This window comes from Ochotona princeps, chromosome 2, assembly GCF_030435755.1.
Source record: "Ochotona princeps isolate mOchPri1 chromosome 2, mOchPri1.hap1, whole genome shotgun sequence".
Classification (NCBI taxonomy): domain Eukaryota; kingdom Metazoa; phylum Chordata; class Mammalia; order Lagomorpha; family Ochotonidae; genus Ochotona; species Ochotona princeps.
In genome coordinates, this window is record NC_080833.1 from 12,125,197 (window position 1) to 12,194,153 (window position 68,957).

Below are 68,957 nucleotides of genomic sequence, written 5' to 3' on the forward strand. Positions count from 1 at the left end.
TGATGACACATACAATGACCCGCATGTTAATTTACATCTGAAACTAAGAATAAATAATGGGACTCTTAAACAGGTTTCTCTAAGACAACCAGCCTGTGGGTGAGGTGTGAGACTATGAGGTGCCAGGAGATGGGCAGACCATCTCTCTTCCCTTGAAATCTCTTCAAGGTGCAGAAAATTCAGTAGTTTCAAAAAGGGCCTGGTCCTCACAGCTCTCTAGTGAACAGCATAGCACAGACAATGGCCAACAAACCAAGAAGATTCTGTACTTGGCTTCGATAAACTAAAACAAAATATCTGGGTTGGCTCAGCCCAACAGATGAGAAGAGCATAAAGCCAGGGGTTCAGTTAAAATGATTTTTGATTCCATAGGTGGATTCCTTGAGCCTAATGTCCCTTGGAGAAAAGCGCCGAGGGCCTGGGCCAGTTCCCAAACCCCGTCTCCCCAGGGAAGACCAACACACACTTGTAAGGTGGGACTGCCAAGCAGAGCTCTCTCCTGACACTGATGTGAGTTGGGCAGAACTAAGGCTTTCTAGAAGAAAAACACAGAATGCAAACTCAGCTCAACTCACACAGGCCTCACAAAAGAGGGGAAAAAATCAGTTGGAGGTCTTATTTGAAGACTCTAGAACATTCATGGATGGGCCAAGAAAGGAAAGCGCATTGGCTTTTGGATTCAGGGGTAGGACCAGCAGCTCTGAGAGCCACGGCTGAGGGCGAGGTCGGGGTTTAGCCACAGGTGTCGGCGTCCTGCGTGTCCCAAGGTGAGTTCCACGTGGAGGGCCATCTTGTTCAGCACCTCGCACTCCTCAGTGGACCGCACTGGCCTGCAGCTCTTCTACTTGGGCACAGGAACCAGTCCTCACCGCCAGGCTCGATTGAGGAGTTTCACCTGTGCCAGTCTCTTGGTGATCATGGTGGCAAACACCAGGCCGAAGAGGACACTGCTGATCAGCACGTAGTCGTAGTCATCCTTCAGGACGTCGAACTGTTTGGACGGGTAGACTCGGGTTTGGTAAATGTCCAAACCATAGGCCACGACCTGCAAGGCAGAGAGAATGGCATTCACGGAGCAGAGGCAGCAAGGAGAGAAGTCGGGATCCTCAGCTGTTCTTCCTGTCACACAGGGCGACTCAGGATTCTGCTCACCAGGCAAGTAGACTCTAGGCCCGAGGGAGCCGTGTAGATACCACGCATTCGAGAAACTGTCTGATTATAGTTGATGAACCGCTCTGCGTGTATCTGGACGTCTGGAGAATATGGGATCAGGTTCTCCTCTCTGCAAAACACAGGCAGGACAGGCACTGTGAAGACCACTGGAAAGGGACCACTGGCTGCCCTCACCAGCCTTTGGGAAGTTTCTAAGCCACTATCGAGCCTCAGATCACCTGCAAGCTCTGCTTGCATGAGGTGGTTACAAATTTAGCTGCTGAGTGTTAGCAAGGACTGCAAGAAAGCCAGTTCTCTAGAGATTGAGACAGCTCTGGATTCCTACCTTGCCCTAAATTGGAAAACGAAACCAGCAGTGACTGGCATTTCAGAGCAGAAGAGGTTAGGCGGGGCCACTTCCCGGCAACACACAGAGCCACGGGGCCAATGCTGCTCCGCACTCAGTGCTTGCACTGCCTCGCAGGGCCCTCTCCAGAAACCCTGTAACCATTGCAGCGTTAACCTCCTCTCTAATCACTACGTGCCCGAGAGATCAGAGAATGTAAAAAATATTCAGGATGGAGATGAGAAGATGTGCAGAGACGGTGGGTGGAAATACAAACCTAACGGTGAGTAAGCCACCAGCTTCCCCATGCTATAGGACCAGGTTCCGAGTTCCTCACCTGAACTGTCCCAGCCACGCGAGCTGCCTGTGTGCCCTCCGGGACTCTGCGTTCCTGCTCCCTCATTCTGCACATCCACAGGGCTGGCTCCTTGACCCCCTTCATCTCTACTCCCAAGCTACATTCTCAGAGGGACTTTTCCAGAACTCCCAATGTCCAATGTCAGTCACACACTCCACCAGCCACAGCCTTTACAGTCTGTCCCTATTTCATTTTCCTTCTCTGCATCTGCAAGTATCTAACACAGCACATATCTAACTTGTTTCTCTTAGTAACTGTTCACCAACACACTGGGCGCCTAGTACAGCATCATGGCACATGGCAGACTAAGGACCAAAACTCAGTGGCAGTGTAAGTTCCTGGTGGCCGCAGCACTGCCCCTAAGGGTCTTACCTGCTTTGTTCTGTTGGGATCTCGGGACGGCGGGGATCCAGCAAGGCCTTAGGAAGCGAAAGAATTGCTCCGGAAGGCAGCCCAACTGCACAGGAAAAGATGGGCCAGTTACAACAATGTCACTATCACAGAAGTTTAAAATGGAGTTTTAAACAAACAATTGAGTCAAGGAGGCCTCACACATCCCAACACAGTACTTTAGCAACACACTTCTGAACAACTAGTTTCTTCACACCGCATCCAGAGACACGGGAACATAAAGGTTTAGAATCAAGATAAGGGTAACAGTCAAAGAGAACATAGAAAACCACGTCACGCCTTTCTCTCTTCCCAGCCACGTGGTCACTGTCCCACAAAGCACAGGGGTTGTGCAAGGCTAAGGTAGTGCAGCCACGAAGGGACAGGAAGCAGACTTCACTCCAAGGTGCTAGCTAGAATAAGGGTAAAGAAAGCTGAACAAAAAGCTGCCTGCCTCATATTTAAGAATGAAACGGCAATAGCAACTCTGTGCCCGCTAAAGTGGCGAGTCGCGAGCATTTTTGGCAAAGCCACTCAGGCACAGCAGTCTGTTAAATGATCACCGAGTCCTGAACTCAGGTCAGGCTCTTCCACCTGCCAGTCTGTGCAACAGACAGTACAGGCTGTCCATATTGGGAATGACAGCTGCAAATGCTAAACTCAGGGGGGAAATGGTTCATCAGAAACACGAAGAGTGAAGTGATCATTTTTATGGGTGGCAAAGAGCAAACAAGGAAGTCTTCCATTGAAATACAGCCCTCCTCCCCAACCCCCTCTTACAGGTGGTCACCCAGGGCTCTCCCTGCAAAGCAGCCCCTCTCTGACCTTCAGCGTGGCTGTCTAGGGGAGTCTGATGAGCCTGCAGGCCTGCCCGGACACTCACTGAGCAGGTGTCGGCTGGTAATGCCCCGCTCCGTGATGGTGGCCTCCATGGCACTGATGGAGGAGGGGAAGATGTAGGACTGCTGGAGCACCTGGGGTAGCTGGGGACGGTCCAAGGAGCTGAAGGCAGTGGCGTTGTACTGCTCGGTCCCCTCGTAGAACTCCAGTGCGGTAAACTCATTGCGCCGGGCCTTAGTGTTCCAGTACTGGTACTGCAGAGACAGGGGTCAGTGGCTCAGGGCTTAGCTGCTGCGTGCACACGTTCAGTCAGCTCCACCGGAAAGGGCCCTTCTAATGCGAAGGGCAGCGGCAGGGAGGAGAACAAACACCAAGCACGCCAGCTTTCCTCCCTGCTGGCAAGTTTCCTAGTTTTCAAGTAGTTCTATCCAGGGTAGCCACAGTCTACCAGAAGGCAAAGAGCTGGTAAAGAACAGTCACCTCTGAGAACCAACCATGTAGACTGGAGGTGATCGTAATCTGTTTCATTAAGGAAGCAACAGCAGCTTAAAGCACTAGCTCTCAGTGGTATGTCAGGATGGGAACCAGGCAGTGTGACTGCCAGGCCTTGCCCTCTAGGGGCTGAGAGCCCAAAGCAGCACTGGGGGTGCCACATGGGGTCTGATATGCCAGCAGACTCCGCCAGCTGCCTTAAAGTCTGGGCAGGGACTCCTTACCACCACCCAGTTCTCGGAGTGCACGATGTGGACGGGGCCCCTGGCTTTCTTCTGCACAGAGGAGTGGATGATGCGCCCGGTGACCCCATCAATGAGGAAGATGCCGATGAAGGTGCGCTCGTGATGGGTGTCTGTGCTCTCTGTCACCACAGCCAGCAGGTTGGGATTCAGACTCTGGGGAGAGAAGGGACGCTTCCCTCAGCATCAGGACGCTCAGTCGCCCATCCGTTCTAGCTGAACCTCACGCTGTGGCGCTGGCGGCCAGCAGGGGCACTGGGGATTCTGGTTAGAAGGATGTGTTGTGTAGGGCTTGGTTCCTGCTGTATGTCTGCTGGGTACAAGATGGCTTGCGTTTCATTTCATGCCTTAACCAACCTGGCTAAGTGGCTATTGCTTCCTAAGTTTCATAGCTGATGACAAGTCTTACAGCAGTTTAGCATCTGCACAACCACAGAGACAGCAAATGGCAACCAAGATGAAACCCAGGCCTGTCTTCTCACTGACCTAAAGACCTGCTCCAGTCAAGTCACTTCCTCTACCAAAGCTGTTCTCAAGGTCACCAGCACCCGAGTCCACCTGTCCACCCCGGGCCTCTCCTTCTCAGTCTCTCGTCTAGGCACCGCACAGCTGCCCTGACTCGGTGATGGAATCCACCAAGTCCACTCAGACCTTTGGCATTCCCATCTGCATGTGCCCTTGAGGTGCCCTCAGCAATGTCACGGCTGCAGCCCGCATTACACAGCTCACAGCCTCACTCTGCACCGCCAGAACTTCTGAACCAGGTGGTCTTGGTACCCAGCTGAACTCTTCTGCCCTGTGCCTGCCAGGCCCTGCTCCTGCCTCAACACTGCACCACCCATCCCCGTCCAATGCAATGCCAGGCTTCGGTGTCTCAGACCTAAAACCTCTGAGTCATCCTCGGCTCTCTCTCTCACACCCCTACCCATCGACATATCCTGTCGGTACAGCCACCAGGTTTTCACAATCTGACCCCTGTCCGCCTCGCTGCTCCCAGCTGCCATCACCTGCCGTCACTGTGCCGGGTTACTGCATGTGCAGAGGAACTGCTCCCCCGGCTTTCCTCTCGCTCTTCAGGCTAGTTTGAGCACAACATGCTAGACAGGCCTTAACACCAAGTCACTTCTCTGCTCACAACTTCCCAGAGGTTCTTCCTCTTGCCACAAAGTCACTGCCAGCCTGGGCCTGGCCCTGTCACCCGCTGGCCTCAGCAGCCCCTCCCCTTCTGCTCACTCATCCTGTTGCCTCACACGGTCCTCCATGCTGCTGGTCAAACACCTGGGGCAGCTCTGACCTACGTGCGTTCGTTCGTTCCTTCCTTCCTTCCTCTTTCCTCCTTTTTTTGAAAAAACATTTATTTATTTGAAAGGCAGAGTTAGAGAGACACAGAGAAGGAAAGAGCATCTTCCATCTGCTGGTTTACTCCCCAGATGGCTGCAGCAGCCAGAGCAGGGCCAGTCCGAAGCCAGGCGCTGCTGCTTCTCCCATGTAGGTGCAGGAGCCCAAGTGCCTGAGCCATCCAAGCGGGGAGCTGGACTGGAAGCGGAGCAGCCAGGGTGCGGATGCTTGCCCGCAGGGGATGCCAGGGTTGCAGGTGGCAGTTCTACATGCTGCACCACAACACTGGCTCCCAGTTGAGCTTTCTGTGGAAGGTTCCTTGCTCAGATGTCTTGTGACCAAGTTTTCCCTTCAGTGCCACTTGCTTGCCTACTGAGAGATTTCCTGGCCACCCTCCATAAAGCTGTGCCCCTTCCTGTCAGGCACTCCACTTCCTTCTCCTGGCTGTGTTTTCCTCTGCACCAGCAGCAGTCACCTACTAATATGTTATATCATTTACCTGTTTATTTCTTTATTACTAGGTCCCCCAGACTACAAAACAGCCTCAAGGGAACAGGAAACTTCATCTGGTTCACTGACATACTTCACTGCCTCAAAGGAGTGCCTGGGGCAGGTGTTTGGACCAGGAGTTGAAACTCTAGTTAGGTCAGCCCCCTTGGTACCGTAGCAATGCCTGTCTGACACCCAGCTCTGCTGCTGATCAGCAGCTTCCTGTCTATGCAGTCTCTAGGGACGATGGCGATGACTCAAGTGATCGTTTTCCTGCCACCCACTTGGGAAACCCAGATCGAGTTCCTGGTTCCCGGCTTCCACCTGGTGCAGTGCCTACTGTGACAGGCACATGGGGGAGTGCACCAGCAGAGGACAGCTCCTTTTCTCCATCTCTCAAATGAAATGTAAAGACTGCCTGGCCTCCAGTAAGCACTCACAGTAACACTGGCTGCTTCATTCACCTCCACGGTATTCTGCCAAACATTTACAAGCAGTTTCACATGGGTTGAAGAGGTCAGACAGGAGCTGGCATTGTGGCACAGCCCGCTAAGCTAATGACTGCAATGCTGGCATGCTATACTGGGGCACCGGTTCCAGTCCCAGCTGCTCTGTTTCCAACCCAGCTCCCTGCTAATGCACCTGAGAAAGCACTGGAAGACGGCTCAGGTACCTGCACCCCTGCCACTCCCATGGGAGACATGGATGGAGTTCTAGGTTTCCGGACTGAGAACAGTCACTGAGGCCATCTGGGGAATAAACCCTCTCCTTCTCTGTGTTACCTGCTTTTAAATCAAAATCAATAAATCTTAACATAAAAAACCCTGTCAGACAAATCAAAAACATGCTACAAGACATCCCATTCTTGACCTTCTTGACATTTCTGCATGTCAAGGTCATTCACGGACCAGAGCAGAGTGAAAGGAACCTGACAACTCAATGCAGGGGAAAGCCCTGGGACAGAACGATGACCTCCAGGGAAAACAACAGAGCCCAAAGACAAACCCAGGCTTCGTGGCTGACAGCCATGCAGCAATGCTCGTGTCTTAGCACAGACGAGTGAACCACGGGCACACAAGGGAAACAAGGACAGGGGCCTATGGGCACGCTACCACTACCTTTGCAGCTTTTCTGCAGATCTACAACTACACCAAAATGAAGTGCTTATTCAAACCGACTAACCTAAAATACATGCCTAACAAGCATGAATCCAACAATGCTACCCCTAACTACTTTTTTACCTTGTAAAAGGTAAAATTACACAGCAGTATGTTCTTTTCTAGCGTAGGTCAAACACACTTTAGAATGTGTATAACTCGCTCACTGTGATTGCATTAAAGCGGACTGCTGCCACGGTCCAGGTGCCAGCTGCCAGCTCTGACGACAGCAGTGACTCCATGGCCAGGCGCTGCCCTCATGGCTCGACACATCACCACCAACCTTCCCTACAGTCCTCTGGCGTCAGTGCTGCTATTCCCACTGCGTGGGAGAAAAGGAAGTCGAGGTAGCCCACACAAAATCCCCCGTGGTGAACGGCTCTTCCACAGCAGAGCCGAACCAGAGCCTGAAGTCCACCTCGATGTCCGCACTTGGTGGAACAGGAAGTGCTGTGTGCTCCCATTCCCCGCACTGCCGTCTCCCTGGAGTCTGCTTTGCAGGAGGGTGCAATCAGTGGCCCAGGTCACCCATGATGACATTCTCTCCGGAGACATTCACAGCCCATTAGTCCCCCGTCTCCCTTCCTTCGTCGTGGACTGGGGTGCTGCAGCATAGACGAGCTTCTGGGGATCACTATGGCACAGCAGTACCACCACGCGGAGGGAGAGCTGACATCTGCCGGGTGGTGACCGAGCGTCTCACGTGATCAGCACAACCATCACACGAAGTGTGACGTGTTCACTTCATCAAGAATAAAATAAAGCTTAAAGGGACTGCACTTGCTCAAGGTCATGGATCCACCAAATTGAAACTCCTATTTTTCAGACTCTGCAGGCCCTGCTCTGACACAGCGCCGTGCCCACCTTGTAGAGCACGCTGCGATCCCCCATCACGCGGCCCTGGGAATGCACGTGCTCGCTGCTGCGTTTCCCCTTCACTGTGACGATCCGCTGGACTTCCGGGGGAACGGTCAGCTCCCAGCTCAGTTCAGTGGTAAGATCCTAGGGCAGGGTAAAGGCACTCATGGTCAGGAGGGCACCCTTCGATTCGAGTCCACACTCCGGGATCTGGGGCCTCCATGCTGGGCGGAAGGGAGAGGGGCAATTCTACTCACTATATCTCAAGGCCAGCCCTGTCATTCTGCCTTTAAGTAAATAACTCTTAAGAGAGAGAGAGAAACAGAGAGAAGTTTCCTCCTCCCCCACTGCTGCCCCACCCCCTCTCAAGCAGGCAGGCAGAGGTCGCTCCCTCTGCTGAGGAAGACCAGTGCGGAAAGGCAGCCCCGTGGGGCGGACTCCGCCTCCCGTACATTGCTCTGTGAGCAGCAGTGAGAACCGTGCCAGTGGTACAGCAGCTGCCCCATCTGTGTGAACAGAGCGCTGATGAATCAGACATGAGGATGACACAGGCCCAAGTGTACAACAGGAAGTGGGGTTCACTTAGCCAAATGAGCAGGAAGCACTTACTTCCCTCTGCAAGTGCTGCAGGCAGGCACCTGCCACCCTCCCCGGACCCCCCACGGGTGTACCTTTCGAAGCCGATACCCGCTCAGCCGTCCCTGCTCGGCATCCACCAGATAGAAGAAGATGGAAGAGGCGAGCTCATGCAGCTGCCGCAAAACGTTCCGAGTGGCGGGAAAAGCCGTGACCTGGAAGAAAGAGCCGAGCAGAGCAGTTCAGCAAAGGGTTGCAAGCCCTAAACTGGATTCACCACTGTTTCCCCAGCAGAGCCTCAAGAATGAGGATTAGAGTCTCAGGAGAATTCGAGCCTGCTGAATTCAACTTAAGGCTTCCATTTAGTCCTATTCGGAAGCTGAGTGCTGGTGAGTGTGGAACGGGTTGACACCCCTCCCCAGCCTCCCCCGAGGCCCCTGGTGCTGCCATGTGAGGACGTGGTACCTTGTACTCATCGTCTATCAGCAGCAACACCTTGGCATAGTCCTGATCCATGATGGGGAGAAGCAGGGACTGTAAGATGGGACGCTTCAGCACTGGGGGGGCCACCTGACTCCACTTCCCGAAAATGGGATTGAAGACATACAGGGAACTCATTCCCGTCTCCTAAGATGAGCAGGGAAAGTGTCAGACTTCACCCACAAGACTGCAAACCTCCAGAGTAAATCAGGAAAGACGGGCTGCACTGTGAGGGCTCCCCTTGTGCCCACCCCCTCTGCGCTCCACCCCAAGGGCACACCTCGAGCCCGCCCCCCTCTGTGCTCTACCCCGAGGGCTCCCCTTGTGCCCAGCCCCTCTGCATTCCACCACGTGGGCTCCCCTCGAGCCTGCCCCCCTCTGCGCTCCTTGTGCGAGGACTCCCTGCGTGTCTGCCCCCTCTCTGTGGGAAACACATCTTTGGCTGAAGGTGAAGGTCCCCAGGGCTCATGGCAAAAGGGAAGAACTGTCTTGGGCTCCAAACCTAACCAAGTACTGGACTTGCTGAGGCCCAGATACAAGGACCAAGTCCCCACACGACCCCTGGAGATGGCCAACACAGCAGAGTCTACCACGTCCCTTTCTAACAAAGCCAGAAAAAAAATCCAAAAACTCCGCTCTCGTTCTGGGAGGTTTGCATTCTGCTTGCCCTCACATAGAGGAGACAGCCACATGATGCCAGTGACACAGCTTGGTTGGCGTGAGACTGGAAGAAGCAGTCCTAACCCCCCCCAAAGGTTCCTCTTCAATTCTCACAAATGCCAGGGGCCCAGCAGAAACCCCAGCTGCCAACACCAAAAGAGCCAGCCCCATTGGGCCGACCTCACCTTGTCCTTCACCAGCAGGGTGCACTGCGGGGGGTGGGGGAAATGCGCAGTGGTCCGCTGCACCATCAGTTTAAAGGAGGAGTCTGGCTTGATATTGGGCAGATACTGTTTCCACAGGATAGTGCCAGAGCTGCTCTCAATGCCAAAAAGCTGCAAGACAAACAAATGCTGGGCTTGTTACCAGAAAGAGATGCCTATGAGCCAATTCTATCCTTGAGACTTGGAGCCAACATCACCCCCTGCCGCGGTCTGCTCATCCCAGCCCCAGTCTCAGAAGGTCGGTGTACCTGGGGTGGGGGGCCCTACTCCCTCTCACCTTGCCGGAGGCCGTGACCATCACCATCATCTTCTGGAGGTTGAATTCATCTCTGGCCAGGGTGTCAATGTGGATCTCATTCTTAATCTGACTTCGCGGCTTCCGAGCATCGTAAAACATCTTCCAGAGGTGCGAAGTCCATGCCTGGAGCAGGATGAGCTGAGACGAGAGGCGCTTCAAGAACATCCCCAGCAAGCCGTCTGATGTCAAGGAAAAGGAAACGCAGCCGCATCAGACCAGCTGTCCAGAACGGGGGACGGCTTCCCTCCTGAGGGACCCCCAGTACAGGCCAGTTTGTGTCTGCAGCTGACCATCTCACACTCAGGTACTCAGATGCAGCCACACAGGAGCTTCCAAACCTACTTACCTGGCTCTGTGCCCTTCCCCTGCCTAGAGTCTTAGAACGGACCGAGAGGTCAGGGTCAGCCATGCAGGAGGTGGCATGCTGTGAGTGTCCCCGCCTCAGCCCCACATCCAGGAGGGCCGGAGGGAGCGCTCAGGTGCCAGAAGGCCAGAGTGCTGGGATGTGGGTGCTTCCATTTCCCCACTGCCTTCCTACTTTGTCGGCTGCTTAACCTGCACCTGATGGGCTCCTACATTCTTTCTCTGACGCTATTAAAGAAGCTTCCTACCTTCAAAGACCACAGGTTTGATGTTAACTAAGTGACACGGTGAGGAGCATGCGTGGTGTCTGGAGCCTGGCAGGTGGGATTAAAACCTCAGCCTTGTCACTGCTGTGTGACCTTGGGAAACATACTTAACCTTTTGGCCTCAGGTTCCTCATCTGTAAAATGTCACGGGACCCAGAGGCTGTTGCTAAGATCTGATCAACATGACACACACCCAAGATCTGGCACAGCACCTGGTATATGGCAAGCACTCCTGGAAGAGGAGCGGTGCCTTTGCCTTCTTATTTTTCCACCAGCCTCACTTTAAGGAAGAGAAGTGAGAGGCAAGCAGGACAAATTCCAAGCAGGCAGTGCAGGGACACACGCCGGGTGCCTCGCTGGTGCACACCAGGAGAACCAGACAGCAACCAGAGCTAGTGGGCAGGCTGGGGCAGCAAGGCAGCAAGCAGCGGGCTGTACCTTGAATGGCTGGATCCAGGCAGCAGAAATAAATAATAAACTCAAATTAATCCTTGGCTTACAGCAACCGGCAATGCCTAGCAGGGTGGCTAACTCAGACCGAGGCAGCCCTCACCAACTGTCTGTGGGAGGGGGAAAGGGGCAGGCAGGCCCAAACCAGAGCCGAGTGAATGGAGTTTATCCTAGGGACTGGGACTGCCACGGGGACAATGGGGGACAGGGCATTACAAGCCAGGCAGATGGGCAATGGCGGCTACGACCATGTGAAGATTGGTTTCTCTCAGGCTCTTTCCACAGGAGGCAGTGGTTGTACACCCAGTAAGGTGTACTGCACACTGGTCACAGAGCTTGTTTCAAATGGAAGGGCCACCTGGCTGGGCCCAGGAACAGCCTCTCTTGGGGTCTACCTGACAAGCCCAGCCCCAGAGCAGCCCTCCGGCAGCTCCGCTATCCTACCTCCCAGGCTCCTACCTGCTTTCTTGCCAAATTCTCCTTCCAGCTCGGCCTGTGCCCCGGTCAGCGGGAGGTCCACCATCTCCAGGCACACCACTTCTGCCAAGGACTCCTCTCGGCTCCACAGCACCACCTTCCCTGCTGTGAAGGCGTGAAGCCACGTTCGCAACCTGTGTCTCCTCCCTTGCCCTCCCAAGACTCTCTGGGGTGGCTGAGGGAGCCCCACAGCTCTCGTGTGAAACAAGAACAGTGGAGCGAGTGGGCTGGAATCAAAGCCAAGGGAAGAAAGTTCTAGATCCCACCACAGAATGCGAGGAGTTGTTTAAAAGCAGGCTCTTGCGGGTGCCTCTCCCCGAAGCCTGGGATGGAACGGGGTGCCTCACCCAGCTGCTGCAGGAACAGGAGCAGGTGGTCCTCTGTCTGCACCAAGGCGCGGTAGCCTGCTGAGTCATCCTTCTTCAAGAACACCTGGATGTAGAGCTGCAAGCCAAGCAGCAGGGCCACTGTGGTCAGCGAGAGCTGGAAGCCTTTCTCAAAGCACGGGCAGGCCAGGTCATGGCAGCAAGGCCACTGTGGTCAGTGAGAGCCGGAAGCCTCTCTCAGAGCATGACAGGCCAGGCCACGGCACTGATGTCCAAACAGTACAGCCATCGCTTGGATGTCAGTCGGGGAGTGGATGTTATAGCAGTTATAGACTATCTGGGACCTCTGTGTGATGGAACCTGACTATCTCACGCATGTTCCAATCACATCCCACACAGACAGAGGTCAGCATTTAGAGATGAGAATCCCATGGCCAAGAGGCTCAGAAACGCAGCTTGAAGGTGACAGGGCCCTGGGGAGTGATGAGGAATGCAGATTCTGGAGTCAGACCCGAGCCAGAACCCAAGCAACACGGCCACCAGCTCTGTGGCTGCAGGAAGGGACTGAATCCCACTGGGTCGCAGTCTCCTTTAGGCAAGCAGGTGAGTAACAGCTAACAGCCCCTTCACCAGAGACGCCAAGAGAGCTGAGTGAAAAGCTCGGCCCGGGGCCTAGCTCGGTGCAAACCCCACCAGCTTTTAGCTCCAGAGGAGCTGGCTCTGTGTCTGGGGAACCCCAAGCCAGGACCCATGGTGGTGCCCTGAGTCCAACCCAGGTGAGAGGCCTGCAGCACTCCCAAGACAAGGGCTCTGCCTACCCGCTCGGGCCGAGTGCCGTTCTGCTCCAGGGTAAAGGTGATCGCTGTGTCCAGCAGCCGCCGGCCCGTCTCCACCAGATACAGGTTAATGACATAGGTCTGGTTGAAGCAAACCAGCGAGTTCTAGGACAGACAGCACAGGTCAATTGGAGGGCTCCCCAAAGCCCGGAGTGGGGATGAAGTGAGAATTCCCCAGAGAAAGAGCCAGGCCAGAAGGGGAAATACAAAGGAAAATAAACGAGCAAAGAAAGCTGAATCCTAGGGCAGAAATGAGGGCCCTGAGGCACCAATGAGACCACCACTGCAACGGCTGTTTCGGAAGGAAGCCAGCAGGGCACAGAAGTTGAAGCCACAGCGAGGAGGAGGCCAGGGAGGAAGCTCCTCAGTGTTCTGTACCGCCAGCCAGGCTCCAGTGCCTCCCACAAGGGCACAGGTTACCACTCAACTCTCAGTGAAACCCCAAAAGCAATGCAGAAACTGAGGCCCAGAGGAGAGTGGTGAGGGAAGATTTTAGAGCCTCTGCCTCCTTATCTCTCCTTAGAGACACATCAAGATACTCAGAGTACTGGGAAACCCTCATCTGAGGCCAGGAACTCCAGAAGACGCACACCTGCCCTCAGCCAGGGTGGCCTCCCACAGCCCAGGGCCCGGCACCTGCCTTTGGACTGGACTTCTCCACCAGGCTCCCCATCGGTCCGTCTTCAGAACTGCTGGGTTTCTGCTACAGGAAAGAAGGATGAGAGGAAGGGCCCACGCGAAGGGCCAGTCACCAGAGGGCAGCTTTCACCTGTGCATCATCTTAGGGCTTAGCAAACAGCACACGCGGCCTTCCCTCACAGCCTCTGCCAGCCCTAACAGTCCCAGATGAAAGTGAGGCTGGCACTTAGGGGTTTCATTCCCAAGGAGTAGGAGGGTATGAGGACAGCTCCCAGGGGTATGTCGAGAACTGCTCTCCTCGCAGCCTCCTGCCTGCTCAGGACCCCAGGCCCACTTCTGACCCCAGCAACGAGAGCCCCCGGGCTGCCTGCCCTTCCTGACACTCACCACTTCGTTCCGACACGTCAGCACTGCGGCCACGGTCTTCTCCCCTGTGGTGGCGAAGCTCACCAGGGCAGTCTGGGGAAACAACGAGGCATGAGCTCCTGAACAGGGCCAGCGGTGGCCAGCAGCCTTAGAAAGGGTCACTGTTTGGGGTCAGCCCCGCTCCCGTCTCCTGGCATGACAGTGGAAAGTGCTCTTGACTTTGTAACCTAACAGCCAGGGCCTCTGAGAGCAGAAGGAAGCCCCAGTTTACCTACAAACTGAAAGCAGGACTCTCCCCTTGCTCCACACAGGAACAAGCCAATCCTGCATCCCCCGCTGCTCTAAGTGGCTACGGGGTGGCTCTAATTCACGTACCTACTTTTCTGCAGATGCAAAGGAAGATGCTAGTTTTACTCTAAGGATGCTCTGAAACCTCTCTGAAAAAAAGGCACTTAAACCACCGAGGGAAGGACCGCAAACGCCTCCAGCTTCAAAGGCCCTGGCTCCCGGCGTCCACGATTTAGCTGGACTGCCCTGAGTCCTGCAGCTACCTGGGGGAAGTTCTTGAGCAGGCTCAAGGCTCCATGATGGTAATGCAGAAGGGCATAGTGGGTCTCGGACAACTGCAGGAAGAACTGGGCGCGAGATGGATCCACTGGGTTGGGCTGGGTAGGCAGCACACGGGGCTGAAATCCACTTCCAAATTCTAAATCGAGAGGCTGGAAGGCCAAGAGAAAGGAAGATTAGAGCCAAAAGGCAGCAAGTCACTGGTCCATTCAGGCTGGCATCTTGAGTGGGCATTTGCCCCTCTTTGCTTGGGGAAGTAACTGGGCCAAGCAGATGGTCCACAAGCTCCCATTCAGCTTCCCCCAAGGGCACGGTGGCCCATTCTCGCCCCCTACCCCTGCCATAGTTCAGCAAGGACCCAGTAACCCTGGATCCAAGACCCTCCCCGGGACTCCTGCCAACTTTCCTGAGCCTGCAGGTTTCTGGCCGGGGTGGGGGGAGGGGACAGCTGGAGCCTCTCACCTGCAGGGGGATCTGTGTCAACTCCCACTCCGTCTCCAGGGCCAGAGTCTGGAGGGACCGCGAGCTTGGGTCAGGACACACCAGCACGGCATCATCCACTATGCCACAGGCTCCGGTGAGGTGCTGCAGCCACGGGGCTGAGACCCTGACCTGCAGGGAAGCCAGCACACAGGAGGTCAGGAGGAACTCCTGCTGACCCCTTGCGGCCCGTCAGCAATGTTCCTGCCAGAATCCCACTGGTGGATTCAAAGATTCATGGCTGGTTCCAAAGGAGCTCTTCCTGTCCCCCCTACACCTGCCACCGGTCACCTCCTGGCGCCTGTCAAAGTCAGAGCTCTGGTCACTGCAAGAAAACTTTCAGCACTGCTCCAGCATGTGGACATGGCTATTTTACAGAATTATCTCAGAAGATGCCAACAGGCAATGTTAGATCTGTGTGATTTCTCAGCATCCTAAAACATTCTGAAAAAACAAGGATGTTCAGTCAGTGCTGGATGGGGAGAAGGCAGCCAGCAAGGGACCAGAGTCGGAGACCATGATGACTTCGGCCCCTCCCAGCCAGACTCCCCGGTCCCGACTGGACAGGTCTCTACCAAGTGCCCTCCCCATTCACAAGGCGCCTCAAGTCGGACGCCTCTCACACCTGCTGAACAATCTCTCCGTCCTCCACGTTGAACTTGACGATGTTCACGTGGCTGAAGGGAACAATGCCGAGGGCCCACACCACCCCAGAGCCGTAGGAGTACACCATCTGGTAGTGAAAGCTGTCACTGAAAAGAGAGAGGGAGGAACAATGTCAGCGCAAGGACGGGGCACCCTGGGGCCTCCGACAGTCAGGGCTGCTCGTCCTGCCCCAGGGAAGGCTGCTTCGGCTTCCATCCACTGGGCCACTTCCCACATGCCCACCATGGCTGGAGCCCAGAGCTCAATCCAGGTCTCCACATGGGTGGCAAGCACCCAAGTGCTTTCAGCTGTCACCTGTTACCTCCCAGGTTACAATTAACAGGAAGCTGGATTACAAGCAGAGCAGGGGCTGCAGCTCAGGCACACTGATATGGGGTGTGGGCATCCCAAGTGGTGTCTCAACCACTGTGCCACACATTGACCCCACCTCACTCTTCTTAAAGACTGATGACATGGTGATACTAGGCCTACCCATAGCCCACAGGTCCCCAGTGTGTCGAGTGAGGCAGACCCTTTGGGGGAGGCCAGGGAATTGTGATTCCCACAGTCCCCTTGGGGCTCGGGCCGCTGGAGGATGCTCTGTACTTGGCCCACAGAAGCTGCGGCTGGCTCCCTGCCAGATCTTTTCTGATCCATGAGCCCTCCTGCTCCCATCAGCTTCAATGCTTTCGCCCTCAGGACCGCTGGAAGCTATCTCAGACCTCACCCAGCTCCTTCACGGTGTTTTCTTTTTTTTTAAAGATTTATTTATTTTATTACAAAGTCAGATATATACAGAGGAGGAGAGACAGAGAAGAAGATCTTCCGTCCGATGATTCACTCCCCAAGTGAGCTGCAACGGCCGGTACGCGCTGATCCGAAGCTGGGAACCTGGAACCTCTTCCGGGTCTCCCATGCGGGTGCAGGGTCCCAAAGCATTGGGCCGTCCTCGACTGCTTTCCCAGGCCACAAGCAGGGAGCTGGATGGGAAGTGGGGCTGCCAGGATTAGAACCGGCGCCCATATGGGATCCCAGGGCATTGAAGGGCGAGGACTTTAGCCGCTAGGCCACGCCGCCAGGCCCCACGGTGTGCTTCTAAAAAGATTTATTACTGGGTTCGGCATGATAACCTAGCAACTAAAGTCCTTGCCATGCACACGCCGGGATCTCATATGGGTGTTGGTTCATATCCCGGCAGCCCAATTTCCCATCCAGCTCCCTGCTTGTAGCCTGGGAAAGCAGTCAAGGGCGGCCCAAAGCCTTGGGACCCTGCACCCATGTGGGAGACCCAGAAGAGGCTCCTGGCTTCGGATCAGCTCAGTTCCAGCCACTGCGGTCACTTGGGGAGTGAATCACTGGATGAAGGATCTTCCTCTCTGTATATCTGACTTTCCAATAAAAATAAGTAAATTTAAAAAAAGTTTATTACTTATTTATTTATAATTCATTCTGAAAGACACAGAGAGGTCTTTTATTCACTGGTACACTCCCCAGAGAGCTGCAAAGGCTGGAGCCGAGCCGGGCTGAGGCAGGAGCCAGGAGTGGCATCCAGGTCTCCCATGTGGGCCCAAACAGTTGCCGTCATCCATTACTTTTCCAGGTACAATAATAGGAGTTGGATTGGAAGTAGAGCGGCCAGGACTCAAAACAGCACTTAGGTGGGATGCCAGGCAAGAGGTAGGTTAACTTGCTGTGCCATAATGCCAGTCCCAGCTGTGCTGATTCTTAATATGAATAAAAGGCTCAGCCTCACCTGAACTGTAAGTCAGACAGCCCACAGTGCCCAGAGCGAGCCAGTGGCTCTGGCTGCTTGGCCAGTTCCCATGCCCCAGTCTGACAGCTCTCTCCTCACCAGGAGGGAAACTCATGACGGAGCCACAGGCTTTGTGCTCAGGCCCATCTAGTAGACACAGCCACACAACACCAGCACAGGGTGGGCCTGGGTCACAGCAGACACGCCGGGAATTTGGGGAGGAGCAGGGCTTCACACGGGGTAGGATGTGGTACCCCAGGGGCGGCCTCACCTTTCCGGAAGATTCTCCACCCACTTGAGGTGGCCGCTGGAGAGGTGGTGGAGGGCCAGGGTGGCCTTCTTCAGGACGGCGATGTACCTCACTGACTCCTGCAGGCCCACCAGCCCGAGCGCCTGGAAACTAAGCGCAGGTAGCAGTGAGCAGCGCCCCAGCCCGCAGAGTGTGGACTTCAGGCCACATCCAGAGCTGCCGCTCCCCAAACAGGAACAAGGGCTCAGGGGGCGCATACGTGGCATCCTATGCCCGCCCCTGCTGCCATCTGTTGACCTGAGAGTCTATAAGCTCAGCCATCTGGCAACATGAACCTCCCAAGTCTCCTCAGGCTGTTCCCTACACCCGCAGGGCTTTTCTGTAACCAGCCAACCCTCTGCCATGCAGCCATCAGACAGGAATGTCAAGGATGCAGCTGCCTGCCCGCACACTCACACGTGTGCCTCGGGCCCAGCCACCGAGCATTTACTAATGTATACGTTGAAGCAAAGGATCCTGTCATTCAAATAACCTTAGTAAAGCCATGACAGCGGCTCAAGCTGTTCTTAAAACCTAAAACTGCACCATGGCCAACTTTCTATTATGTTCTGCAATGTGGCAGGGCCCACTGTCAGGAAAAGCCTAGAGGACAAGCATGAACACTGTACCCTGCGTGGAGCGCTGCACAAGCAGGTGACCAGCTAGTACAGACTGAGTGACACATGAGTTCCGCAGCTTTGAACACCCTGAGAATGGGCATTTGACCCTGTCTGGCTCTTCTTTAGGAGCCCTGAGGAAAAGGCCCAGAGCCTGGAGTTGCTGTCCATGTGGCTGTGGGGGCCCACAGAGCCCTGAGGTCAGTCAACATGGAACTCAGCTTCCGCCCCCACCTGCCGCTGTCCAAGGTGATCTCCCAGTTCAGGCCCCCGATGTTGGTCTCCCAGGAACGCATGATTCTTCCTCCGTTGGACACAGTGATGGCATCTGGAAGAGACAAAAGGTTGAACTTCTCCTAAACCTGCTCTGTTGCCTGCTGGGTAACAGTATGAGCAGTGGCCCAAGCAGGGCCCTACATCTAACATGAGAATGCAAACAGCTTTTAAGCAGGTACCCGGACTTCACTGTCAGGAACCCCACCCCTCCTTTCCCTATCAGACCCTCCACAAAGGAAAGGGTCAGGAATGGGGACGGAGCCCTCCCCGCACCCCACGATGGAGATGCAGCAGGCCTCGACTTACCCTGTCCATGGAGTAGCATGGCGTCCACAGCCCCCTCTGCCGTGCCCTTGTCAACATGGCGCCACACTGAGAGACAAGGAAGTCAGATATTACCATGATGGAGAACTGAGGGGCCCTGGAGTGCCCAGTGCTGCCCAGTGTCCTTTCAAGGGTGGGAAGAGTACAACTGACAGGGAATGGTTCAGTCCCCTGCAGCAACTAGGGAGGGGAGATGTGATGGGAGGGACCTGCCACTGTCTCTAGCTGAGATCCCTGATGGCCACTGCCTATCACCAATGAGAAGCAAACAGCTAAATAAGTAAGGTAAGAGGAATGAAATCCATGGGATTTACCAGAGAAACAGTGAGTGAGTGATTGGAAATTCTACTAATACAATGCTAGTTCCTGGCGACACGCGGCCAGTGGAAGCAACAGACGGGCCTGGGGGCCTGTACTGCAGACTAGAATGGCTATCTGCAACAACATCACATTTAGGGATGCTCAGAATCCAGGCTCGTGGAATGAACTCGTTAAGGCATAGAATAGGGGTATATTAAATACTCAAGAAGGAAAGACTGAAAGAAAAAAGAATTGGGATCCACTGAGAGAGGCCCTTGGATCTGGGAACCAGCCACACAGGTCTGGCAAGCCCCAGAGGCCAGCCTTCCCGCCCAAGAGCCGATGTGTCACAGGTGCGTGGCTCACTCACAGATCTCCCCGGTGCGAGAATTTAAGGCCGCAATCACGTTCTTCTCTGTCGCCACAACCAGCTTCTTGGATCCAGGGGAAAATTCCAGCGACGCGAACTTCAGCTTCCCAACGTATTGCTGTCTCCTGAAGAAAGAGTGCCAGGGGCAAATAAGGGCCTCAAACCGTCACGGGCAAATGCTGCGGCCTCAGACAAGCCACAAGGTCACCTCCACCTCACTCCGAGGACACTAAGGAATGCTTAGTCGTTCACAGATGAGGCTTAAACACCCCCATGCCGTGCAGAGGCACAGGAGCCAAAGAGGGACTGACCTTCCAGAAGAGCAAGGCGACAGGCCTGCACCCAAGGGCAACGCACGATGACCCCAAGAAGAGGGATATCTGCAAGCGCGTGCCTGACCACACTGGAAGAGCAGCACGTGGCCCTCTGCAGCTGGAGATGGGGAGACGACAGCTGACAGATGAGAAGGGGCACAGCCCGTCTTCGACGAACACACGGCCCGACCTTCCCTTCTGCTGTCTCCAAGCCCTGGAGGAGAGGGCGTGTGCTCACGCCAACAAAACCCTGGAGACTGGCTGGGCCGATCCTCACCCTGGGGACCGACCCATCTGCCTCTGTGCTCATGCTCTGCGCGCCCTGTGTCGCTGTCAGAGCCGCTGCACCAGCATGAAGGGTGTAGGAGCCGCTTCCTTCGCCTGGTAAAACCCCGTCCCTGCACACTGCAGCCGATGAAGCAGCACCAAGCCCAGCAACCTCAACACACCAGGCCTTGATGGGAGGGAGGCTCTTGGCAAGATGCTGTCTGGGTTACTTATTTATTTTTAAAAGATTTTCTATACTGACTGGAAAGGCAGATACGTGGAGAGACAGAGGGAGAGCTTTCATCAGCTGGCTCACACCAACTGCCAGAGTGAGGCCAGGCCTGAGCCAGGAACCAGGACCTTCACTGGGGTCTCCCACGTGAGGACCTGGGACAAAACAACCAAGACACCTTCTGTTGCTTTCCCAGGTACATGAGCAGGGAGCTGGATCAGAAGCAGAGCAGCTGAGTCTCAAACCAGCAGCCATACGGGGCACCACCGTCACTGGCAGCAGCTTCACCCACTCTACGAGAGCACAGCTGCTGGCCTCGCTCTCTAGGTGCTGGTGTTGTGGTACAGAGGATTTAGGCATCATTTGAAATACCAGCATCCTGCACTGCATGCCAACTTCAGGCGAAGCTACTGTCTCGGATCCAGTTCCCTGCTGACTCACCTGGGAAGTCAGCGGAAGACGGCCCAAGTGCTTGGGTCCCCGTCACCCACAGGCGACCTCGATGGAGCCTCCCGGATCCTGGCCTTGCCCAGCCTATCATGTGGGGAGTGAACCAGTGCATATAACATCTCTCTCTCGCTCGCTCTTTCAAATAAATAAGTAAGCAAATACTTAGAAATAAGAAGAAATTAAGAAGACACAGTAAAGCGTTTGTATGACGTTGACAGTTTATATTCGTATTTTACATATTTCATTCATTTTTTTAAAATTTAATTTTATTTACTTGAAAGGCAGAGTTTGAGCTGGTGAGGGGACTCAACAGGCTAATCCTCCACCTCCAGCTTCCCATATTAATGCCGGTGCTACTCTCAGCTGCCCTGCTTCGAATCCAGTTCCCTACATATGGCCTGGGCAGGCAGCGGAGAAGGCCCAAGTCCTTAGGACCCTGCACCCACATGGGAGATCCAGAAGAAGCTCCTGGCTCCTGGCTCAGCTCTGGCTGTTGTGGCCATCTGGGTTGTGAAGCAAAAGATTAAAAATCCTCGCTCAGTAAATCTGCCTTACAAATAAAATAAATCCCTTTATTGAAAAAAAAGGGCAGAGTTGCAGAGAGATTTCATCCACTGATTCAGTCTCCAAATGGCTGCAGTGGCCCCAGAGCTGTGCCAGGTTAAAGCCCGGAGCTTCATCTTGGTCTCTCACTTGGGTTCAAGGGCCAAAGGACTTGGGCCATCCTCCACTGCTTTGTCAGGACATTAGCAAGGAGCTGGATCAGAACTAGGGCGGGGCAGGCACACTGGCTCAACTGGCTAATACTCCACCTTGAAGCAGCACATTCCTTGTGGATGCGTTTGTGTGCCAGCTGCTCCACTTCCCATCCAGCTCCCTGCTTATGGCCTGGGAAAGTAGCAAAGGATGACCCCAAACCTTGGAACCCTGCACCCACATGGAGACCCAGAGAAGGTTCCTGGCTTTGGATCAGATCAGCTGTGAACCAGTGGATTGAAGATCCTTCTCTATCTCTCTCCTTCTCTCTGTAAATCTGCCTTTCCAATTAAAACAAGCCAAAAAAACTAGGGCAGCCAAGACTCAAACCGATATGGGATGCCAGTGCTGCAGGCAGAAGCTTAACTTGCTATGTTACAGTGCCAACCCTTATATACTTCTTTCTCACTGTACCCACTGAAGAACCCTACAAAGCACAGAGGGCAAATAGTACTGCCCTCATTTTACGTTTGAGGAAACAAATATCCAGAGATGATCTAATCCTCATCAGAATTAGAACTCAAAAGTAAGGCCTCCTGACATTAGGCCCCCCCCCCGCCCCATTCTCTCTTTAAAAAATACTGTTACAGGGATGAGAATTGGGCACAGCGGCAGACACCGCGTGGATTGCCAGGAGCCCACATCTGAGGGCTGGGCTTGAATCCCAGCTCTGCTTCCAATTCTGCCTTCCCGCAAATGCACTCCATGGGAGGCAGCAGGTGAGGGCTGGAGCACCTGGGTGCTCCCTACCCACGTGCACTGCATTCCTGGCTCCTGGGATCAGCCTGGCACAGTCCCAGGTGTTGCAAGCACTTTTTTTCTCCCTTCCTTTCAAATAAGTAAAATGAATAAGTAAATAAAATTTAAAATGTTTTCTTGACTGTCAAGAAAGGTTGTTCTTGCTCATGATGGAAAATTTAAAGAAATACATAAAAAAGAAAATACAATCTAAACTACCACTATGATATATTAAATTATTTCCCAACACACCTAGGCTAAAATTCTCAACTCCTCCTGCAATAGGATCTTCAAAAAGGGGACTGAAGGAGCCTTTGGCCCGGCAGAGATACACAGGAGAGACAGAGAGATCTAGACGCTGCTGGAGGCTCCACTTCTGACCCAGCTCCCTGCTCAAGTGCTTGGGCCCCTTTACCCAAGTGGGAAGCCTGGAAGAAGTTCCAGGCTCCGGGCTACGGAGTAGCCGAGCCTCTGCTGTTGTAACCGCTTGAGAAATGAACCAGCAGATGGAAGACCTCTCTCTCTCTCTAGCTCTCCTTTCAAATAAATGAATCTTAAAAGAAGAGGAGGAGGAAGAGGAGAAGATGTGTACTGCAGAGAAAGGTGCAGGCACAGTGAGAAGGGGCTGTCTGCCCCCAGGGTGAACCCCAGGGGACTCAGGGGAACCAAAGGTGTCCACAGCTTGACCTTGACCTGACTTGCACACACCAGAACTTCAAAAAAAGGAGCTCAGTGTATTCAAGCATTTAGTCTACAGTATTTCATTACAGCATCCCAAGAAAACTAATGCAGCACCACCACAGATATACACGTTTAAAGTTCCGGTCTTCTCCTTTCATTTTTCTGTTTGCAACCTGCACAGACTTCATATTTCAGCTCAACAGTAATCTCCTAACATATATGTGCCACATATGCACGCCAGGACACACATGCATGACACAGACTTCAATTGTTACAGTATCGGACACACAACAGGCACTCAACAAACAGACTAGCCTGTCAATTTGAGATAGAAAAAACCTTCTCAGAGGAGACAGATGCACTGGATACTGGAAGTTGAACACAGCAGCACGTTGGCTGGGTAGCATCTCTCCACACTTCTCAGGGGTTATTTACTTGTGTTAAGTGATTGAAAGGAACCATCTCATTCATCTTCACAACTATCAGAGGATAACATGAACTGCCAGTAAACTCATTTCACAAATAAATAAACCCAAGGATCGAGCTAAGTCATTTTCCACAAGACCGTACAACCCTTAAGTGATCAAACAGTATGGCACAGAAGCCAGCAGGCTGTAGGGACACGACTACAGCAGTGAATGAATCAGCAGCATTTGGGGGTGCCTAATTCCCCAATGGGCTAAAGAAACGAAAGAGTCCAGGCCTTATACATATATTCTCATAGATGAACTGTGTAATGGAGACCCGCATCCGGGGAACTGATGACACGTTGCAGTAGAAATCTACTCTCGAGTGCAAGGAATGCCTTGACAATTCCATACTAGGTTCTCTTACCATTGTCTACACCTACAACGCCAGGATGCACCCCCATAGTGGAAAGTGAAACTTGTTACTGTTACCAAAGGACAAAATCACTTTAACAACACGGGTGAAACTGATGGGAGGGGGAAAATAGGAAGGGAGGAAAATCATCATAACAATTAAAACATTTAGAGAACAGAGACGCCAGGTAGAGGAGGAATGTTCTCTGAGCGATGGACCTCCGACACCTGCCGGGTCAGCCGCCCCCAACCGGAGCTCCACGAGCGCCTGCACCCCGGGGCCGGCTTTCGGACGGGCAGCCAGTGCGGTCACACAGCGCCCAACTTAGCTGACCCCCCCAACGCCTGGTCCAGTGCACCCCGACTTCAAACCCCTCGTTTACCAACACGGGTCCCAGAGTTCATTCCGCACGGGAGCCCACCGAGTCAGGCAGCCGACCTTGCTGCACGATCACCTCCCTCCCTGCAGCGCGCAGGAGACAGCACGCACGCACGCACCAGTCAAACTTGCCCACTTGGTCCTCGTAGACCGCGGCCGCGGGGACGAGCAGCGCGGCCAGGAGCCAGAACCGGGGAGTGCACGGCGGCGCCATGACAGGCGCTGAGGTTCCGCCCGCCGCCGGCCCGGCGTGCACCGGGTCTCAGGCTCCACCTCCCGGGGAACCATAGAGAGGAGGCGGCTGGCGCGGCCTCGGGGTGGCGGGGGACGCCCGAGCACGGCGCCCGAGCGCACACGTGGGCGGCGGCGCGGCGAGGAGAGCCCGCCGGCCGAGCTGACTGGGACAGGCATCCGCGAGGACAGCCTGCCAGGGCCGTTCCAGAAGCCCCCGCGCCGCTGCTCCGCCTTCCGCCGCACGTTGCTGCAGCGCGATGCCCAAATCCAAGCGCGACAAGAAAGGTGGGCTCCGGGTGGGGAGGCCTGGGGTGCCCTGGGGTCCCCGTCGCCTGGGGAGCTGGGATGGGCTGATGAGGGGCTGTGGGGGAGCCGGGATGGGCTGATGAGTGGGCTATGGGGGAGTGGGGCTGGGCTCCGGAGCGGGCTGTGGGGGAGTCGGGCTGGGCTGATGAGCAGGCCGTGGGGGAACCGGGCTGGCGCGCGGCCTGGCGTGCCGGGGGACGGCTGCGAGCGCCCAGGCTGTGTGGCCTCCCGCCGCAGCCCCGTCCCGTTTCCCTTCCCGCCGGCCTGGCCGCCCTCTCCCTGCCCACGGCACGGGCTGGACCCACGCCGGACTCTCCGGCCCTGGCCGAGTGAGCTGCTGCCGCCTTCACGTGGCTGGCTCCCCAGGGCATCGGGGATCTGTAGCAGATTCGACCAACCCTATAGGGGTCTGGGACTTGGCTGGGCCCCATAAGGAAGGCTTGGCTTGTCACGTTTCTCCCCGAGAAAACGGATGCCAAGTCAGTATAGCGTTGGTTTCCGTAAAGTGGGGTAAGTGGCGTTCCGTGGATCGTCAGGGAGGGACCCCTGGTAAGTGGACCTGCGAACAGAAACCTAGAGCAAGTAGCCTGTGGGGTGTCACCCGCGAAGGCGATGTGCAGTGGTCCATGGGACCTGAGGCCAGTGTGTGTGGAGGTGGGGGGTGGTGGGAGGAGCCCTCCGGGACGGGATTGGCCAGCGGTTGAGGAGCGGGAGTATGCATGGCCAGCCTGGACTTAAGCAGAGGGACCATGCCATCTAACTGCTTCCAAGGCTCGCTGGAGGCCAGGCAGGGTGAGGCTAGCTGGGTGTCAGTGTGAGAAGTGACTGAAGTGTATGTCACTTGCCAGGTGGGATGCACCCTATGGGACCCCTTGTTAGGGGACCCCTTGTTGGGCGCCCAGGACACTGCCGAGGGTGCTGGGTTAAGTGTGTGCTGTGATTGGATTCCCCGGAGGGGGCCTGGTCAGACCTGACCGATGCCAGCTTGTGCAGGGTGAGGGACACATTGAACACGTTTCATAGCAGAGGCACTTGTTTTTCTGAAGAGGCCTTGCCACGTCCCTGGGTGCAGCTGTGGAACAGCTGGGCTTGCCATGGCTCCTGCCAGGCTGACCCGGCCTCTGTGTGTCATGGCCAAGAGCAAAACGAGGGCCGCTTGGGCAGGCCAGGGCTGCCCCGGAGAGCACTACAGCCTCAGGAACAAGAGAAATTTGGGGCTTGGGCAGGGCAGGGGGGCAGTGCAAGAAGTGTCTGTTTGCCTAGCTGCAGGAGGCATGTTAGGGGACCTCCAGCCCTGGGATATTGGGATACTGGCTGAGCCGCAAAGGGGAGAGGCGCTGAGGCTCAGGGCGGCCACACATATTTCTCTCAGAGCAGCTTGGTCCAGCTGAGCCACAGGGCACCTGTTCAAATTTCTCATCACCTTTGTTTTCCCTTACATTAGTGTCCCTGACCAAAACTGCCAAGAAAGGCTTGGAACTGAAACAGAACTTGATAGAAGAGGTGAGTGCCTGTTTGTCTCAGAGCTTGCATTGGGGTGCTTCCTAAGGAGGGGCTCAGGACTGTCCTTAAACAAGATAAAATGTAGCACCCAGCTGCTGGATACAGCCCTTTCCTCCCCATGAGCCGGCAGGACCTGGCTCAGGAGGGCTTACAGCGTGCCTTGTGTCATGTTCCATGTCACACTAAGGTTCACCTGTGTTTTTCCACTCCATCCTCACAGCATTCCTGTAGGTAGACACCAGGTAGTGGGACCACTGGGACCACCAGAGATGGGGTAACTGGAGCTTCGTGAGGCTCGGTAGGACCTGCTCCCCGTCAGCCAGGGGTTCCCAGGGAGTGACTGCACTGCCTCTGACCCGCTGGCCCTGGGCCAAAGCTGGGGGAGAGTGGGCTGTGCCAGTACCCCGGCTTGAGGCCGGGATTTCACCTGTGCTGACTCCCCTGGGACCAACGGTGGTCTCACGTTTCTGCTTAGCAGGCCCCTTCCCAGAGTGGGTTAGCCATGGCCAAAACCAGGAAAAGTGTGGTTCCACTGTGGATTGTAGGTGAGGGACCCCAGAAGCTGGGGTAGGGTCCGGGTCGGTGGCTTGGCTTTCTCTGCCCTTAATGGCCCCGGCGTCAGTGTTGGAGAAAGAAGACAACCCGCTTAGGGGCCGCAGCGGAGTCTCTCCCATTTGCGGCTGGGGAGGGCCGGGGCCCAGGCCTTGCAGTCCCTGGACTCTCACGGTCTCCATGACTTACCCCACAGCTGCGGAAATGTGTGGACACGTACAGGTACCTTTTCCTGTTCTCTGTGGCCAACATGAGGAACAACAAGCTGAAAGACATCCGGAACGCCTGGAAGCACAGCCGGTGAGCTCGGGCAGCACTGGAGCCCTGGGAGCCCGGGTGGCGCAGCACAAAGAGCCCCCCCACCCCCCCCCACACGCAGAGCACCCCCTCAGGCAGCAGGAGGCAGTGGCACAGGGGCTGGTTGAGATGTGGCCCCTTCATGCCGTACGTAGCTCAAGCCTCTTAGGAGTACAGTGCCAAGTTTCCTGGCCACAGTGACTGGGAGCAGGGTGCCATCCTGGAGCAGGGTGCCATCCTGGAGCTGGGTCCTGGAGGGGGTCTTTGGCCACACCAGCTCTAGTTGAGGCTGTTACGCTGCGTCTCCCTCGAGCCCAGGCTGGGAGGGTATATACACAGAGCTGACACAGAGCATGGCAGGCTTCGTGAGCTGGGCATCCTTGCCCATGCCCCCTGGGGGACTGCGCCCTGGCCTGGGTTGCATTTGACAGGGGGCAGGTCCTTCACAGGCCCCTCGTTTTCTTGGCAGGATGTTCTTTGGTAAAAACAAAGTGATGATGGTGGCTTTGGGGCGGAGCCCGTCTGATGAGTATAAGGACAACCTGCACCAGGTACGTGGCTGCTCGTCCTCCCAGCGGGCCCAGACAGACCTGGCTCAACCCCACTGCCCCCACACACGTGCTGACTCCGGGGCAGGGAGAGCCGGGCATGGGGTCCCTCTTAAACTCCAGATTTGGGGAGTAGCCTGTTGCCTCTCCTCCATATCCTGAAGTGTCATAAGCAGGCGCCATGCGCCCCCTGGTGGGTGGACAGCCCCCCCCCCCCCCCGACCCACTGCCCTGCGTGGGCATCCTGACACACCTTGACTTGCAGGTCAGCAAGAAGCTGCGGGGTGAAGTCGGACTCCTCTTCACCAACCGCACAAAGGACGAGGTGCACGAGTAAGTGGGGGGGGAACACTGATGAGGGGGAAGTGTGAGGGAGTCCCCGGAAGGGATAAAGCAGGAGGTGTGTGCAGAGCAGAGACCTGGAGTCGGAGCTGCTCTGCAGAAGTGTTCCCACGGGTGGGCAGGCCTGGACCAGGCTCCTTTCTGTCCTCGGCAGTGAGCTGCAGGCTGGCTGTGGCCCCTGGGCTGGGAGGGGCGGCCTCCTGAGGGACCTCCGTACCCACCACATCCCTTTTCCCTAAGATGGTTCACGAAATACGCTGAAATGGACTACGCGCGAGCTGGGAACAAGGCCACTTTCACCGTGAGCCTGGACCCCGGGCCGCTGGAGCAGTTCCCCCACTCCATGGAGCCACAGCTGCGGCAGCTGGGCCTGCCCACTGCTCTCAGGAAAGGTATGGCCTGGCCCTGGAGCTGGTGGTCACTGCCAAGGACGCACGCTTCCAAGCGCTCCCAGAGCTGCTTCTGTTGCCACTGTTGCTTCCCCTCCCCTGCCTGTCTCATCCCCACCCCCAAAACTGATTGATTAGCTTTAAAAGTCAAAGAGTTACATAGAGAGCCTCCATCTCTCTGCTGGGCCACGCCCAAAATGGCTGCAGCAACTGAGGCTGAAACTGCATCTGGGTGCTCCGTGTGGGCAGCAGGGGCCAAAGCACTTGATGAGCAGGAAGCTGGGCTGGAAGCAGAGTAGCCGGCACTGGAACCAGCACTCTGATATGGAATGTGGGATATCCCAAGCAACAGCTTAACCCGCTATGCCTCAGCAAGCCTCACCCACCCCTCAGCAAGTTGTTGCCTCACACGTCTGTTCTTTGATGTGAGTATGTGTGAAGCGTGCCCGCTCACAGACGGGGTAAAAGTGAATGGGGCCTTTTCGCCAGAGCACAGCAGTTAAGGACCTGCAAGAGGCAGCCACTGCCTAGTGCGTGTTGGAGTGAGGAGGTTAGAGGTCTCACTCGATCCTTGGTGACATTGGGTGGGCAGAGAAAAGCCAGTGCCATGGGTGCCATCTGTGCCAGGTGTAACTTGATGGCCCGCGTGTGGCACAGCTTTCCAGGATGCCACTTACAGCACTGACATCCCGTACTGGAGTGCCAGTTAGCGCCCTGGCCCCTCTGCTGCCAGCCCTGCTCCTGCCGATGGAGTCAGCCCGCGGACTTGCAGGCCTGCCAGGTCGTGTGGGCGAGCCCGGTGGAGTCGGCCTGGTTCAAGCCTGGCTGGGGAGTGAATCAGCGAATGGAAGATCTCTCTGTGTGTCTCTCCCTGTCCCTCTGCCTTTCATATAAATGAGTTAATGTTCAGCAATCCCTCGGGGCGCCCCTGCAGGTGTGGTGACCCTACTGTCCGACTACGAGGTGTGCAAGGAGGGCGACGTGCTGACCCCTGAGCAGGCCCGGGTCCTGGTGAGTCAGCCTGCAGGCCTGCTGTGGTCCTCCCCTGGGCTGTGGGGCGGTGCTCCCCTGGGCAGCAGCTTGGTGCTCCTTCTCTTGACTCCTGGCCCCTTGGGTCTCTTGCAGAAGCTTTTTGGCTATGAAATGGCCGAGTTCAAGGTGACCATCAAGTACATGTGGGATGCACAGTCGGGAAGGTTCCAGCAGATGGGAGAGGATTTGCCGGAGAGTGCGTCCGAGTCAGAGCCCGAATCCGAGGAGGATGAAGATGACTGACTCGGCGCTTCTGGACCGAAGACCTTCCAGCACCTTCCGGGACTTGGCTAGACCACGCCACAGTGCCGCTGCCACCTCTCTGCCCGGAACAAGCGAACAAGCATTTGTTTGGCTGTGAATGAAGCCAAGTTGAGGGCAGTGAATACTGACTGTTCCTGTCGAGAATAAAACTCCGCCCACAGGCCCTCCCTGTGGACAAGGTTCTTCTCAGGAAAAGGCCTGCAGACTCGTGCCTCTCTTGGCATTCCCAGGACCCCCTTGGGTGGCATCTCCCCCTCCGATGCCTCCTCACCACGCACTCAGGAGGGGCAGCAGGAAGCGCTGGGTGGGGTTCAGGCCCCACCACCTCCCACCTTCCCAGGCAGCTTGGGAGCATTGTAAGTCTAAAAAAGTGGGAGAGCTGGGTCAGCGAGTGGACAGGAGAGGTGGCAGTGCCCTCTGTACCCCCAAGTCAGGGCTGGGCCTAGCGGAAATAGTTGGGGCATACGCAGGCAGCGACGTGCCAGGCTTAAGCAAAGGCCTCTGCAGGGGATGGCTCCAGGGGCCCCCCTCAGCTGGGGGGATGCCCAAGCTGGAGAAGGATCAGGGAAATAGGGCATCAGAGAACTCCCCAGATCGCTGGATGTGTCCAGGGTGGGCGTCCAGGGACACTCTTGATGGTAATGTTTAAAAGGTTTCAGAGTTCAACCTACAACTGCCTGTCACATACTGCTGTGAGGCCTCACTCGAGTTAAAGAGCCTCTCTGAGCCAGCATCTTGCTTGATCACCTCAGAGAGCTGTGCCATGGGGAGCTGTCACAGGAAAGAAAACTGACTTCCAGGAGCCCGCTACACTCTTCCACACTACCCCAGCCAGGCTTCCTGGGTGCCATTACTGGAACCTGCAACTGCCCATTCAACCACCAGAGGGCAGCCAAGGTCATGCTGGAGGAATCTGGTGCCTTAATGGAGCTGCAGGGGCCCTCTAAGCAATGTCCTTGAGGTGGTCCTCCCTTAGGCTGGGCAGGTGGGACAGGCCAGTGACAAAGGTCATTCCAGCAAAGCCATCTGCCCTGCAGGCCTGGAAGCACAGAAGGACCAGTGCAGTGTGAGTCTTACATCTTTGAGCATCTGAGTGCTTTGCAGGTTTCTAAGCCACTCCTGGTCATGGGCTGGGCCGAGGGTACAGCAGGCAAGACTTCCCATGTAACCTGCTGTTCTAGGAGTCCGCTCCCCAGCTCAGAACCCCGAGTACCTGCACTTATCAGGTGCCCTGGCTCAAGCGCTGGGCTCCACTCCACTCTGGCTCCACTCCGGGCTCTGGTTAGTGGCACCTTGCTGCCCTGCCCTCTTAGTTGCCCGGTGTTAGCCTGAAGCCAGGGGGGAAGCAGCAAGGAAGCTCTTGGTGCGTGCTTGGTTTTCCAGCAGTGAGGCCTGGACCCTGGTAGGCTACAAGCAACTCTAGAGCCACTGCTTGGGCATTGGTTCCCAGATCCAGCCAGGATGGTCAGAAACCTGTGACAGGCCAGGGGCAGGACACGGGTCCCCAGGAAGGATTTGCCTTTTTGTTTTTTTTAAGAGTTGTATTTTTGGAAGGCCGAGGGAAAAGCTCTCCCTTCTACAGTCATTCCCCAAATGCCTGCAACATCTGGTGCTAGGCTGGGCCAGGCCACAGGGACCAAAACTGTGTCTCTCACAAGGTGCAGCACCCCAAGTGTTTGGGCCACCGTCTGCTGCCTCCCAGGCTGCACAGTAATGCTTAGCAGCAGGAACTGGATGGGACGCAGGGGCACAGCTCCCGGCTCCAGCTCTGATGGCAGCCGGTATGGGTGCCCGGTGAACATGAAGTGGACCCCCTGCACCAGTGATGTGCTGCTGGCATACTTGGCTATCTCTATAGAACTTGCAGGAAGTATGAGTTGTTTTTGCCCTCCTGCCAGTGGGGCAAGATTGGAGAGTAAGCAAATGAATCCCGTTGTGTACAAAGTAGCCCTGGGGGCTTTGCTCCTGCAGCCTAAGGAGCTCTCCGGTGGCCCATAGATAATGTCTGGATTTGCTAAGAGACTGTGGGAACCATCTCACAGCCAACAACTTAGAAGGCTTAGAGTCAAGTCCCAGGGGCAAGGCCAGCCCATTCTGGAGCAGCAACAGCCCACCTTCCCCATGCCACCATCCACTGCAGGCAGTCATAGATCATCTGCCTTCCCAGAGATGACTGCTGTGCAGGCCTTGTGAGAAGTGGTTCCACAGCCCGAGAGCCCAGATGCCTTCCCGAAGAATCCCAGGTGGGAAGGGAGCCCGCAAAAGCCCGTGGGCGAGCAGGAACTGAGATGCCACTAGCCAAGCGGCTTCAGAAGTTCCCACCTGAAGGGAACGCCATGCCGCGTCCTGCCCTGATGTGGCCCAGCCTCAGCTCACCAGTCCTCACTGCTGTCCCCCTGCTTCGGCTCAAGGAGCAGCTGTCACCAAGTTTCCCACCCTTGTCCCTCTACTCAGGCTTGCCAGGCATTCGGGGAGTGAAGCAATCCTCTTTCAAGTGATAATGAAAATACCCATGCAGATCACAGGTGGGTAGTCATTTTTCAAAGAGGCGAGACTGGCTGCATCGTGGTACAAGTCAGACAGCCACTTGGGGTGCTTCTGTCACATGTTGGGGCTCTGGTCCTGTTTCTCTTCTGATCCAGCTTCCTGCAGATACCCCTGGAAAGCGACAGGCTGTGGCCTGAGTCCTTGAGCCCCTGAAGCCGGTCAGAGACCTGCATGGTGTCCCAGGGAAGCCCTGCTTGTCGTTGGCATCTTAGAGCCCTGGCTGCCTCACTTCCCATCCAGCTCCCTGCTGAGGAGCTGGGGAAGGCGGCAGAGCGTGGCTCCAGGGCTGGAGCCCCAGGCGTGGGTGGAGTTCTTGCCTCCTGGCTTTGACCTGGACCAGGCCAACTGCTGCAGCCCTTTAAGGTGGGAAACAGCAGGTGGAAAACCCTGCTTTCTCCCTCCGTCTGTCTGTATTAGTCTGCCTTTCAAATATGTAAAAACTTTTTAGAAACATGTAGTCTATTGATACAGAAGAACCCCCAAAAAGAAAACAAGGAAATGTAATGACGTGAACGAATTCAATATCTCCTGCTAAGTGAAGGAGAAAGTCCACGTTTGTCTACCATTTATATAAAATCCTTGTGATTTACACTGACAGTGATGGCCAGGAGCAGAATTCAAGGGTGGTAACTGACTGCAAGGAAGCACTAAAAACATAAATTACACCTCAATAAAGCTGGTGGCTAAAGGTTTATGTTACTGGGCCCAGAGTGGTGACCTAGTGGTTAAAGTCCTCATCTTGAACATGCCAGGATCCCATATGGGCGCCAGTTCTAATCCCGGCAGCTCCACTTCCCATCCAGCTCCCTGCTTGTGGCCTGGGAAAGCAGTCAAGGACGGTCCAAAGCCTTGGGACCCTGCACCCATGTGGGAGACCTGGAGGAGGCTCCTGGCTCCTGGCTTCGAATCAGCTCAGCTCCAACTGTTACAGTCACTTGGGGAGTGAACCATCAGATGGAAGATCTTTGTCTCTCTTCCTCTCCATATCTGACTTTGCAATAAAAATAAACCTTAAAAAAAATTTATGTTACTGCAGAGGACAAGCTAGAACTGCAGTAAGTCGGTATTACACCCTGTATATTGAATAGCACAATTAGGGCCCCGCGCGATAGCGTAATGGTTAAAGTCCCCACCTTGCATGCACTGGGATCTCATATGGGCGCCAGTTCTAATCCCGGCAGCCCTGCTTCCCATCCAGCTCCCTGCTTGTGGCCTGGGACAGCAGTTGAGGATGGCTCAAATCCTTGGGACCCTGCACCCACATGGAGGACCTGGAAGAAGCTCCTGGCTCCTGGCTTCAGATTGGCTCAGCTCCAGTCGTTGCGGTCACTTGGGGGAGTGAACCATCAGGGTGAACCAAAGGGTGCGCAGTTACTTTGCTGTGAACCCAGCTGTAGCTTTCGAACCAAGCAGCCTTTGTCCTTGATTAGATCTGATATCACAGAGTTTAAAAAACAACAACAACAAACTGAGTGGCAAGAGAAAATTAGGAAAACAGAGCCGATCCACTGGTTCACTCCCAAAGTCCTGGTAAGTGTTGGGGCAGGGCGAAGTGGACCCAGCCCCTTGAGCCATTATCTGCTGCTTACTACCTTGTACCTTAGCAGGAAGCTGGAAGCCATTAGCAGGAGTTAGCAGCGGCTCTGGGACTCCAGCCAAGGCACTCCAGTACAGGATGTGGGCGTCCCTGTAGATGATTGAATGCTGGGCTAAATGCTTGCCCCTGGTTTATCTGCAAATAGCTTGATGGGCACGCAATTTACACACATACAATCCACCATCCAAAGTGCATAATTTAGTGGTTTTTAGTGTTTGAGGACTGTGCAACCGTACCATCAGTCTTAGAATGTTCCTCTTACCCTATAGAAATCTTGTATCATGGTAGTCAGGCCCCTCCCACGTCTAGTCATCTTCAGCCACTTCTGTCTTCTGGAATGGCCTGTTTTGCCCATTTCATTTAAGCACACCTGGTGCAGCTCATGGCGGGCACGCAGTGTCTCTTTCATGGGGCTGTTGTGGTCAGGTGTGTGTAGGTAGACAAATGGAGGTTTGGGACAGTTTTCCAAACATTGTCCTATATCCAGTGTAACCGTCAGGAGACACAGCTAACTGTCCATCCCAGCTCTGCTCTCATAGCTCTGGAACCTGGAGAAGGTTCCCAGGCCTCTCTGAGCCTCAGTCCTCCCACCAGCACTGTGGCCGGGAACTGGCTGCACCTGTCATGAGGTGTGAGGGATGAGTATCTGGCTGAGTGATCAGAAGAGCTGGGAGATGCTGCCCATGGGGGCACTCCTGGGCAGCAGTATGGGCAAGGCACTGCACTTGAGGCTGCAAGTGGGCAGCACGATGGGCAAGGCTCTCTGCACCAGGGGCTGCAAGTGGGCAGCAGCATAGGCCATGCCCCACACCGTGAACTGGAACGGGAACATGTGCCCTGCCCTCAGTGAAGGGCCAGTCCAAGTGTGGGAGGCAGGCCAGGGCACAGGTCTGGGAGGGACCCAGGACGCTGACACCGAGCCCCAGGCCAGGGCACAGGTCTGGGAGGGACCCAGGACACGGACACCGAGCCCCAGGCCAGGGCACAGGTCTGGGAGGGACCCAGGACACTGACACCGAGCCCCAGGCCAGGGCACAGGTCTGGGAGGGACCCAGGACACTGATACCGAGCCCCAGGCCAGGGCACAGGTCTGGGAGGGACCCAGGACACTGACACCGAGCCGCCTGGAGCTCAGGAGTTTTCCTTGGAATATGTACCTCAGTCTGTGGCCTGAAGGCTGAAGCCGCCATCTGCCAAGGACCGGAAGCTCTGTCCCAGAGCACGCAGCCCAGGGCAAAGGAGAAGGCCAGCAGGGCGCAGATGGAGGCTGCTGCTTGGAGTCCATGGCTCAGAGCTCCAGAACTGGGTGGGAGACACAGAGCAAGAGGAGGGGCCGCAGAGCAGGTGCTAGGGCCCTGACCTCACCTCAGGATCCTGGACTCCCCGTGAGCCCCTGAACGCTGGAAGGGCAGGAGCCTGGCAGTGGCCTGAGTGCAGGGTGGACGAGGCATGGCAGAAACAGGGGAGCAGCAAGCGGGAGGGTGGGAAGGGTTCAAGAGATGTGAGACAGACCCCCTGGGCCACAGGGAGGAAAGATGGGGGACAGGTACAGTCGGCCCCATGAGGACAGGCATGCAGTTGGCCCCGGTAAGTACCGGGGAGTTCTACACATTGCCACCACCCAAAACAGAGGGGCAGAGAGAGGGAGGGGGAGGGGAATGGAGGGATGGAGGGGGAGGGAGGAAAGGAGAGCACAGCCTTTCCCACATGTTTCATGCTTAGAAAGTCGCCTGTGCCAGAGGCAGCTCTTGAGCCCATCCCACTTGGGACAGTACAGATTTGAGCTCCTGCTCCTGAGGGGTCCCCCATCCCACCACCATTCGCGCTGCTGCACGGGATGCTCAGAAATGAGATCTGAGGACCTTGACCCAGCGAGGTCTCAAGGGCGCAGGGAAGGAGTTGGGGCAGGAAGCATGGTGGATCTGAGTCTCACTGGGGAGCAGTGGGATGTGGGTGCTGAGGTCCATGTGGCCGTACATGATGGGGTTCTAGCATCTGAATCAGGATGGCCTCAACCAAGGGCAGCCGCTCAGCGTGGAAGGAGGCCAAGGGTACCAAGAAAAAGCCACTGGGGATAGTTTTGTCCATGCCAGGCAGGACTCTAACCTCTTCCAATGCCTCAGAGTAAGGAGGGGGCCTCCCCAGCCCACGACAGTCTCACCTGACCTGCTACCTGCGGCCTCTCCAGCACACGGCCAAGCCTGTGCCACTGCACGCTCGTGCCCTCGGCCGGCAATGCCCTTTGCTCTCCTCCACCCATGCCACTCCTGGCTCCCTCTATCCCTCCCTCTCCTCACTTGCTGCTTGTTTGGGGACCACCCTGGCTCTCAGGCAATGGAGGGAGCCCCTGCCAACCCACCAGGACGTGGGGAGCAGTTGAGGAAAGGCAGCCAGGCTGGCCCCAGTAGATCAGGAAGCTGATCTCCCCTGGCTTCCCATGTCTGGTGGGAGCTGTGCCAACCGGCACCCATGCCAACCGGCACCTGGGTGGGAAGGACAGGCTCCAGCAGACTGGCTGAGGACCCAGGGTTTTCAGTCCTAAGGTGAGTGGTCAGCTGCTGCAGGCTTTATCTGCCACCTTGTCCTGTCCCTAAGCCGCTGCCTCCAAGGCAGGACAGCCTCTGTTCTGCTCCTGGCTGCTCCTCGCGGAGGCAGCTCCTTGCTTGCTTGTGTGCCCCTAAATGCAGCTAAGACAAGTCAAGGGCTTGGGTCTTGTAGCAGCTGACTGCTCACATCAGCTTTTGAGGAAAAGACCATTTTTTTTTTTTATCTTCCATCCGATGATTCACTCCCCAAGTGGCCACAACAGCCGGAGCTAAGCCAGTCAGAAGCCAGGAGTCTGAAGCCTCTTCCTGGTCTCCCATGTAGGTGCAGGGTCCCAAGGCTTTGGGCCATCCTCGACTGCTTTCCCAGGTCACAAGCAGGGAGCTGGATGGGAAACAGGGTGCTGGGATTGGAACTGGCACCCTTAGGGGATCTTGGCACTTGCAAAATGAGGACTTCAGCCGCTAGGCTACAGCACTGGACCCGAAAAGACCGATCTCGCTCATGCCCTGCTAAAGAGGACTATCAATTCATGACAGAAACATTAGCCAACACCATAGATATCTCAATCACCTGAGTTTATACAGTGCTGTCAGAAAAAAATATATAACCTGAGCAAAGTTTGTGCCTGATGAAATAGGAAACTTGTCTGCTCAATCTGCTGCACACAGGAGTAGCGCTTTTGGAGGAGATGTTAATAAAGTGGAGTTCAGACATTTCCAAGAATTGTAACAGGAGATAAACGTGGCTTTACTAACATACTCCTGAAGATGGAGCACAACCAAAACTGTGGCTACCAGGAGGTCCGGTGTCCAGTCAAAGCAAAAACAGACAGGTCAAGAGCAAACCCTGGGGGGCCAGTGTTTTGGGCCAACAGGTGTGGCCACTGCTTTCCACATCGGCATTCCGTATCACAGGGTCCATTCTGGTCTAAGCCACTCTGCTTCCAATCCAGCTCTCTTTCTAGAAGGATAGCTCCTACTGATACTGTGAGAGTGTTCGGGCAACTTAGGAAAGAGTTAGCAGAAAAGGGCTGTGAGAACCATGCGACAGAGTCCCTCCCTCATGACCGTGCTTCCGCTCGCGTCTCCCACCCACCAAAGCCCATCGATGAGAGTTCAGCGGAGATTGTGAGTTATCCACCTCCTCCTCCAGGGGTGGCACCTCTGCCTTCTTGTTTCCTGATCTTACAACGATCTTTCAAGGGCATCCATTTCCCTCCAGTTAATTATGTAAAACACACACACACACACACACACACACACACAACATGGACATTGTTAAATTTCCAAGACTCTCAAACCTTCAGAGATGGAAGAAGTGAAATTACATGGCTTACACAGGTGTTCTTTCTTGTATGTTTAGGAGGGGGAAGGATTAAGGTTTTTTGGGTTATCTTTTAAGCAGTTATTACACAAACTATTTGATTTTTCCTAGAACTACACTTCGTCATAATTTATTGGTGACATACCTTTATTACTTGATGTGCAATGCAAGACTCTTCTCAGGCAAGGCCAGGCTGGGCCAGGCTACAGCCACCGCTGGCACATGCAAGAGTCAGGATGGTGTGTGAGCTGTGCCAGGTTGGGCTAGGCTGCAACATTAAACTAGTGAGAGCTGAGGCTGCAGGAATGCCATGCCAGGCTGGATCAAAGCACCCACCAACACAGGCAAGACCCAGGGCTGGGAGCAGGCCTGGTAGGGGAACTATGGGGACTTTCCTACTAGGCTACAGTTGCCTCTGATGAGCATGACAGCTGGGGCTGGGAGCAGGTGGCAGGCCAGGCCAGGCCAGGTCAGGCTGCAGCACCCATTGGTATGCACTTGGGCCTGGTCTGGGTCAGTTCACAGCGCATATTTGCATGAACAAGAGTCATGACAGGGTGCAGGCCAAGCCAGGTTGGGCTGCAAAACCCACACGTTCCCACGAGGGCCAGGATGAGGGTTGATCTGAGCTGGACCAGGCTGCTGTATTTGCCAGTGAGAGTTGGGGGTAGTGGTAGGTTGGGCTGAACCAGGCTACACATGCTAGTGAAGGCTGAGACTGAGAGTAGGTCATGCCAAACTGGGCTAGTTGGCACATGCAAGGCCCAGAGTTGGGAGCAGGCCTGGTAGAGGAACTTTGGGGACTCTTCTGTTAGGCCACTGCTTCCACTGGCAACTGTGAGAGCTAAGATTGGGGGCAGGTCAGTCCAGGCAGGGTGGTAGAACCAATTGGCTGGCATGTGGTATATGCAAGAGCTAGACGGGATGCAGGATCGGCCAGGGTTGCCCTAGCACATGACAGCACACGTAGAAACATGGGCTAGGGCAAACCTTGTGAGGATTATTGGGGGTCACCTCAGAAAGGTTGTGGCACCTGCTGGCATGTGTAAGGGCCAGGCCTGTAGTGAGCTGGACTAGGCTGCAGCACCCATCGGTTTGTGTGAGAGATAAGGCTGGGGCAGGAAGTGACCAGTCAGCTGCAGCTACTAGTATGTGGATTGGATGGTGCAGATGATGGACAAAGTCTTACCCTGTGCGAGCTGGTTCATACAAGAGTCAAGTCTGAGGTCACCCAGGCAAGGATTCTAGGAGGACTCCCCAACTAGATCACTAGACTCAACCCTAGTCATAAGGAAAATCACAACATATGTGGTCTGAACTAGGAGTGCATGTATCAGGACTGGGCCTCCTCAGTTGCTGATGACTGTGCGGTGGACAGCATGCCCAGCTGCTCACAGGGGACAGGACAGCCAGCTAATCTTGGCCAGCAGGGGGATGCTGAGTGCCATATCAGAGAATGGAAAACAGAGCAGGTTGGACATCTCTCCTGGCCAAGCTTTACAGCAAGTGTCTGGGTCTGAGGATGCACTGAAGTGCACTTGGTTGGCCTGCAGACCTTGAAAGATGCTCTCAACCTTGGTGCAACCAAACTGAGAACATCTCAGAACTATTAAAACATGTCAAGTAAAACCCTCATTACATTCTTCCCCGCTTCAGAATCTCTAAAGGGTCATCAAAGGGCCATCATTCACCCCTGGGTGCTGATACAGTTTGATAGCAAGGAGCAGCCACTGCCTCCCCGACCCTCCTGCCAGTGGAGAAGAAAAAAGAGAAAGAAGAAACAGAACCATTTGTCCTACTCACCTTCCTCCGTGACTCCACCTTCCGTACCTTAACCAAGGCACATGGGCGTGCATCCCTCTCAACTATGTCAGCAATATTAAAAATAAAATAAGTGTCTGGTATGGTAACCTAGTGGCTGAAGTCCTTACCTTGCACGCACCGAGATCCCATATGCGCGCTGGTTTGTATCCCGGCTGCTCCACTTCCCATCCAGCTCCCCGCTTGTGGCCTGGGAAAGCAGTCAAGGTGTTGAGAGCGCCTAACCATCTATGGGGCTGTCTAGGACAGCACCGTGGACCAACGCCCTGACGAGGGCAGCGGTAAACAGGTTCAGGAAGTGCCTTCCCCTTGGGGCGCGGCTGCGTGTCCTGCCTGCAGGAGTGACCTTTTAGCTGATTGGTCGCTTCCCACGTGCAGGGGTGACCTTTTGCCTGATTGGTTGCTTCCCACATGCGGGGGTGACCTTTTGGCTGATTGGCTAGGTGTTCTATTTAAGCAGATTGGGTCCCGAAGGAGCAGACGGCTTTCCTGTTTGCATCCTGTCTGGTGGAGTAAAGAGTTCCTACACATTCACTCAGCGTTGGGTTTTCTTCTGCGGGTTTGGAGATTCCCCGACACAAGGAAGGGGCAAAGCCTTGGGACCTTGCACTTACATGGGAGACCAGGAAGAGGCTTCAGACTCTTGGCTTCTGATTGACTTAGCTCCAGCTGTTGTGGCCACTTTGGGAGTGAACCAGCAGTTGGAAGATCTTTCTCTCTGTTTCTCCATCTTGCTCTAAAGTTTGCCTTTCCAATAATAAATAAATCAATAAATTAAAATAGCAATAAAGAAAGAAACACAAGACCCTGACCTTGCTGTCCCTCCATCTGATGCTTCCTGTGTCTAAGCTGGTGGTCTTGAGTGCTTCCTCTGTCTGGAAGCACATCAGACAGCATCATGAGTCGCTATTCCAGCTGTCTATTAGGAGTCCCTTCTTCTTCTTCTTCTTTTGTTTCTTAATATGTATTTGTTCGAGAGTCAGAGGTACAGAGAGAAGGAAAGCCAGACAGAGAGAGACCTCTAGGTTTGCTCCCTGGTTGGCTCTAATGGCCAGGGTCGGGCGAGGCTGAAACCAGGAGCAGGTGCTATTCGAGCTCTCCCACACACTCTGTCCCCCTTCAGCCGCCTCTCCCGTGATCATTATTTCTTCAAGCACTTTCTGTCTGTCTTCCTTCCTCTCTCCTTCCAGGACCCAAGTGATACAAATCTTAGGTGTTTTATTATTAATTCCCACAGTTTGAGAAACTCAAAACGTTATGCTGGGTGAAAAAAAGTAAGGCACAGAAGCCTGTTTGGTAATCATTCCATTTATATAAAATCTACAAAAGGCAGATTTCTACTCATAGTGAACGGATCAACAGACACCAGGAGCAGAATTTGGAGCAGGGAGTCGACCACAGACAGATACAAGGGACCAACTGTACCCTGAAAATTGGTGATTTTATGGCTTGTACATTAAAGATCCATCAAACTGGTAAGGATTTAGTCTATTCCGGAAGGCAAGTTAAAACCATAATACACTCCTATTTACATGAGAAGTAATATGAAAAGTATTAAAAGCAGCATGCAACTTAGCACTGTGATGACTGACGGCTACGGTACTCGGTTGGATAGATGATGCTCCACAGAGTGATTGACTGGAGTATGGCACCAATTGGCACCATTTCTGTCCCTTTAGGCAACTTTTAAAAAGTTTTGTTTGTTTGTTTGCTTGCTTGCTTGTTTGTTTGAACAGAGAAGAACATCTTCTGTCTGCTGGTTTCTTTAGAAGGAGTTGGTCTGACCTGTAACAGGTGCACCAAGGTCAGGACACACACCCACCAGCTCTGGTCCTTGGGGTCAGAGATTCAGAAGTGTACAAGGCACTGGCCTTGACATCAATGCCAAAGGTCATGAGTGGGATCAAGAGCTGTTCTGATAAGGGTAGGAGTTCCTGGAAGGTTAATGGGACTGGCTGACGTCTGTGCAAAAGAGACGAGCGAAGACAGGCACACGTGAAAGAAAAGCTGGCCTACCCCAGTGAACCAAAGACCTCAAATGCCTCATCAAAAGGCAAACAGATAAATACAGCCTTTGCTTTCTCCATATCTCAATCACAATAATTTTTCACCATCAAATTAACTCAAAGCACATACACTATCAGTAATAGGAAGTTCAAAGCTTACGGGACTGCAAATACAGTATCTAAGTACCAAAGTCTGCAACTAGATGTGTGATGGTTCCAGATGTTACAGAGTACAAGAGAGATCACACCAGACACAAGGATAGGACCTACAAGGAGTCTTCACCAGCCTAGCTTGGTGATGATAGCGCCCGCTGCCCTAGAACAAGGCTCGCAGCTTCCTGGGTTACAAAGCAGTGAGTCTTCTGGCGATAATAGGACTTAGCAAATGAAAAGTCACAGTGATAATCTAGTTTGAATTGAAACCTGAGAGGAAGAAATTATCACTACTGTGCACTCCATCTGTTAAACTGAAGACCTCTGCTCCTAAGAGACACACAGCGAACAACCTGGGCACACTTATAGAACTGCAAACATTCTTCCTTGCTTTCCATCCACGTGCCAGTAACGCTAGAACTCACCTCTCCGGGAACTCTAGAAAGTACACAAATTAGAAATATAACACACCTTAGCATTTGCGTCTTTGCGGACTCACCCAACAAGTGAACAGAGAGTGAGGAGTACAGGCATATGTGTATGTACGTTCAGCGGCATTGGTGTCCTCAGAGTTTGTCCCAGGGAAGTAAGACAGAAAGCAAGTACCTGGGAGGTCACGAGTCAGAGTGCGGGAGTGACGGAAGTGTGTGACCAAGAGCGAGTGAACCCCTTCCCAGCAGTGGCTTTTATTAAGGGGCTTCAAAGGAGAGTGGTTATGCAACAATACAGCATGCCCCTACCGCCGGGTCCCAAGTAATAGTGGGTATCTGTTCTTTGACACTCCGTGGGCAAATCTACTACAAAGGTGGGAGAGGTGTGGCTTTCAAACAGGTGACCCTGAACTACTTGCCCAAGACCATTACTACACATATATATAATTTTTTGTGTACACAAAAGTAGAACTTGATTTACTGTTGCTTGGGCCACTTTATAAAACTTCTTGCAGTAGGAGGCTGCTTTCGAAGTTCAACATTTCTCTGATAACTTTGTATAGAATGAGTAACAGAATTTCCAGCTATAGAATGTGCCGCCCTCAAACTTCCTGAATTTGATTCCTTTGTGCTGGGAGGATATGAGTCAATGATCGCTTCTATAGAAGTTGGCACATGTTCTTGGAGTCCGCCCAAAGAGCCCCACCTGAATGCCACTTGTCGGCTAGGGCTTTAGTTATCACCCGGGACCTGCCCACTTTGGTCCAGGTGTCCGTGAATGACCCCACTGGCAGCATTTCCTTCTATGACACCAATCACAAGAATGTGCTGTTTCATGATGATGAAATGCCAGGTCTTCTGTTGGCATTCAGTATTTACAAAGTGGTTTTCTTTTAAAATAAATTATATGGGTCCGGCAGCGTGGTCTAGCAGCTAAAGTCCTCGCCTTGAATGCACCGGGATCCCATATGGGCGCCGGTTCTAATCCCGGCAGCTCCACTTCCCATCCAGCTCCCTGCTTGTGGCCTGGGAAAGCAGTTGAGGACGGCCCAAGGCATTGGGACCCTGCACCAGCGTGGGAGACCCGGAAGAGGTTCCAGGTTCCCGGTTTTGGATCGGCGCGCATCGGCCGTTGCGGCTCACTTGGGGAGTGAATCATCGGATGGAAGATCTTCCTCTCTGTCTCTCCTCCTCTCTGTATATCTGACTTTGTAATAAAATAAATAAATCCTTAAAAAAATAAATAAAAAAAAATAAAATAAATTATATGTTTCTATGTTTATTTATACTTATTTGAAAGGCAAAGAAGCAGCCAGACAGAGATCCAGGGCCCATCTGCTGATTCATTCTCCAGATGTCCACAGAGCCGGGGCAGGGCCAGGCCACGACCAGGGGCTGCTTGCTTAATCCAGGGTTCCCACGTGGGTGAAAGACACAGGTCACTTGAGTGAATATGTGCCATCTCCCAGGATGTGGATTGGCAAGAAGCCGGAATCTGGAGCAGAGCAAGGAGTTGAAGTCAGCCCTTGGGACAGGAGATGTAGGCATCCCAGGGAGGCCTCTTGCAGCTTTGCCAAGCACCTGTCCCTTCTGGTTCTAGCTCTGTCTAGACCATCGATGGAACAATCTGGGGGAATTGCAAACGACCCAGGGAGAGAAGACGATGGGCATGATATCCCTGGCTGCGGGAGGCCCTTTGGAGTCTCATCTTCTTCCCAAAGATGAGAAGCAGAAGAAGCAGCATGCCAGGTGACACAGCATGTGCCTGGAGTGGCAACCGCTCCATCCTGGACTTGACTCCAAACGCAGAGCAAGCATGGCTGCCTGCTGCGTAGGACTTGACACTCTGCAGTCATGTACCATTCCCTGCTGGCAACAATCAGCTGTGCAGTGCGGGCAGACTGACATGTCGCCCTCGTCTGAGAGCACATACCGCGTTCCTGCTCTCCTGTCTGTAAGCCTGTTGCCACTGCCGGCGTGGGCTTGGGGGTTGGACAGTGCCAAGACTGTCTCCACAGAACTTCCAGAGGCAACTCCATGGGCACTGTGGCTTGCTTCTGAGCAGGCATGACACAGCCTTTCTACCTTTCAAAAAATTTCTTTTCATTCTTTCTTTTTTAAAAAATTTATAATGATTTATTTATTATTGTTATCTTTAATTTGAGAGGCAGATATTTCAGTGAGAAAAGGAGTGACAGAGGGTCTTCCATCCACTTGTTTATTCTCAAATGGCTGCAGTACCTGGAGTTGAGCTGATTAGAAGCCAGGAACTGGCCAGTTTCAAAGTTGGCCACGTGGATGCAGGGTCCCAAGCACTCACGCCATCCTCTATGGCTTTCTCATGTTACAAGGAGGGAGGTGAATCTGAAGTAGAGCATCTGGGACTCGAACCAGTGCCCATATGGAATGCTGGTGACACAGGCAGAAGATTAGTGTGTAATCCTACAACACTGGCCTCTTTTATGATTCATTTTTTAAATTGATTTTAAAGGTAGAGTTACAGAGCAAAAGAGAGAGAGAGAATCTTCCACTCACTGGTTCACTGCCAGACGATTGCAGTGGCCTGCTTGGACCAGACCAAAGCCAGAAGCATGACCCACTACATGCATGCAGCAGCCCATCAATGGGGTCATCTTCACTGCTTTCTCTCCCAGGTCTATTGGCAGGGAGCTGAATCAGAAGTGAAACAGTCAGGCTGGGAACCCCAGTTAGCCCACATTGGAGCTGGAGGCTGAACCTGTGTCCTGTCCAGCAGGACAGTCAACGGGGTCGCAGCCACCTAGGAGAGAATGAAGGGACAAGAGACACAAAGAATGGACAGCAAGACAGTAGGTCTGATCAAGCTGTCAGTTTATTGATTTCAACTGAGGGTTTTTATATTCTTCAGTAACTAAGGCTCAGGGAAAGAGAAGCTGGGACGCAAGCCATGGTCTCAAGACCGATTGTTCTTGAGCAGCCACCATATCAACAATAGTAACCAACATATCGACAATAGCGTAGGTAATCAGTAACAAGATGTTGGTAAGTACAGCATCAATCACATTCTGAAACAGTTGCTAGGAACAATTGAAGCTAAGCGTGTGATTAGTTTCATAACTTCTTTCCCAAGCATCTAGCCAACCGGGGGTTTCCACTGTCCCATAGGTCTATATTCAAAATGGCTTCAGTGTGGCTATAGTGCACGGCTCCTGACAAACCTGTATACCGCAGCTAGGTCCCATTACTGTCTTTAAATGAAAACATATATTATATATTTTAAAAGTATTCAGCCCCCCACCCGGCGGCGTGGCCTAGTGGCTAATGTCTTCTCCTTGAACGCACCGGGATCCCACATGGGCACCAGTTCTAATCCCAGCAGCTTCACTTCCCATCCTGCTCACTGCTTGTGGCCTGGGAAAGCAGTCAAGGATGGCCCAAAGCCTTGGGACCCTGCACCCATGTGGGAGACCTTGAGGAAGTTCCTGGATCCTGGCTCCGTAACAGCGCAGTATCGGACATCGCGCACACTTGGGGAGTTAATCATCGGATGGAAGATCTTCTTCTCTATCTATCCTCCTCTCTGTATATCTGACTTTGTAACAAAAATTAATAAATCTTTAAAAAAAAAGTATTCAGTCCCGAAGATACATGATTTTGGTGGAGCACTCCATCATGTTCAAAGGAGCCTGGGCAAACTAATAAAGATCTGTGTGGTAGCAACGAACTTGCTCCCATCTGATGGAGCCTGACCCTCTGGCCTTCCTGTTGCTGCCGAAAGATATTCAGAATGTGACTCTGCAACACTGGGCATGTCAACCAGCACCTTCCCCAGGGGCAGCAGGCCAGAGTGCAGCTGAGCCAGTGGGTCGGCCCAAGCCCCACCCTCCAGCCTTCAGCACCACTCCTGCCCTGCTCATGAGTTCCTGCCCTGCTTTGTCCCTGGTAGAATCCTGTGGAATTCAGATTACATCACCTATGCTGTGCAGGGGCCTTTAGGAGGGCCTGGGTCAAGGATGCTGCTCCTCTGGGAGGGAGAGGCCGGACTCCTGTGACAGGGTCAGTGGCCATGAGAACAGGTTGATTGACTGTGGGCAGGTCCCCGAGGGAGGTCTGGTGCACACAGGCCTTTTGCCCTTTCCCCTCCCACATGGTTTGGAACAGCACAAGGTCTCCACCAGAAGCTGACCAGGTGCTGGGTCTGTGTGTTTGAACGTCTCAGCCTCCAGAACGTGAGACAGAGTACACTTCTGCCTAAATCACCAGTCTTCAGAAAACAGAAAATCCAAACTAATATCCTGCATCAGGCCCCAGGCACGTGAGCAAAGGCATCTTTAGGGGATTCAAAGCTCTGGCTTTAAGATCATGCTTCCCCACCAGGAAGGAGATTGGCCTTCCCACCGAGCACTGCCCACAAAGATGCCTGAGCTAAAAGTTGTTTCCTTTCTGTTTTCTAACAGCTGCGGTACCATGTGCTACACCACAGCTTGTCCGTGCTCTTCCGTGGCCTTCCAAGAAGGCGCCGCAGAAAGGCAAACGCAAAACAGTCAACCTGGAGGCTTAATTTGGACTTCATTCATCCTATGGAAGACGGAATCTTTAATTCTGGCGATTTTGAATGATTTCTCTGGGAGAAGGTTAAAGTGAATGACAAAACTGGAAATCTCAGCAATGTTGTTCACATTGGACACTTCAAGAATAAAAGCATAGTTGTTTCTGACAAACAGTTCTCAAAAATATATTTGAAATACTTGACCAACAAATACCTGAAGAACAACCTTCCTGATGGGCTCTGAGTGGGTGCGTCTGACAAGGAGACCCTGGAACTAAGTTATTTCCAGATCAGTCAAGACAATGATGGATCTGAGTCTGAGGATTAATACAGGCCTCCCCTACTTTCCACAACCAGGAAGTCCTCACTAGAAAGAGGCATCCAGAAGGAAAGTTTAACTTTATTGGCGAATTAAAAAATTGTGTTCTTAAAAGCAAGCACCCAGCTTGTGACACCCTACCCCGTGTTGGAGTGCTCGTTTGAGTTCTGTCCACACCACTTCAGATTCAGCATCCTGCCATGTGTCTGGGAAAGCAGCAGAAGATAAGCGGTGTCCTCGGGACCCTGTCATCCTTGTGGACAACCAGGAGGGAGCACCTACCTGGGTCTGGTATCAGGCTGGTCCAGCCCTTCGTGTTGTGGCCAGTTGGGGAGTAAGCCCAAATGTATATAAGGAATACATATACACACACACACATATATATATATATGGAAGATATATATATATATGGAAGATATCATTCTCTTCTTCTCTGCCAGTGTCTTTTTCAAATAAATAAATGTTTAAATGAATAAATAAAACATAGCTCAATAAAATTCACAATTCTTTGTCATAAAAAATGAAGGAATAAAAACAGCTTTCTTGAGCCTCTTTTACGGTTTGTTTTGACAATTTAAATGAACAGTCCCCAGCTATAGGCAACTGCCTGAGCTGCCTTGTACCTAGGCAAGTGTTGCACTGCTGGGAGAAAAGCAGCCAATCACTGGCAGGCATTCTGGACCTAGTTAATGCCAGGTTTGTGTTAACTATACCAGTGTGCCAGCATGGTTGCCTAGTCTATATTTTTACAAGGTATGTGAGGTTATGTGGGGAACATAGATTGCCCAGACAGGAGGATCTGGGGACATGGAGTGACAGCAGCTGAGATGTTTGACAGGGGAGGAATAATTTCACAGGACTTCCATGCATGGGGCCACTGTGCTTGCAGGTAGGTAGGGGAGCTGAGATGGGGTGGCTTAGAGAGGGAAACCACAGAGCATGTCTGGGTTAGACCAAGGCACCAGGGAGACCTGGGCTGGGCTAAGTAGCAGAGCCCATTGCCTGTTGGTGCATGCAAAAGCTGGGGCTTGAGGGATGCCTGGCTGGGCTAGACCCTCAGTACCCACCCAGGAGTGTTAGAGCAGAAGGTGGGCCAGGTCGGGCTGGGCCACAGCACCCACTGGAATGTGAGTGCTTCTGTGGGCAGATTCTGTAAGGGACTTGTGGGCTTGCCTCTGTGAGACTGCTGCAAGAGCTGGTAGAGGTGATGGGCTAAGCCAGGCTGGACCAACTTGCAGGCTAAGAGGAGGCCAGGTGGGGCCAGGTTGCAGCACCTGCTGGCACACGCAAAGACCAGGACTGAGCCAAGTACCCATTGACATAGGTGAGATCCAGGGCTGGGAGTGGGCCTGGTAGTTGAACTTCAGGGATTCTACTGCTGGCCACTGCTTCCACTGGTGAGTATGGAAACTGGGACCGGGGGCAAATCAGTCTGGGCAGGATTATAACACCTGACAGCTGGCTTGTGGGCTAGGTGTGGGGGCAGGCCAGACTGGGCTAGGCTGCTATGTCAGTGGGAGTGAGAGTCAGAATGGGTGTGGACCAGTTAGGCTAGGTTGCAACACCCTCCAGGAAGTGCCAGTACTGGATGCAAGTCATGTCAGGCTGGATGGCCCCATCCCCTGGCAGGTGCAAGATCTGGGGCTGGGAGCAGGTTGTGGAAACACCCATACTGGCTTGGAGCTCCAGTTGGTAAGTATGAAAGCAAGGTTGGGGTGAACCAAACTGGTCAAGGTGTCAACATCTGTCAGCATACATGTGATCCAGGTCTGGAGTCAACTTGGGCTGAGCTAAGCTGCAGAACCCATGGGTGTATAGCACAGCCAGATGGGATGTGGGACAGGCTAGGCTGGGCCACAGCTCTTGCCGGCTTGCAGCGGGCCTGTAGGGACAATTGGAGGTCATCCTGACTAGGCTGTGGCACCCACTGGTGTCAGTAAGTATTGGGCCTGTGGTGGGCTGGGCTGGGCTGGGCTGGGCTGCAACACCAATAGTGCACATGAGAGATGGGGCTAGGGGAGGAGCTGACTTGGCAGTTGCATCTACCGCATGTATTGAATGGTACGGGTGAGTGACAGACCAAACCTGACCCTGCACTGGCTGACACACACACAAGAGTCAAGTCTGAGGTCACCTCAGGTGAGGTTTCTTGGGGGACTCCCAACTAGATCACTGGACTCAAAATCTGCTCACAGGGAAAATGACAATGTATGTGGTCCAAACTAGGAGTGCATGTGTCGGGCCTGGGCCTCCTCTGCTGTTGATGCCTGTGCAGTGGACAGCAGAGAGCATGCTCAGATACACAAAAGGGACAAGACAGCCAGCGCATGTAGGCCCGCCCTCAGTCCCAGCTCTCCTGCTGAACAGTGGAAGCAACAGCCTAGCAGAGGAGTCCCTGAAGCTCCCCTACCAGACCCACTCTCAGCTCAGGCACTGTGAGCTGGTCTTGCATGGCCGGCCCATAGTAGGCATTTACTGGCAGATGTAACAGCCTAGCCCAGGTTGGCCAACCCCTAACCTTGACACTCATGGGAACTGGAAGGTGTTGAAGCCCAACCTGCCTTGCCAAGTACACCATTCTGGCTCTCACAAGCACCAGCAGGCACTGGGGCCTACTGCAGCCTGCCTGCCTGCCCCTAGATTCAGCCTAGGGGATGCAGCAACCTAGCCCAGATGGCCCACCTCCAGTCCTCATGTGAAGTGGCAGATATTGCAGTCAGTCCAACATGGTGTGGACTCCACCCTATCATGGCTCTTGCTTGTGTCAGTGTGCTGTGAACTGGCACTACCAAGTTGCCCACAGACCTGGCCCACACATATTCTGATGGGTGTTACAACACTCTCTGGCCTGACCTGCCCTCAGCCACGGCTCTCCCCACTCAGCAGTGGAACTGCAGCATAGCAGGGGTGTTTCCCAAGTTCCCACACTAGGCCTGCTCCCAGTCCTGGATCTTGTACATGCCATTTGGTGCCCAAGGGTTATGTGTGTGTGTCAGGCTATACTACCCACATGTGCAGGTGCCTTGGCCTGACACAGACATACATTCTGGTCTCCCTCCTCTACATTACTCTTAGATCTTTTGCTTACCTGCGAGTGCAGGGGCCTGTTGCAGTGGAACCCTTAGAGTCACTCCTTCCCTGTCAAACATGCCCTCAGTGGCCTCCACTCCAACACATCCCCAGAACCCCTTCCCCAGGGAATATACAGTCTCCATGCCAAGTGATAGCCCTTGGTGTGCTTGGGGGCCAGGATAGCTTGTCTAGCCTGGCATCTCCCACTTTCCCTGAATATTTTTTAAAAAAGATAGAATAGGCAAGTATACTAGCACACTGATATAGTTAACACAGATTAAACAGATCTAGAGTGTCTTCCAGCTATTGAATGTTTTTCTCCCAGAAGTGTAACACCTGCCTAGGTACAAGGCAGCCGTGGCAGTAGCTTAGAGCTGGTGGATTCACTTGGGAATCCAGAGCCAAACAGGAATTGAAGTCTGAGCTCAAAGGACTACCATGGGGTCTGTAGAAGGAGACATCCTGCAGGCTAAATGTCTTCCTTATTAGGGCTGCTTTTTGGCAAAGCAGATAAAGCTGCTGCCTGTGTTCCCAGCATTCTGTATGGGCTCCAGTGCAAGCCCTGGCTGCTCCACTTCTGATCCAGTTCCCTGCTAATGTGCCTGGGAAAGAAGCAGAAGACAGCTCAAGTGTTTGAGCCCCTTCACATTTGCATGAGACCCAGAAGAAAGATCAGGGTCCTTACTTTGGACTGACCTCCTTCCAGTCATTTGGGAGTTGAGCCAGCAGGATGGAAGACCTCTCTCTCTCTCTCTCTCTTTCTAACTCTGCCTCACTAATAAATAAGCAAATCTTTAAAATTTTTCCTCTTTATGGAAAGATGTTGTTGCAGTCTGTCTGTAAGAAACAGAGCTGTCCCGAGGGCAGTGGTGTACCACAGCTGCTGTCCAGCAAGGCTCCTCAGTTGAGTGGCTGAACATGATGAAGTCGCCCCTAAATCTGATGTTTACAGTGAATGGATTGGGGATGGTTTTGAGGCAGAGCAGGTCGTCACCACTTGTGAAGTCAGCATTCACACATGAAGACCGAATGTGGGGCCCGGCAGCGTGGCCTAGCAGCTAAAGTCCTCGCCTTGAAAGCCCCGGGATCCCATATGGGCGCCGGTTCTAATCCCGGCAGCTCCACTTCCCATCCAGCTCCCTGCTTGTGGCCTGGGAAAGCAGTTGAGGACGGCCGAAGGCATTGGGACCCTGCACCCGCGTTGGAGACCTGGGAGAGGTTCCAGGTTCCCGGCTTTGGATTGGCGCGCATCGGCCCGTTGCGGCTCACTTGGGGAGTGAATCATCGGACGGAAGATCTTCCTCTCTGTCTCTCCTCTCTGTGTATATCTGGCTGTAATAAAATGAATAAATCTTTAAAAAAAAAAAAAGGACCGAATGTGTTCTACCTCTGATTCTAATCCAACTCTCTGCTAATACGCCTGGGAAACCAGCACCAGATGGCTTAGGTTTGTGGGTCCCTGGAACCCACATGGGAGACCCAGATGGATTTTGCCTCCTTGTTTCTGCTTGGCCCATAGTTGACCACTGTAGCCACTGAAGGAGGGAAGCAGCCCAGAACTATTCTCTCTGTGTCGCTGCCTCTTAACTCTGCCTTTCAAGTGAACAAAATAAACCTTAAGAAGCAAAAGCAGCTAATGGATGTTGGATTAAAGATGGAGGGTTGACTCAGTTGTGACATTGTGAAAGTGGGTCTTATCTCACACTGAGGTGTGTCATTGTGTTCTCTTGAAAGGGTTGATGACATATGCAGATTCAGCCCAGTTCCTCTCACTCCATTAACTGCTAATGACAGATTTTGCAGCTGAAACATCTGCTTAGGGTCCCATGGATCTAATTTTTATTATTTACTTGGGCTTCTGGTGTCTTATCTAAGAAACCACCGTCTAGGGCCCAGCTTGGTAACCTAGTGTCTAGTCCTAGTCCTTGCCTTGCACCTACCAGGATTCCATATGGGCACCTGTTTGTATCCCAGCTGCTCCACTTTCCATCCAGCTCTCTGCTTGTGACCTGGGAAAGCACAACAGGATGGCCCAAAGCCTCGGGATCCTGCACCTGTTTGGGAGACCTTCAAGACGCCCCTGGCTTCAGATTGGCTCAGCTCTGATTTTGTAGCCACTTGGGGATGAACGAGCAAATGGAAGATTTTTCTCTGTGCCTCTCCCTCTCTGTGTAAATCTGCCTTTCCAACAAAAAAGAAATAAAATCTTTTAAAAAAGAAATCACTACCTATCCCAAGGTTGTGAAGATTTATTCCTGTTTTCTGCTAATGGTTTTTAGCCTTTACACTTGGGTTTAATTCACCTCTACTTCATCTGGGAGAATGGTGTGAGCAAGGGGTCCAACTTCAGACATCAGCCTGAGGATATCTGGTCATCCCATGACTGCTTGGTGAAAAGGATTCTTTCCCCTCCCTGTATGGACTTGACACTTCCCTAAAACCCACTCGCAGTATCTGGGAAGGAGCAGTTCAGAACTCACAGCTCCAGTTCTCTGACTTGTGTCTATCCCACAGGCATTCCATACTGTCTCTACTGCTTTAGCTTTGCAGTAAGTCTCAAAATTATGAAAAACGAGTTTAATCTTCCCACTTGGTTCATTCAGTATCATTTTGGCAATTGCAAAATAGTCTAAGGAGTTTCTGAGTGAGTTTTAGGGCCAGCCAGTTGCATAGTTTTGGTAACAGAAATGTAGGTCTGGATTTAGATAATGCTTGCATCGATCTGTGAGTCAAGCTAGTCAACTTCATCTTATGCAGCCACTCAACTGTGGAGCGATCACTGGGCAGCAGCCGTGGTACCCCACTGCCCTTGAGACACATCGGTTTGTTACCAATGGAGACAGAGGATGCAGACTGCCAGAGGCAGATAGCGAGTGTTTGACAACAGACTCAACTAAGGCATCCTGCATCCAAGGTACTGGGAAGCCAAGAGCCAGTGTTCCCAGAATCAGGTGTTGTGCTGAAGACAGCAGGTTGACATGCCTGGGCTCATTAAGTAGAGACAACAACAGCCAGAGAGAGCGAGCGAGCGATGAACTTGTCAGATGTCTGAGAATGAAAGCTGAGATCATACTAAGTGGGCAAGGTCTGAGGCTGGCAAGGCCGGAGCCCCAGGAAGCACACATTCTTTAGGGAGTTGGCCAGGTACTCTGCTCACTTCCTCCCTCTGGCCATGTGATGATCCACCTGAGGCCCTGCCGGCTGCGATGGTGATGAGTCAGAAAACAAGAGACCACAAGCAAATCAAATCAGCATCAGACATGGCCCACAAATGAATAACAGCCCCCAGGACGGGCATGAGGTGATCCACTGTCACAGAGAGAGGAATTCTCTGGCCGGACTGCTACAAAAGTTTCTTCTCTCTCTTGTCTCATTCCATGTCAGACCCACTCCCAACCCTAGTGCTGGCCACAGCAGGACACAGCTTTTGATTTTACCAGCAGGATGTCTTCTCCTACAGACCACAGTAGATGCCTCTGAGATCCAGTCTGCTTTGTCTTTTTAAGACTCCTTTATTTGTCCCTCAGCCTGTGCCTGGGTGGCAGGCTTGCAGGGGGTGTAGGGGATGGCACTGGTGGTGGTGTGTGCAGACCTGGGAGCTCACCCCCGGGCAGGTGAAGCAAACCTGGGGATTTCCCCAAATGCTGGACCCAGGTGGGGTTAGGAGAGGGGAGGGGAGAGCCGTAGGTTAGCGTGCTGTCCTGGTGTGCTGGTGGATCGGGCTTGCAGAACTCCAAAAGGACTTGGATCTTGGGTGGGTGGAGTGGCAAATTTCCAGGCCAGAGCATATGCCAGGAGCTTGGGATCCTAGCTGGTGGGCAGAGCTCCAGACCGCCCAATTGGAAGACTGGGCTTAAGAAGATCATGCAGAGGAACCCATGCGCTCCCAGGTACAATGACTGTGGATTCCTCAGGGAAGGAGGTAAGCAGATGAGTGGGAGCGAGGACCACTGAGGGAGTAGGCTGCAGGTGAGGAATGACTTCTGGAGGATTTCCATCAACAGGCCATTGTACCTGTAGGTGAGAGACGAGACTGAGACCTAGCAGTTTGGAGGGAGAATGCTGGAGGACCTTTCTGGGTAGGACTGATGCACCTGCTCAAGTGGAAAACCTGAGCTGGACTAGTTAGCATGGAACACTGCTGGCACCACCCACTGGCACACATGAAGTAGGGCTGGGGGCCTACTTGGCAGGGCTAGATTACAATACCAGTGAGTGTCATAGCATTGGATGGATAATGTCATGCTGGGATATGCTATAAACCAGCGTGTGAGAGAACCAGGTGTAGGGACAGATTCTGTGGGAGCTATGCAGACTCACCCATGCAAAACTGCAATTTCTTCTGGTTTGCACAAGAGCTGAGGGTAGTGAAGGACTGAGCTAGGCATGACCATGGAACCCTCTGACTCTCATGGGTACTGAGGTTAGGAACAGGATAGTCTGGTCCAGGCAGTAATACTGGCAGGCACAACCAAGAATTGGGTGTGTTGTGGGCTAGTTTCAACATCCAGCAGTGTATATAAAGGTCAGAACAGAGGAGGAAGGCTATGTTGGATTAGGGCCCAGCTCCAAACGGAATATAAGAGATCTGAGTCTGGGTTTTGGCCTGGTGGGGGAACTTGGAAACTCCCCTGGTGGGACATTAGGTCCTGCTGGTGAGCATGTGATTCAGGCCTGGGTATTGCTGGGTAAAGCAGTCCCACCCATCATAAAGTGTGTGGGATGGTTCTTGATGGGTGCCGACTGGCTAAGGCTGGGTCAAACCTTAGCACACTGTTATGCACAGGAGCCATGTTGGAGTGCAGCTCATGTTGGGCTAGGCTATCACGTCTACCAGTTTACATGAGGCTGTTGGCGGAGCAAAGGGGATGCTCCAGCTGTGTTGGGGTTCTCACTGGTGAATGCAAGAGCCAGAAGGGGGGTGGTGATCTGGACTAGAAAGGACTGCAGTATCTCTTGGGATGGGTGTGGACTAGGTCTGGAGTGTGCCAGACTGGGCTAGACTCAGCACCCACTGCTGCTTGTGAGAGCCAGGGTGGGTGTTGAATGGGCTGTGCTAGGTTTCAGCTCCCACTGAACCACGTGAGAACTGTGTTTTGGGGTAGACCAGGCATGGCTGAGCTATAGCATGCAACTGTAATAGCTGGAATGGGTGTGGTACAGTTGGGAGGGCTACTGTTCCTACAAGGACAGGAAGTGGACTAAGTCAGCCTGGGCCAAGGAATCACAGGTGTGTGCAAGATCTGCCACTCAGAGATGATCTGATAGAGGAGCTTGGGGAATTCCTTTGTCAGGATGGAGTCCCTGAAGGTGAGTGCAAGAACTAAGGCTGGGATCAGCAGAGACCATGCCAGGTTACAGTATCTATTGGCATACGTGTGGGTCAGGTCTTGGGACAGGCTAGGCTGGGCCAGTTGATAGCATCCACTGGCAGATCTGAGATGAGGACGAGGTGCGGGACAGGCCAGGTTGGGCCGCAATACCAGACAGTTCACATCATTACTGGGGCTGGGGGATGACTGGACTGGGCTAGTCTATAGTATCCACCAACATGGAAGTAGGGGCAGACTGGTCCGGGTCAGGCTACAGTACCTGCCAGCAAATGCTGAGGTGAGGCTGACCACGCCAGACTAGGCTGCAGCACCCACCAGGACATGTGAGACCCAGGGGTGGTGGGGGGTGTGAGCCCAGTACATGGGCTGTGGAAGGTTCCTCTGTCATGCCACTGGTTCTACTCAAGTAGTTTGAGAACTGGGACCAGGGGCAGACCAGGCTAGGCAGGGATACAGCAACCATTATTCTGCATGTGAATTGGGTTAGGGAGAGAGCCAGGCTGGGCTAACCAACTGTACTCATTGTTGCAGCCACAATAAGGGGAATCTGGTTGGGCATTGCTGCAGCATCAACTGGCAAATGCTGGGACTGGGGGCAAATCCTGTCAAGCTAATCTGCAGAACCACCAGGAGTGCATGATCTGGGACTGGGAGTGGGTTCAGAATGGAAACTCCGTGTTACTCTGATGGATTGCAACACTCACTGGTGAGCATGAGAACCAGGGCTGGGGGTGGGCCTGGCTGGACAGGCAGCGGCACCCACTAGCATGAGTATGAGCTGAATAGTGGGGCCATTTATGTTGAACTAGGTCTCAACGCCCATTGCCACATATGAGAGCTGAATGAGTTGCGAGACAGACTAGACCAGTCTGCTACAAATAAACAAGCACAGGCACCAGGGTTGGGGGTGGGCCAGATGAAGCTTATTGGGGGGTCACTCTGACTAGGCTGCAGCTCCTGCTGGTGCACATGAGGGTCAGTGTGTGGTGGGAAACTTAGGTTGGGCCACAGCATCCGGTTGTTTTATGTAAGAGATGGGACTGAAGACAAAACTAACCCAACAACTGCAGCTGTCAATGTGTGCATGGCCTGATAGAGATGGTGGGCTGAGCCAGACACCGTACTGGCAAGCTCACACGAGAGTCAGGTCTGCGATCACCTCAGATGAGGTTTCTTTGGGGATCCCCCCCAACTGAACTGCTGCACTCAGAACTCCAACCATGGGGAGACTCACAGGATCTGTGGTCTGACCGTGAAGTGCATGTGTCAGAACTCAGTCTCCTCAGTGGCTTAGATGGAGCAGTGGACAGCATACCTAGATGAGCATGGAGGATATGGCAGTCCATCGGGGCCTGCAGAGCACATCTGGTACCAATGCAGAGGAAGGAGGGCAGTACAAATGGCCAACGACCACAACCAAGTGTTGACAGCAAATATCTGAGCGCATGGAGACTCTCAGGTGGACTATGTCAGCCAATGGATCTCGGAAGCATTTCCTCATCCATGAAGCAGTGGGATCAACAGCATTTCAGAACACTAGAGCATACTTGAGTTGGAGTATGCCCCAAGTCAGGAACCCTGGACTGACACCGGGTGGCCATTCCCCATCCCTGTACACAAGGCAGTTAGAAGGCTGTGTGCAGCTGCTTCTTCTCTCCCCTCCTTCCCCTAGATATAGGAAGAACAAATGGAAGATTTGGAAGCAATAGTCTCATCTGCTTCCCCTAATCTTCACCCTTCCATCCTGGTCAATGGCCCACATGGGCATGCATCCTTCTCAACTACGTAAACATCATCAAACAAACAATTTTTAAAAAGGATTCATTTATTTATTTGAAAGAAAGACTTAAGGAGAGAGATGGATAGAAAAAGATAGGGGGAAATCTTTTTTAAAAGAATTATTTATTTTTATTGGAAAGGCAGATACACAGAGAGAAGGAGATACAGAAAGAAAGATCTTCTATCTGCTGGTTCACTCCCCAAGTGACCACAAGGGCTGGAGTTGAGCCAGTCTGAAGCCAGGAGTCAGGAGCATCTTCTGGGTCTCCCACGTGGGTGCAGGGTTGCAAGGCTTTGAGCTGTCCTTGACTGCTTTCCCAGCTTCACAAGTGGGGAGCTGGATAGGAAGTGGATCCACCGGGGGCCGTATGAGATCCCACAACTTGCAAGACAAAATGGATTTAGCCACCAAGCCATCATGCTGAGCTTGAGAGAGATCTTCCATCCAGTGATTAATTCCCCTAATGGCTGCATGGTCGGAGCTAGGCTGCTCTGAAGTCAGGATCTTCTGAGTCTCCCACATGGGTTTAGGAGCCCAAGCATGTGGATACCCTTTCCTGATTGCCCAACCATGAGCAGGGAGCATAAGGGAAGGATCTAGGACATGAACCAGCAGCCATATGGGTTAATGGCACACTGGAGAGGGGATTCATTTACTGAGCCACAGCACCAGAACTTCAAAAGGTGTTTTAATTGATTGGAGATGAATTTCCAAGTGCTCACCTGCATCACTATAAAAGATGGTACCACGTGTGGGTAGCAGTCTCTCAACATGCCTACTAAACCCCAGCCCCACCCAGGCCTGCAGAGACTGGCTACAGGGAGACGGATCAACAGCAACCTCAGGCCCAGGACTCTGCTGGACAGCCTTGCAGCACCAGCTGAGGGCAGTGGGGACCTGACTGCATGTGCTCCGCAGCCAAGAGCAGCAGGCCAGGGCAATGGCAGAGAGTAAAGCCACCAGTGAGATGGGGACAGGACGAAGGGGCTGACCTCCTGATGGTACTTACAGCTGCTGCTGCTGGTGGTGCTCATGGCATGACCTGCCCCAAAGGTCCCACTGCTGAGCGCTGGGAGAGGGAGAACTGACCCATTGTAAGGGGGTGGCCCCTTCTCACTGTGAGGAGGCTGAGTGCCTCTCAGCTGCTGGGAGGTCAGGCAGGAACTGGGATGAGGACTGGGGAGACCCTGGTGACACCTTCCCCAACATGTGCCCTTGAAGACCCAGGCTCTGCTCAGCCCCGCTCTCAGCAGCCAGGGCAGGCAGAGAACAAGCTGCAAGCAGCACAGCAGACACATTGGTGGGTTCACCCGAGCCCAGCTGCAGCCAGGGCAGGGCACCTTTATTCCACAGGCCCTGCTGTGTGCGGGGCTCGGCCTCAGCATCCCACACTGTAAGGCACAAGGCAGGGGAGTCCAGAGGAGCAGGCAGGAAACAGACAGTCTGCGGAGATCACACCTGGTCAGCGGAAGGCAGAGGGGTGTGGGGTGTGACACAAAGGCCAGAACACATGTGCCACCCAGAACTTAGCGGAAATAGTTGACACATTTATGAGCAACCAGGTTCCAGGCTTGGTCAAAGGCCTCCACGACTTCTGACTTCAGGGGCCCCTCCTTCACGGCTGCCAGGTTCGTCTCCAGCTGCTGCAGGCTGGACAAGCCCAGGATGACTGCATCCCCGTGGGCATCCTGCAGGGAACAGCACACATCAGCTCACACAGTCACACTCACTGCCCAGCCCTGCTGCCTGCCCAGGAGGGGCCTGGGGAGCTGTGGCTTTGTCACTGCCTGCCTGTGTCCTTGTCCCTGGAGCCACCTGCTCACCCAAACAAACCTCCATGGAGAGCCCAGTCCTGTCCCCCAGCAGCTGAGCAAACATGGCTTAGCTAGCTACCCTCTCTGAGCCTGCGTGTCCTCCACTCTCAGTGTGGTCAAGGGAGTAAAGAAAAACCATGCAAGGCACTCTGCTTGCAATTGCCGAGCTCATTTATTTGTAAGGCTGTTTTAACAGGTTCGTGAAAAATAGAATTGGAAGATAAAATCCTTAGCCTGCTCAAATTTTGAATCTGGGATCATCCTTGTGGTGTAGCAAGTTAACCCACTGCCTACAATGTCAACTCCCATGTTAGCACTGGCTTGTATCCAGGCTGCTCTGCTCTGATCAGCTCTCTAGTAATGGCCTGGAATACCGCAGCAGATGTCCCCAGTGTTTGCTACTCAGCCATCCTCAGGAGAGACCTGCAGGAAGCTCCTGGTACCTGGTGGAGGACCGGCCCAGACCTTTTAGGGGTGAACCAGCAGATGGAAGATTCTCCCACTCTCTCTCTCTCTCTCTCTTTCTTATTCTGCCTCTCAGACTAACAAGTCAGTCTTTTAAACAGTTTTTTTTTAAATCCATGGAGTTTTTTTATAGTACATATTCTTGATAAAGTTCTGGTAGACTTGTCATATACATGGATTCCAAAACTTTTCTGTATCTGACAGACTTTCCTTGTGATTCCAATTTTCACATTCGTTTTTCTAGTTCTTATTCGTTGAGGAACTAAGAGAGAGAACCGCAGATGGAGAGGGCTCCTGTCTTGAGGTTCATTCTTAAATGACCATGACAGTCCATGCAGGGTCTGAGCTTGAGTCAGGAGGCAGCAACACAGCGCAGGTCTCCCATGCGGGGGGCAGGGATCCAGTGCCCTCAGCCCTCAGCCCTGCCTCCCAGGCTCTGCACTACCCTAACCAGGTTCTCTGAAGTGGGCAGCGTAACAGCAAACCTGAGTGCTCATTTCAGCACCTACATTGGGAGGATCCTCGCTGGTGGCCTGTGCAGGTGTCCAAGCCAATGAGGTTGTGAAAGGCTCACCAGGAAGACTGGTGACAGTGGGAGAGAAAGTCCAGCTCCCAGCACAGGAGGGAGCCTTCGGGGGTTGGTGTTTACAGTTGTGTTATCATTGCAACCCACATGACATCCATGTGTGTTTCCATTTCCTCATCAACAATACTGGGAGAGCAGGTGCCCAAGTCCCAAGTTACGGTCAACTTGATGTTCATGAACCCTTCATCCAGAACTCAGAATTGTATGAGAACAAAAATATCACAAAAAGACACACAAGATTTGGGTGCCAAAAAATTTTGTAAGAAGAGAAGACAAACTCTGGGCCCTAAAATACAGAGCAGAAGTTGCACATGTGGGACAGCGGGGTTACCTTCAGCTGGGAGTGGTGGTACATCCAGCGTAGGGTGGCTGAGGTCAAGCTGGGGGCATTGGCGCCATACGCAGCCTGCAGGGCCTTCTGGACCAGCTCAATACCCTTGAAGTGTTCCTCTGTCCAGTAGCTGGGTGGGTGAGGAACAGGAACAGAGGGACACACATGAGGATGACACTTAAAGCAGCATCCAAAGACCCAACCAGACATCCAATCTACTCCACACCTGCTGCATGGAGGAGCCTCCCCAGGCTGCTGACTCCCTCCCCTGAAACCCCAATGACATCTTTGGTCCTGAGAGACAGGCACTTGCCCTCATGTGACCGAGTGCAGCGAAAGGAGCTGAGACAGGGCAGAGCCCAGGCCTCCTGAGCCTCTAGTTCAGTTCTCTTCCTGCCCAGCAGGTGACTGCTCAGGACCAAGCAAGTACTTGGAAGGCCATGTGGTCCTGGGATGCCCATTCCTCACAGGAACCACACACACACACACACACACAGAAGGAACCACTGAAGGCATTGCAGTTGCTACAGTCATCCACAGAGGCAGGTGCAGGCAGGAAGAGAACCCAAGTTTGGTAGACAACTCGACAGCCCAGTGAAATCACGGACAGCACAGCTCACCGATCCTTGTACAGCTGAGACCATTTATCCCCAAAGAAGCGGCACGCAGGCTTGGTGTCATTCTTCTCCTCGTACTTGTACCTGCCGGTCAGCAGCCCTCCTGAAAGAGGCCCACCATTGGAACCCTTGTATAGGACACGCTTCCAGGTGGAGAGACCCCAAGGGGGAGAAAAGGAGCCGTCCCACCCCTTTGCAGTCCCTCCATCTTCCCAGTTCGAGGCAGGGATCTGCTCAGGAAGCAGAAGCAGAGACCACGCCAGGGCTGCCCTCCTGCTCACTGGACCTGTGCCCAGGTTACCACGTACCAGCCAGTGGGTTGAAGGCGTAGAACCTCAATCCAAAGTGCCTGAGACAGGGGAACAGCTCCTTCTCCACCATCCGGGTGACAGCATTGTACATGCCCTGTGGGGACAGACACGAGCTACAAGGGAGTCCTCAAAGTAATATTCTCTGAAGAAAATTGCGTCTGTGTCACAGTGATGGGCACTCCTAAAGCAGGGTGTCACAATGAGATCACCAGAAGGACAGAGTCAGAGGGACAAGGCCCTTCACCTCCAAATATTTAGCACTAAGTGGAAAAAAAAAGTAACTGTCAATGAGAAAAGAGGCTATCAGTGTGCCCCAAGGAGCTGTGCCCAATGTCCAGCACGAACCCCAAGGGGCACACATCCTGGCTCCCTGGGGAAGGAGGAGGTGAGGGAGAGCCTGTGCACTGGGGCTCCTGGGAACCACAGGGAAAGGCTTCCTGGGGAACAGCCACCTGGGGGAGCCCTAAACACTTCTCCCAGGGACTCAGCACTGCCCCAGGCTGACAGGCAAAGCCAGGCAGGAGGGAGGAGCCAGTGCACAGCCAGCAATACAAGGGAGGAGCTGCCAGGGTCAGGCTGAGGAGCTGGGATGTCTCCCAGACCTCACCCAGTAGCCACTCAGAGGGTCTGAAACAGCACACAATGCCAGGGTTCCTCCGTGGGGATGAGGATCCAGGTTAAGCAGAACTGTGGAGCGCTGGCCCTCACCTGGTACACAGTGGGCTGGATCCAGCCATTCTTCTTGCACAGGGTGCAGATCTCAGCCACCTCCCAGGAGGAGTAGTTGGAAAGGCCCAGCTCCACAAACTTGCCCTGTGGGGAGAGGCTGTGCTCAGCACTAGTGTAGAACAGGAAGCCAGCAGGGGTCTGAGTGCGATAATGGGGTAGTGCAGTGTGCCCCAGTCCGCATCATATTGCCGTGGTACATCGCCTGCTGGTTTGGAATGGGAGGAGGCAGAGGACACGTCTGACGAGAGAGAGGGGCTAGGTGGCCCTCACCTCCTGGTGCAGCTCATGGCAGGCACGCAGCGTCTCTTCTATGGGGGTGTTGTGGTCAGGCATGTGTAGGTAGAAGATGTCCACACGAGGACACTGCAGCCGCTTCAGTGAAGTCTCCAGCTGGTTCCGCACACTCTCAGGCTTCAGTGTCAGCCCGTCCAATGGGAGGGCCTTGGTGGCAATTTTCACTAGGAGGTAACAGACATGGGGGTCAGAGTAAACCGTCACACACTGTCCTAGATCCAGTGCAACAGTGGAGAAACACAACTCACAGCCCTTCCCAGCTCTGCCCTCACAGCTCTGGGTCCTTGAGAAGGTGTCCAGGCCTCTCTGAGCCTCAGTCCTCCCACCTGCACCATGGCCAGGGAACTGGCTGCACCTGTCACAAGGTGCTGAGGGATGAGCACCTGCTGAGAGTTTAGGGAGCAGGGCAGGGTACAAGTCACTAAGGGAGCCCAGGGCACAGGGGACAAGGCCACACAGCAGCTCAGGAGCTTCCTTGGAGTCTGACTGCCAGAGTCCACAGGGAAGACAGAGGCTGCTGCCCGGGATGTGAAGGAAGCTCGCTGCAGAGCCAATGTGCCAGGCAGATAACTGGGGCAGAAGCACTGGGCATGGGGACCTTCTGACCTGGGAGAAATGAGGTTTGGTGACACTCACTGGGGACATTTCCATTCCTCCATCCTCCTCCACCCTTCCTGGATCTAACCAAGAGGACTGTGACCCAGTGACCCAGCCTCAATGAGGGAGCAGAAGGATTTCATCAGGACACCAGCAATTTCAGGATCAGGACAATCAGCAGCAACAATAGGGACCCGATGTGAGTTGTCCTGGGAGGTAGCCAGGGTGTGTAGAGGGAGGTTCCCTGAGATGCAGGTGCCTCAGAGCAGTGGGATCAGGGGTGAGACTCCAGCCGGCCATGCCTCCCCAGGGAAGGAGGCTAAGGGGCCAACACACAACACTGACATTGCTGACACTGCTGAGTTCTCACTGCACCTGTCGGGCCGGGCTAAAGCCACTCCAGGATGTGTGATCCCTGAGGGCATTTCCACCCTACCATGTTCCTCCTACATGACCGACGGCTCTTCCAGCCATGCCAGTCTTGACCATGTTCCTCCTACCTGCCCTTCCTGCAGCTTCTCTTCTCTCGCACCCCTGAGGCCACCTTCTTCCTGGGAGGACAGTGCTCTCTCTCTGACCAGCCTTCCTCTGTCCTCCCTGGGAAGGGATCCCTGCTGGGCATGCTCAGTGCTGAGCTGGAGGAGGGGTTTGCATCCTGTAGTCTCAGACAGAAAGTCTAATGAGAGGCACCAAAGGCTGCTCCCTCCCTCCATGCTGTGCAGTGGCCATGGCTCCTGGGTGTTCATAGCACTTCCAACTCAACAGGGCACTGGGAGCAAAGTCAGGTCCGGCTGAGGGGACGGCCTGGGCCCGGGAGGAAGTAGAACTGTAGTTTGTTCCAAGTGTGTTGGAAGTTGTGCCAAGCTTAGCCAGGTGTGAAGGTTGGGGTCCAGCAGGCCTGGGCCTCAGGGCACCTGCTGTGTTAGAGGAGGCTGCCACTGTGCCAGGGTCTGGGTGTTTAGTGCCCAGAGTTGGGCTTGGCTTGGGGATTGCTGGCTAGACCAGAGAGGTGGGTTCTGAGCAAACTCTCCGGAGGGAAGGAAAGGGAGGCAGGACAAGGCGCCATCCAGGTGCCCAGGGCAATGCTTCCCTGCGGGCTCTGGGCTCCCAGAGCTGCCGAGTGGCCCTGGATGGTCAGTGCAGCAAGTGGCAGGTGCAGGGCTGGGCCGGTCCTATGGTTCAGGGTCAGCAGTGCACGGCGCAGGCAACTTCAGGGGCCACAGTTACCTTTGCAGTCGCTGCGGCCCAGCCCGAGACCCATGCCACCCAGGATGGTCTCCGACTGGCCTTCGGCGTAGTAGAAGGCTGTGTCGATCTCGTTGTAGCCCTGACCCAGGAAGGCGCGCACCGTTGCCACGCTTGCTGCTTGGTCCATGCGGCGCCCAAATTCCATGGCGCCCAGGATCGTGGAGACGCCCCGGCGTTGTGGCATGGGACAAGACATGGTGGCGGCGGCAGGGGCAGCGACCGAGGACTCCGAGAAAGAGGGTTAGGATGGCAGCTTTTGCAGGAAGGACTCAAAGTGAAAGCCACTGGTCCTTTTTAAGGCTCGTCAGGGCGCACCCAGCAGGAAGTCAGGCATTGGTGGGGGGATGGCGATTTGGGCGGGGACGGGGGCGGGTCGGTCCTGGTGAATGGATGGAGACAGGGGCGTGGCGGAGTAGTGGGGCGTGCTGAAGGGGGTTCAGGCAGGACACAGGGAGCTGTGGGCGAGACCCAGGGGCGTGGCTTGGAGACAAGGACTTTGGAAAGACTTGGCAAAAGGGCAGGTCAGGGAACCAGGGCAGAGAGAACAGCAGTGTAGGACCGAAGTGGGTGCTGGGAGAAGCCACGTGGACACCAACAGTTCTGATACTGTCTTCACTTCTCTGTGTTCGGCTTTCCATCGATGACCCAGGTTTTGGCCGCGGTGGCAGGAAAATGAGCTGGGTGTCCCAGGCCCATTTGCTTTCATTTCTGCATGCCTGAACTCCACCAGGTCCTGGTTCCCTCCTGGAGGGCATCTGAGCGCAGTGTGGTCACTATGAGGCTCAGGCTGTGACTCCTGTCCCCGTGGAGGACAGCCTCACCTGTCGCGAGAAAGAAGTGTGAAGCTAGTGTTCTATACCCAAGATACAATACTTTCTTCTGTTCTTAAGCATGTGTTCCCTTGTTTACATGGCTGAGCCACAGAGAAATATGGCCACAAAGAGAGACAGGGAGATCCCTTGTGCTGGTTCACTCCCCAAATGGCATCAACCAAGGCCAGGAGCCAGGACTCCTGCCTGGGATTCCACAGGCGTGGCAGCCTTATTCCTGTTGAGGCTGGGGAGTGTTGTGTTAAAAGTGCACGTGCCCCACATGGTTTATCCATTGTTCAGTTGATTAACACTGGGGCTGTTTCCATGCACACACACACATATACACACACACATATATTATGATATATAATATATGCATTAGTTACTTTTTTTTGCATAAGTGAATGTATTGCAGACCCATGCACTTCTCCGGGTGTGATGAGAAGTGATTTACTGGGGAGAAGGTGGGAGAGGGAATGACCCCACCCTCTCTCCTGTGACAGGGGCAGGAAGAAGGGGAGATGTTGTGCTGCTCCTTGCTGCCAGATCACATCAGTGCCCAGGACAGAGATGGTCCCCTGATGTGGTTTCTGGGAGCCTCATGGGGGCAAATGTCCTCAGAGTTAGCTCGATTATTCTGAGATGGTATTGGCTTCATTGCACCAAGTGTGAGATACCACTTCCCATGTTTACCTGCTGTCCATGTTTTGGTTGTTCACAGCTTAGAATGCTTGGTGGACAATGTGGAACATAGAGTTGTGCAGCCTGGTCTTCTGTCCATCTTTCAGTGAGTTACTCAAGGTCTCTGTTGAATCAGAGAGGCTGCCTGCTGTTGTCTCTACTTATATGCTCTCATGTGCACCATGGGGTCCTGCAGCTCAGCCTCACCATGCCTGTCCCCCAGACCCAGTTGGTGCTGTGACTTGGTCAGGTGGCCACCGAGAACCCTAACCAGACCAACGCCCAGATCCAGCCATACATGCTGCTGTGGCCCAGCCCAAACCCACCCTCACACCTCGCTCTTTCTTTTACTGGTGGGTACTACAACCTAGCTGGAGAGATCCCTGAGGATCACTTCTAGGTCTGTCCCCAGACCCAGCTCTTGTGTGCGCTGGTGGACACTGGGACCTGGCTGGCCCTACCTGAAGAACTGACTTTTGGGTGCACCAGCGAGTGCAATGGCCTGGCTTGGTCTGCTACCAATCCGACTCTTGTACCAACAGGTGCTGCAGCCTAGTTGGGAAGATCCCTAGCAAGCCTGCCCCCAGACTCAGTTCTCACACACCCCAGTGGATGCTGCTGCCATATTCCAGTGAGTGCTGAGCCTAGCACTGCTCCCAGCTCTAGTTCTAGTTCTCACACAAACTGGCAGATGCTACAGACCCCAGATCTGACACTCATTGGTGGGGACTGTGGCTTAGTGGTGGCAACCCCAAAGATCTCCTACCAGACCTGTACCCAACATGGCTCTCACAAACACTGGTGAGTGCTGTGACCTAGCCTGGCCCAGTCTGCCCCCAGCCCCAGCTCCTATGTCAGTGGATGTTTTGACCCTGACCAGGGAGACCCTCTGCAATCTTCTGTTCTAAGTCACCCCATCTCAGCTCCCTTGATGACTTGTGGGTTCAGTATCCTGGGTCATGGGGGCCAGAAGAAATCATTTCCTGTATGTCAAACGAACCCGCAGTGGCCACTATTCTGACCCATCCCCTGCTCCCCAGCCACTAGCACACATGCTTATGGTGACAGCAATGGCACAGATCTTTAAAGAGAGAGAGAGAGAGAATAGGCAACTATGATGGCATACTGGTACTGGTACAGCTAACAGAGTTGGCTTTAGCCAGGCCCAGAATGCCCACCAGCTACTGCCTGCTTTTCTCCCAGCAAAGTTGCACTTGCCTATCCACAAGGCACCTGAGGCCCTGTCTTCAGCTGGGGCTGTTTCCACTTTCTAGCTATCATGAGTGACGCTGCTCTGAAGATCCATGGACAAGCTTTGATGAGGACACAGGGTTCATTATTTGACTACACACATGAGCAGTGGCCTGGCTGGGCCCATGCCTCTATGTTGAGGCTCTGGGAGGATGCCAGCTGGCTTTCCACATAGCTCTTCCAGTTCCCTTTCAAGCAGCAGTGGACGGTGAAGGTTAAAGTTCTCCAACCCTCATCAACACTTTCCCTCCCCAGCCATCCAGGAGGTGTGGTTTCATTGAAGTTTTCCTGCTGAGTCACTGTGATTTTGCTGTATTTGCAATTCCTGTATGTGCACTGCTGTGGAGAGCTTTGCATGTGCTCTTTGCCATTTGAATATCTTCCTGGAGACAGTTCGATTCCTGTCCTCTGCCCAGTCCATTGTTCAATTGTGTGTGCATTTTATCCAGTGACAAGAGCCCCTACCATAATGTAGACATGTGCTCCTTGGCTGATATGTGTTGGTCAGTACCTTTTGCCATTCTACCCTGGTGGTTACATATATCAGCCTTTCATTATTTGATCTCCAAAAGCCAAGCAAAGCAGTGAAGTTCCTTTCTGGTCATGGTACTGTAGGTTCATTGTCCAAAGTCAAATATCTCTGAAGACCTCGTGTCCATGGAAGACTTGCAGACTGAAGGTTTTCTGAACTGACTGAAGACTCCTGGTATGCATGGAATTCAAAACTTATGTAGGTTTTTTTATGTACTTATTTGAGAGGCAGTGCTACAGAGACTTGGAATGAGAACTTCCATGTGCTGGTTCATTACTCCTCTGGGGAAGCACAGCCAGGGATTAGCCAGGCCAAAGCTAGCAGCCTCTATGTGAGTTCTGGGACACCTGTAGTTGGACTGTGAGGAGTCAAAGCTGGGAACTGAACCCAGTCCTCACACAGGGCACATGGGCATCTTAACCGGAAGACTGGGTGCACCTTTAGCAACCACACTGAGAAGAAGCCTCGCACAGGGTTGACCCATTGCCATGTCCAAGGCAGACTGTGCAGAAATGGTTACACCAGGGAGACTGGGCGCAGTGACAGAGACAGAGGCCCAGCTCCCAGCACAAGACAGAGATGGATGTGTTTTTGGTTATCACTGTGCTAGCATTGCGCCCCCCCACCCCCCCACAGCAGCCATATGTACTTGCCATTCCTCATCAGCATCACTGGGATAGCAGGTGCATAAGGCCAAAGTCACAGTCAACTTCATGTTGGTGAGCCTTTATTCCAGAACTCAGCACACACATTAGAGCAAAGAGCACCAGAAACAGATCCATGAGAACTAGGTTAAAAAAAGTTTCATGATAAGAAAAAAACAAATCCAAATATCCCCTTTAGCCTCCCATAATGGAACAGAAGGAGCTGTGTGCCCTGAACCGTGGGGTAACTTCAACTGGGAGTGGTGGTACATCCACCAGATAGCAGCCAAGGTCAGGCTGGCTGCACTAGACCATATGCAGCCTGTAGGGCCTTCTGCACTAGGTCGATGCCCTTGAAGTGTTTCTTCTTCCAGTAACTGGCCCCAATGACATCTCTGGTCCTGAGAGTTATGCACCTGGCCTCATCTAACCAAGGGCAGCAAAATGAGCTGAGACAGGGTGGGATGAGGCCTGGTGCTTATCAGCTCCCAGTCCCTTTCTCTTTCCTGCCTGGCACGTAACTGCTCAGGACCTTTGGTCACAACTTGGTCGATCACAGGTCCTGCGGACGAGCATTCTCACAAAAACACAAAAAGTCAAAGTTACCACTGAGGGCTGGAGTGATCAAGAGATGCTGGGGCAGGTGGTAAGGGACCCTCTAGGTGGGTAGACATCCTCCCATCCACACTGATCACCCAGCTCACCAATTCCTGTAAGACTTCAGCCCATTTATTCCCAAAGAAGCAGCCCTCAGGCTCTTTGTCCTTGTCCTCATACTTGTACCTGCTGATCAGCAGCCCCCCTACAGGAAGGAGCCATTATATCCCTGGCCTAGGACCCTTCCAGTACTTGTCAGAGCCCTCAGGTTGGGGAGACCCCAGCAGGTTGTGAGGCAACAGTCCCATTGCTTTCTAGGCTCTCTGGCTTTGCAGCTTCAGGCTGGTCATCCCTTGGGGCCAGCAGACTTGTTGCCAGGACTGCCCTCCACCCAGAGGGACCTGTGAGAGCCAAAGATCCAGGTCCCCTCTGCTGAGTCCCTCTCTCAATGCCCAGTGAGCTGGGGCAGAGCCAGGCCACAAGCAGGGGCTTCTCCCTTAATCCAGGGTTCCCACGTGGGCCAGGCCACGACCAGGGACTGCTTGTTTAATCCAGAGCTCCCACATGGGTGAAAGGCCCCAGTCACTTGAGCGAGTATCTGCTATCTTCCAGGATGTGGATTGGCAGGAAGCCGGAATCTGG

At 53.7% G+C, this 68,957-nt stretch overlaps 3 protein-coding genes and 1 pseudogene across 4 annotated transcripts; 2 read left to right on the forward strand and 2 right to left on the reverse strand.

Moving 5' to 3' along the window:
- Positions 1-561: 561 nt before the first annotated feature.
- On the reverse strand, positions 562-24,137 carry EMC1 (ER membrane protein complex subunit 1). 2 transcript variants are annotated; one of them, XM_058675946.1, is made up of 23 exons: positions 24,002-24,137; positions 19,245-19,369; positions 18,557-18,622; positions 18,209-18,302; positions 17,340-17,468; positions 15,296-15,422; positions 14,653-14,802; positions 14,175-14,342; positions 13,645-13,716; positions 13,259-13,318; positions 12,601-12,723; positions 11,804-11,900; positions 11,439-11,561; positions 9,880-10,079; positions 9,564-9,713; positions 8,704-8,865; positions 8,334-8,453; positions 7,669-7,806; positions 3,803-3,976; positions 3,130-3,340; positions 2,229-2,313; positions 1,153-1,282; positions 562-1,045 (listed from the first exon to the last, which is right to left on the reverse strand). In XM_058675946.1, the coding sequence occupies exons 1-23, from the start codon at positions 24,094-24,096 to the stop codon at positions 866-868; spliced, it is 2,979 nt and encodes a 992-aa protein (XP_058531929.1). In that variant the 5' UTR covers positions 24,097-24,137; the 3' UTR covers positions 562-865. The 2 variants fall into 2 exon arrangements, with proteins under 2 accessions (XP_058531929.1, XP_058531938.1); XM_058675955.1 differs by having other exon boundaries at positions 11,439-11,558; positions 13,259-13,321.
- A 60-nt stretch (positions 24,138-24,197) lies between these two features.
- On the forward strand, positions 24,198-29,571 carry MRTO4 (MRT4 homolog, ribosome maturation factor). The gene is made up of 8 exons (XM_004592309.3): positions 24,198-24,401; positions 25,867-25,925; positions 26,674-26,777; positions 27,244-27,325; positions 27,588-27,655; positions 27,905-28,056; positions 28,988-29,064; positions 29,179-29,571. The coding sequence occupies exons 1-8, from the start codon at positions 24,374-24,376 to the stop codon at positions 29,326-29,328; spliced, it is 720 nt and encodes a 239-aa protein (XP_004592366.2). The 5' UTR covers positions 24,198-24,373; the 3' UTR covers positions 29,329-29,571.
- Positions 29,572-43,680: 14,109 nt separating this feature from the next.
- On the forward strand, positions 43,681-46,692 carry LOC101527583 (ribosomal protein eL22-like; annotated as a pseudogene).
- Positions 46,693-58,257: 11,565 nt separating this feature from the next.
- On the reverse strand, positions 58,258-64,085 carry LOC101517837 (aflatoxin B1 aldehyde reductase member 3). The gene is made up of 7 exons (XM_058675966.1): positions 63,778-64,085; positions 61,930-62,117; positions 61,639-61,743; positions 60,928-61,024; positions 60,623-60,722; positions 60,003-60,132; positions 58,258-58,494 (listed from the first exon to the last, which is right to left on the reverse strand). The coding sequence occupies exons 1-7, from the start codon at positions 63,992-63,994 to the stop codon at positions 58,333-58,335; spliced, it is 999 nt and encodes a 332-aa protein (XP_058531949.1). The 5' UTR covers positions 63,995-64,085; the 3' UTR covers positions 58,258-58,332.
- Positions 64,086-68,957: the final 4,872 nt, after the last annotated feature.

Excerpts from the sequence above, each read along its gene's own strand:
- EMC1 (XM_058675946.1), bottom strand. The coding sequence starts at position 24,096 with ATGGCGCCGCCGTGCACTCCCCGGTTCTGGCTCCTGGCCGCGCTGCTC. Across the intron at positions 10,080-11,438 it reads AGAATTTGGCAAGAAAGCAG|ACGGCTTGCTGGGGATGTTC; the intron begins GTAGGAGCCTGG and ends CCTTGACATCAG. Across the intron at positions 7,807-8,333 it reads GCGGGTATCGGCTTCGAAAG|GATCTTACCACTGAACTGAG; the intron begins GTACACCCGTGG and ends ACCCTGCCCTAG.
- LOC101517837 (XM_058675966.1), bottom strand. The coding sequence starts at position 63,994 with ATGTCTTGTCCCATGCCACAACGCCGGGGCGTCTCCACGATCCTGGGC. Across the intron at positions 62,118-63,777 it reads GGGCCGCAGCGACTGCAAAG|TGAAAATTGCCACCAAGGCC; the intron begins GTAACTGTGGCC and ends GTTACCTCCTAG. Across the intron at positions 61,744-61,929 it reads GCCATGAGCTGCACCAGGAG|GGCAAGTTTGTGGAGCTGGG; the intron begins GTGAGGGCCACC and ends CTCTCCCCACAG.
- MRTO4 (XM_004592309.3), top strand. The coding sequence starts at position 24,374 with ATGCCCAAATCCAAGCGCGACAAGAAAG. Across the intron at positions 27,326-27,587 it reads ATAAGGACAACCTGCACCAG|GTCAGCAAGAAGCTGCGGGG; the intron begins GTACGTGGCTGC and ends CTTGACTTGCAG. Across the intron at positions 28,057-28,987 it reads GCCCACTGCTCTCAGGAAAG|GTGTGGTGACCCTACTGTCC; the intron begins GTATGGCCTGGC and ends GCGCCCCTGCAG.